The 72,089-nt window shown below is 35.1% G+C and overlaps 1 protein-coding gene across 1 annotated transcript; it reads left to right on the top strand.

The window, feature by feature from the left end:
• Positions 1-18,770: 18,770 nt before the first annotated feature.
• On the top strand, positions 18,771-60,155 carry Ptgfr (prostaglandin F receptor). The gene is made up of 3 exons (XM_046443200.2): positions 18,771-19,381; positions 20,790-21,659; positions 56,263-60,155. Exons 2-3 carry the CDS (start codon positions 20,862-20,864, stop codon positions 56,560-56,562), a joined length of 1,098 nt encoding a protein of 365 aa, XP_046299156.1. The 5' UTR covers positions 18,771-19,381; positions 20,790-20,861; the 3' UTR covers positions 56,563-60,155.
• The last annotated feature ends 11,934 nt before the right edge of the window (positions 60,156-72,089 follow it).

Raw genomic sequence — 72,089 nt, forward strand, 5'->3', positions numbered from 1 at the left:
GTCCAGAGGCTCAGTCTGTGGGCACTGACCTGGGGACAGGGACTATGAGGTTCTGCCTAGTACTGGTTTTCACCCTGGTGTTCCTGGTACTGGGTTTCAAGTATAAGGCCTAGATTAATTCCGTTTCCCTCTCCCAAGAAAGAGTTATCTCTTTCCCTTTTGCCATTGCTTAGAGTTGGGGGAAGGATGATCTTCCTTTTTGTCTTCTCATTATATCTTTCTTATTATTATGCTAAATCCAGGTGCTGTGGTCTCTCAAATGGTTTCCTCAGCTCTTATGAAAGTGGTTTGGTGTGTGAATAGCTGTTCAAATTGATGTTTCTGTGAAGAGTAGATTGATGGCATGTCTCAACTATCATCTTGCTCTGGCCTGCTGTTGCTTTTGTTTTAAACTCCCAGTGTTTTAACAGCAAAAACATATGTAGTTGGAATGATACACATTTTCAGATTTTCCTCTGATAAACAATGACTATATTTCAAATGGAAATTTTTAAATTTCTTTTTTAAATGAGTAAAATGATAGTACAGGTCAAGCATTTATCTCAAATCTTCCTCCCAGTCTGTTGGAAGTAGTTTAACACTTACTTCTTCCCATAGGTGCTATGCGTGGTGAGAATAGGACCATTCAGTGCTAGACTTCTGCTGTGCCCAGCCAACCACCTGCAGCGACTAGAAACAACCTAAGGTATTACTCCCAGTCTTTGGGCTTTGCTTCCTGACCCTCATCTGAGTCACTTTTTCTTTTTTCCTTGGTTTTAGAGTAATGCCAGTAGATGGCTAGCATTAATTTTTCATATTATCTCTTTTTGAAAGATATTTAAAGTCTAAGTTTCAGCTTTCATACATTACCTGAAACTTCAAAAAATATTAAGAATTAATTTTTAGTGTTATGTATCAAAAAATCTGTCTTCAATGCTTACAGAAGAAAAATGATGGCAGGGTGAAGTTATAATACATTAACACATTCAGGTAATAGTAGTTAAAAATCAATTGGTATTCAGTTTTAAGAGAAAATAGATTCATTTGAGCCACTGTTTGTTGTCTCTGCTTCAGAGCTGGTGAATGAATTCTGCCTTCACTGTGCACACATGCTTGCACACACAGGAAGTTTCTGTAAGTCTTTGGGAGCCACTAAGAGAAACAAAATGGTTTCAGTTGAAAAATCTAGTTTTTCGTGAAAGTATAAAAATGAAATGTTTTTAATCATTGACCTAAAGAATTGCATATTTTGTTCAAATGAGTGTTCAATCTAATATTACAAGACTTCTCTGGATTATTATATATATTTAAAAAAAATATATATATATATTATATATATTTAAAAAGCTCATATTTTATGCTGGAAGTAATACTATAACTATATCCATATCTAACAACATCAATTATTATTAGATAAACTCTTAACTCCTTCAAAGTTGCAATTCTTATAAACACTGTTTGTTTTGTTTTACTAGCATTAATAAGCACATGTATTTACAGTTGAACTTTTCTCACAGGGATCCTTTTTACTGCTTAACTTCCACTGTTCTGAGAAGCACTTGTTTTGTCCTTCAAATAGCTTTAAGAACTGGTGCAATGTGATAATTAAGGAAGTGTTAGGAGAAATGAGTTTAAATGCTGTATGTGATTATTGCTGTATATTAACTATTATTTTGATCAAAGTAACAACACACACCTATTAAACATCTACTATAAAAAGTATAAAATTAATTTATTCCTCACAACAATCCCATGAGTTAGGCAGAAGTAAAATTCAAGACATTTCAAAACCCGAAGGGTATGGGCTGTGGTCCATTGAAAGGGATTCTCGCCAGAGCTTTTTGTTTCAAGGTTTTAGCATTTTAACTGCAGCCAAGCGGGTGAATAGAACCTAGAGAAGACTGTGTGTGTGCATGCACACTTACATGTGCCTACATGTATTCATGCCTGTGCGAAGAAGGGAGGTGGTCTTTCAGTAGGGAGCTATTTACCAATGGAAGTGGAAGTGATTTCCCATTCTGACACATGCTGGAAAACAGCAGCACTAGAGGTAGCACTTTATCCTCCCCCAAATTGCAGCTAAGGAAATCAACTCAGAAAGATCATGTAATTTGCCAGATGATGGCTCTGCTTGAACAGTGGAGGTATTTGAGTGGGAGGGAGATAGGAATTTAAGGTTCAGGCTGCTCGTTTGTCTATTCTAGTTCACATCATAAGTAATTCAGTTGTTGCAGTTACCTCCATAAATCATGAATCAGTATTCCCATAGGACTTGTCTGGGTGTATGTATGTATGTGTGTGTGTGTGTATTTATATATATATATTTAATTTACAAAAGATTGAAACACTAGATAATCACCCATTTTGCATGGAGACATGCTGATTTAAAAATAAATGAGGAAAGGTTATAAAAATATTTAATGACATTGTTAATATGAGAAATGTTATAAAGTATGCAAAATATATAAGTTTATAAATATATATTATAGGTTTTTATATATGCACAATACACAAAATTATAATATGAGAAAATGTATGCATAGAGTGTCAATACATAGAGTGTCGTATATCATGTAATAGATAATCACATGCAACAATATGCTAGATTCTTTTATTTTTGATATTCCTGGTATATTATTTCAACTTTGATCCCACCCTGGTTTATTCAGACCTGTGAGTTCAGCTGCTGTTGTGTGAGGTGAAGGCATAGGTAAATGCCAAGTGAGATCCTAATTCACGGATTTCTCAGTATGAGACAGGAAGATCACTTTTCATGTCTTAGCACAATATCTAGCTGATGGGTGTTATATAAATATTTGATGCAAGTACAAATAAGTAAAGATTTGGGATGAACACAAAGGAAAGAGTCAACTTTTCTGGTGAAGTGGAATGTACAAAATCTTCATGAGGAAAGATTCATATTTACATATTTCCTTTCCCTTTTGTCCATTTCACTTTTGTTAGTGAAATTCCAATAATAATAAGTTTCAGTTTCCTCTGGTATCTTTGCTGGGGAATTAGTCAGCAGGATTTGGTTAAGAATGTTGGCTCTGGATCCTTACTGCCTGAATTTGCTCTCAACCCACCACTTGGTAATTTGGAGACCTTGGTTGAATTTCTTATGCTTTGGCACCTCAGTTTCCTCATCTGCAATATTGGGATACTAAGAGTACTTTCCGCATAGTGCGTCCTGGGAGTAAAATGGATCAGTGAGTGGGGAGATGTAAAGTCCTGGAATCAGTGCCTGTACTCAGAGTAAGTTCTCAGGAGTGTTGATTACTTCTGAAGGTCTAAGTGTGCTGATGACAAAGTAAAGTTTACTTATGAAAATAGAGAATGTCAAGGGCTTTCAAAGTGTACAAAAAACACTTCACAAGAACCATTACTAAGTATTTGGAGTGAGAGAAACAAAGAGTCTGCTCTCATTTAATGAGATCTAATTGCCATTTTAATTCCAGGGTGAGAGATCAAGGCAATGCAGCAAAACAGGCCATCTTACTGTGTTCCTGGTAATCAAGGCTGCACTACACCACTGTTAATGGGGTGAATAAGACAATGGCTTTGCTCAGTGAGGAGACCAAATGAGTCACTACAACAGAACCGATTTAATTAATTGTAGCTGACTTTATTCATTAATTTTAATGAATTCTTTTCATGAAAACTGTTGCTAGTGACAGAGCTGTATGATAGTTTTGAATGTGTAGTTTATGCTGCAGTAGAGTAGAATCAGATGTTCTCATCACAATTGGAAAGGCACACATCACCACACCTATCACCACAACTGTCCCAGTCCAGGGCACTGACATCCCCTAACTCCCATGATGCATGACTTTGCATCACTTACTCTGTACAAGGTATGTATTGCTATGTTCAATTGCTTCATATGCATCACATAATATGTTCTTTACAACAACATTATAGGGTAAGTTTTATTTCTGTTGATAGATGAGAAAACTAGGTTAAATAGTGGCACTAGTTTTCAAACCCAGATCTATATAATTCTCCATTCAGAACCTTCTTGCCAGCACCTTGACTTTTGTCCAGTAAAACCAATTTTGAACTTTTGACCTCCAGTGGTAAGAGATCACATTGATCATTTTTTTAAAACCACCAAGTTTGTGGTAATTTGTTATGACAGCATGACAAACTAAAACATTCATAGAGCCTTCATTCTAGTTGAGGCAACAGAGGTAAATAATAATTATAACCAACCAATCAATCACATAGTGTGTTAGATGGTATAGGTGCTATGGAATATTAAGAGAAACAAGTGCAGGGTAAGAGGTGTGGAGAGTGCCTGGTCTAGTCATATTGAAAGGGATGGAGGCAACAATTTACATTTTATCTAGGCGGGTCAGAATAGACCTCATTGAGAAAGTGAGATTTGAGCATAGACATGAAGTTGGTTAAAGAGTTAGCTAAGTGGGTATCTGTGGGAAACTATTCTAGATGGAGAGAGCAACAGCATAAACAGTTCTGATGTGTGTGCTTCAGAAAGCGTCACCCCCACCACCAGATGAAAAGGAGGAAATAAAAGAGAGTAGCGAGGCAAGTGCAAGCTGATCATGTAGGCCACAGTGGGCCATTATAAAGTTTACTACTGAGAAGAAGAAATGATTTTGAAGAGTTACTAGAAGTTATTTCCTAGACAATAGCAAATATCTGGTCGATTCAGCAAAATAGCTTTCAATTGAAAAAAATTATGAACACAGTGAGCGGAGCAATAACTATACACAGAGGCATCTCCTATATTGGTTTTAAAACACCAAATTATTTGGAAGAATGAAATTCATCAACAGATTGATTATGCATGTGAATGGAAGATTTTCCTAGCTTTTTTGTAAATAGCCTTTTTTTTTGGTTTTGAAATTTTTTATTTTTAATTAACACCTAATAATTATACATTTTTATGGGGTACACTGTGGTATTTTAATACATGTATACAGTGTGTACTAATGAAATATTTATCATGCAAATAGTTATCAATTCTTTGTGTTGGGGACATTTAATGTTTTCTGTCCTTCTGGAGATATACAGTAAATTGTTTTTTCTGTACTCGCCCTGCTGTGCCAGGTACTACACCACAGCTTATTTCTCCCTGCTGGTTATATTTCAGAGAGCAGACGGATATGACTTTCCCTTCGCATTTGAGTGTAAGTATATAAGAAACCTGTTGGAAACTATGTAAAGTTCATCTGACATCACCGTCTCCTTCTGTTTTATAATATTGTTTTTTAGTTGTAGTAGGCATAATATGTCTATTTATTTATTTATTTTTATGTGGTGCTGAGGATGGAACCCAGTGCCTCACACATGTGAGGCAAGCACTCTGCCACTGAGCTATAGCCCCAGCCCCATTATTTTATAATTTTGATTATTTTAAACTCTTATTCTCATATTTTCATGATATAATTTCTTAATATTTTCCTTTTTTAGCATGTAGATTACTTGGTGTTATGTCTTAATCTGATGTATTTAAACTGTGGCAGATTCTATGTGTGAGGCAGGGGTATAAAAATAGTGACTAAATTTTAACTGGCTGGGTCAACTGCAGGCCTATAGCGCAAAAACTTAGCATGGTTACCTCGAGCAGATACCCTGGAAAGCGGAAGTCACAACCACACAGCGACTGCCAATATGGTCCTGGCCCAGTGGTCCATTTCATATTCCAAATACCCTTAACAGCAGCAAGGTTTACCCAATGTGTTTTCCATTCCTCACCCTGGATATGGTTAAATTCTAAAATCACCTGCAGATGTGGTGTGATTGTAAGTGCAATTTTGCTTTCTTCCTCCTATGTTATATTTGGACTATGTTTACTATGCTAGTACTATCAAAGATCTGTTGCTCACTTAAATCTGGGCTATATAATATATGACAAACTCTAGAAACAGGCATCCAAAATTTTGTTCAATCTAAACAAATAAATACTTACTTGCTGAATAAATTAATGGATCGATGTATGAATTAGCTGAGAGTGACCATTCTTGCTTCCCTGGCTACTCTTCAAGTTTTTTCATATTCCTGGTCTGTTCTGATACTAGATGGAGGTGTATCAGTGCCTTGGACCACTGGCAAGGGAATTGCAGCAGGATTTGTGGATGGGGATCCAGGATGAGTTCTAGGCACCTGCTTCTCTGGTAAGCTGAGTCTTCTTCTACTCCCACTACATTTACCCACTGTATATAAGTGGGCTTCTCATATGGTTTCTTATTCGTTGTGTGACTGGTGTTCTGTGTGAAATGCTATTCCATTTAGCTGGTTCCCTGACCACCTTCATGGTATAGAAGGATGAATTTAATTTATCAGGCTAAGTAATAGGGTTGGGGGTTTCTTCTTAAGGTTCTCTGGAGAAATATACTCCCCACCCAAACACGTACATGCACTCACACAGAGGTAAGATTTATTATTTTTCAATATTTATGTATTTATTTTGTTGAGACATAGTATTTATACATTTATATGGAGTACAGGCCATAATTTGATATGGGTATACAAATCACAATGATCCAGTGAGGATAATAGACATTTTCATCTTCTCAAACATCAAGCATTTGTTTGTGTGTGTTGTAATTTTTTTTTTTTGTATTAGGGATGGAACCCAAGATACTTCAGCATTGAGCTATATCCTCTACCCTTTTAGCTTTTTATATTGAGATGGGGTCTCAATAAGTTGCTTAGGGACCAAATTTATGAGGCTGACCTTGAACTTGCCATCCTCCTGCTTCAGCCTCCTTAGTCACTGAGGCTACAGGCATGCACTGTCATGCCCAACTGTGTTGAAAACTTTTGTACTCTTCTAGTTATTTTAAAATGTATCATAGATTCTTGTAATCAATATTTACCCTACTGTGCTATAGAAAACCAGAACCAATTCTTCCTTTCTATGTTTTGATGTCCCTTGTCTAACTTATTTATCTCCCCTACTTTTCTCAGTATCTATTGACACTGTTCTCATTTGTTCTTTTATGAGATTGCCTATTGTTTCCACATGTTATCTTTCTGTGTCTGACTTATTACACTTAACAAATTAGGTTCCCATTCTATCCATGTGACTGCAAATGATGAATTTTATTCTTCTTTATGACTGAATAATATTTTGTTGTATATATGTACAATTTTTCATTATCCACTCACCCACTAATAGACTCCTTGGTTGATCCTATATCTTGGTTATTGTGAATAATGCCACCATAACATGAGAGCGCAGGTATCTCTTTGATGTGATTATTTTATTTTATTTAGATATATACCTCGTAGTGGGATTGTCAGATCACACGGTAGTTCTACTTTTAATTTTTAAAAGAATTGTTTATGTTATTATGAAGGTTGGCAGTTCTAAAATTTTCCACCCAGGGCCAACAGATAAAGATGCAGGGAAAAACAGATGTAGTTCAAGTTCAAAGACCACCTACTGGCACGATGGATCTCTTATTAATTTTATGTACCATTTCACTTCTGTATTGCATTATGTAGAAATTATCATTGCTGTAGAAATACTTGGGTTTAACATTCTACTGAATTTGTTTGATTTTCAAAAATTCCATTGCATATCTACTTACAAAGATGCATGTATGCATTCATGAAGACATTTGATTGATATTCACACCCTCAAGTAATTAATAATAAATAGGGATAATGAGATAAGAACACATACATCATAATGCATGATAGAGTAATAATTAGGAAGAAAAAATTATTTGTTTTAGACTTTAGAGAAAGAAAATTTCAGCTTGAAACAAGGGACATCTATGGATGGATGGTCTGATGGAGGACATAATGGTTGAATGGGTTTTTAAAATATGGACAGGATTGATATGAATCTAATTGAGGTAAGGACATTTTGGGAAGAAAAAATAGTTGGAGCATGGGTTCTAAGGTGAGAAAGTGTGGGGTGTATTTGGAAAATGAGTTAAAGTACAGGTCAAGTGAAGGGAAAAAATATAAGACAGGATAAAACCGAAGAGATCTTGGTTGTTTGAATACAGAAACTGAATTTTTTTACTTGATGACTCATTGGAAATTACTGAAGGATTTTAAGTCCTTCTATTTTAGAAGGATTTTGTATTGCTTAAAACAATAATGTTATTATTATACATAACTAATAGTCAGTCATTCTTTCTACCATGTAAATTAGTTCAAACTAAGTTCCCAAAGTCCAACTGATTCTAGAAATGTTAGTTAGATTTCCATTAGTATAAAAAAAATACCTAAAATAATCAACTTAAAAAGAGGAAAGGTTTATTTTGGCTTCCACCAGCAAGAAGGAATTCTCCAGAAGATATTTTCCTCAGATAGAAAGTGGAACATTGTCTTGGTCTCTACTTGCTGGCCATTGGACTAGCATTGCACTATTGGCTCTTCTAGGACTCCAGTCTCCTGGACTTGCCATCCTCCATAGATATGTGAGGCAATTCTTTATACTAAGTCTCCCAGTTGACCCCCACCCTCCCGCCATCCTGTTGATTCTGTTTCTTTGAAGAGCCCTGATTAATAGAGGAGTTTAAAGACCATTCTAGCCTATCCATTTATCCTCTTTTTCTCTATTTTCCCTGTTGATCTTTAGGGCATAGGTGAGACATGGAAAACTCATAGTGGTCAAGTTACTTGTCTAAGATGATCATCTAATTGATGACATAATTTTCATATTGAGGTATTGGTGGGTCAGGGAGAAAAGGGTTGTCAATGATGACAAATACATTGATCTGCTGGATCACTAACCTTGTTTAAAGGAAGAGAGATTGTCAGGAAAATGTACATATTTTAAGATAAAGTTTTATCCTCTCACTTAATTGTGTTTAAGGCATCAACTGTGACAGATATGTAGACTATATCAGCTGTGCAGGGGAGGCATTCTAGAAGTGGAGACATTTCTGTCTAATGATTATCCTATTGAGAATAAAGATTTAACTATATGAAAGAACAAACTTCTCCATGTGTCTGGCAAAGGAAACTTTGTTTGGACAGCAGTTTTGCCCCCTCTGGTTAGTAATGACTGGCCCTGAATGACATTTTCACAAGGTAATGTCTTCTTATGGTCAAAGAAAGCACACTCAGAAACTGAAGATTTTTTTTTAACATTTAAAACACTAATAATAATACAGTATTTTTTTTGTTTTTCAATTTGATTTTTTTTTTAATTTCACAATAGAAGAAACAATGCCATTCGTGTTAGAATAAGTAATCACTGACTTTTAGAAAATAAGGTGTGATGCTTCAATTATACTTAGATATGAAACAAGGGGAGGATGCAAGTAATTAGTTGCAAAATTCAAACTTGAAATGACTTTTCCTTCAATTTTTAAATTTCTGCCTCCTGCTTTGGATAATTCAAAAGTAACTTTCTTTGGTTTTTATTTATTCTGTCTATTCTATAGTTTGGATCTTAAATGTCACCTATGTGTTGAAGGCTTGGTCCCCAGCCTGTGGTGGGACCTTTAGGAGGTAGGCTTGGAGAAAGGAAACTGGTTCATCAGGAGTGTGCCCTTCAAGTGGACACTGGGAGCCTGTCTCTCTTTGCCTTCTGACTACCACGAGGTGAGCCGTCTCCTCTGCAATGCTGTCAGAGGCTTTCCATCATGGTGACAAATTCCTACAATAATCAACTTATATGGAGGAAAGATTTGTTTTGGTTCATGGTTTTTGAAGTCTCAATCCATATGTAGAACAAAGGTGCACACTTAATGACAGGTGGGAAGCAAAGAAAGAAAAAGGAACTGTCTTTTGTATTCCCCTTGAGGGTACATTCCCTGAGATCTAACTTCCTTCCACTAGGCTCTACCCCTACTAATGGTACCACCACCTTCCAATAGCACCACGGGCTAGTTACCCAGCCTTTAATACATCAGCCTTTTGGGGACATTTCAGACATAAATCAAAGCACATATACTCCAACCATGTTGTTCTGCCTTATCACAGGCCCTAAAACAACAGAACCAACTGACCCTGGTTCATTCTAAGGCCCCATTGGACTTCACTTATGAAGGCCCCATTGGACTTCACAAATTCATGGACTCTGAAACCATGAGCCAAAATAAACTTTTCCTCCTTATAAGTTGTTTATCTCAGGTATATTTTCACAGTGATGGAAAGATGACTAACACAGTATATAATTTTTATGCTCCACTTCATATTGTTTAGAGAGATACAATCACTGACATAAGGAAAAAGCACAATGGTAAATAGTTATTTAACACACATTAATGAGCACCAGCAAAAGAATTGTGCTAATTAATGGGAGACCAAATATATAGAGGATACAACCTCTTGATTATTGATCATATGTGATAGTCCACGCATAATGATAAGGGATATGTAGATGTCTAGGACCCACTTGCTGCATTCAGTGTATAAAAGATGAAAGACAAATGCAAAAAAAAAATCCCAAACAAAACAGGATAAAGTGCTGTCAAGGGTACTAAAGTATAAAACTGTTTCCTTTCTTTTGTGGTCTCTCTCTTGACTAGTTATGGTGATTTTTTTTAAAAATTTGCTCTTTACTTAAGTTCTAAGTAAATGAAATTAAAGTGTTAAATTATTATCATGGCTTTTATTATTCATCTTTATGTTGTGCAATGCCAATGTAAATGTAAATAGAACATTTCATGTGGTTGCAGAATCACCAAAATTATGCAATTTGCATTCTGTGGCTTGTCCTCTGAGGGTTCCTCTAACTAATCAGAAGAGACCATTCTCAGGACAGAATCAGGAGGGTGAAAAGGAAGAATAGAGGACCCCCTCTAGGCATAGAGCTGGCTGAGGGAGCATTTGGGTCTAGAATACTCCTGGGGCCAGTGCAGATCCTCCAGACAGCCAAGGATCCTGCTCAGTGATTTGGGGTGCATTGTGTTTTGTTGGGCCTGATAGTTGCTTAGTTTCTCTCCTCAACATCCAGGGGACCTATGTGCTGTACCCAGGCATGGAGCTGGATGTAGGCAGGGGATGGGTCAACTAGATATTTCCCAGTTCCATGCATCCAATACCCTAATCCATGGTAGATGGGTAGATCCCCCTAAATATCTTTAAAACTCTGTATCAGTATTCATGTGAAGGAGGATGAGAGCTTTTCCCCGAAACTCCATGTCTCATCTAGAGTGGGAATGGCAACTTGCCATGCTTGAGATGCTAGTGTCTGTGCCTGAGCCCAACATTACCCAAGCCTGAGGGCAAGCTCCTTTCCTGGTGAAGGTTGGAAGCAATCTCCAGGTGGGGTAGGAATGGGGAACCTGAGGAGTGGTGTTTGGAATGGGGAATGGGTGGCTGAGGACCTGCTCTAGGGAGGCAATGCTATACATGAGATGGAGGTTGCAAGCCCCTGGTTTATTTTAAGGCACCATTGGACTTTACTTATGAAACACAAATTCAGAGATGAAATTATTAAGAATGTCAAGATGGTGGCTGCAGAGCACTTACCCTACATGTGGAGTCTTTCTGATCTGCAGATCCAGTGGGTGAACATCCAAGAAGCCAATTCTACTGTCAAGTTCAGCTCTTTTGATTTCATTGCTCCCATGGCTGTGATGGATCCATCTTTCAGAGAAATCAGTTTTTGTTCTCCTTGCTGTGCTAGAGGAACAGTAACCCTATCATTATTTTCCTCTTCAAATTTTCTTTACTTGAATTGAGTCCAAGACAATTTTTTAATGGTTTTTAAAGGGGTGATTTTCTGTGCTTTTTCAGGGATGGGCTTGTCATTTTTCATGCTAGTTTCAGATTTGCTTTATATTTAGATGCTGGCATCTTGAAGTTTTACTAAAGTGAAATTCACGAGAAAATTGCAGTCAAGTCTTGATTGCATGCAGCCAGGGAGTCAAGATGACCCCTGATAATCACTCAGCCACAAAAGGGCATGCCCTGACAGCTGCTTGTACTTGAACAACCCTCTGTGTCCAGATAGAATGTGCAGGGGAGTCTTGGCTGCTTCTTATCTTCAGTGACATGGGCCATCATGGGTCAAGGTTTAAGGTCAGAGGCTCGGGAACTGAGCAGACCTAGGACTGAGTACCTTCTCCATGATTCTATGACTTAGCCCATTGAATTTTCTGTGTCTCAGTTGCCCCGTGTGCAAAATTAGGATTATGGTTTTTACTTTTCTCATCAAGTTCTTGTGAGAGCTAATTGAATGATACATGCAAGTGTTTATCATGGTACTTGACACATATTCAGTGTTCAATAGATGTGTTCAATTATATCTTTTAATATGTAAACATGAACACAAAGAGTAAAAGAGACAGTCTGTTCCTTAGCACTCTTTCATTTTTGGCACACTGCTTTTGGGGTATCTGTGCCTGCAGGCATTTCTGTGATGCTACATCTGATCTACTCCTTTCCATATAACAAACTCTTGTTACTTTCACCTTTGCCAAACACTCTCCTATGTCTCACCTCCTGAAGGCCATTAAAAAAAAAAAAAAAGCTAACTGGGTGGATTCAATTTGTGATTTGTGTCTTAGTTGGATTTAGGTATCTCTGCCAAATATTGAAGTGAGATAAAATTCTAAAGGAGCAAATAGAAGTATGGTCAAGGATGAAGGTAAAATAAAAAAGAAGTAAGAAGTGGAAAGGGTTAATGACAACTGGCAAAAAGTGGGACTTAATCATCTCTGCATCTTCAATATCTTTTGCATAACACCTTGTTCCCCTTATGAGTTAAATCAATTTGTAGAATGGAAATAGGGTATCTAGGGCTATGGAAGGGGTGAAGAAGGGGAGATAGGAATTGGTAAGAGGTTGAAGAGGGTCAGCACTGTCCTTGTCCCCAGAATGAATCAGAAAGAGCCGAGAACGTCACAGTTTATGCCCTATCACTCTTTCCCCATAGCTGTGTGATCTTGGGCAAATCAAATATGCTTTCTGAGCTTCAATTTTCTCACTTCTTTTCTCTATAATGAGCATAAACATTACATGGTGCCATTCATGTGCACATTAAAAGAGCCTGTCACAGTGTTGGGCACAGAATAGGAGAACACTAAGTATGTTCTTTCTATTGAGCTTCCTCCCAACCTTTCTTTTCTTTCTTCCAGAAGAAAGAAGAGTTAACAAAAAAAGTGCCACTGCTGGTCTGGAATATTGTGAAACAATGTTGATGGGTTATTGCAAAACCTTCTGCACTGAAAGCAAAACAATATGGACATCTGTCCTTCTGGTGGTAGAGTTAGCAGCAACAACCTTGTACCTAAAGGACAGTACTTCATGTTTTATTAAACCCAGAGGCAGTGTGAAGACTTGGTAAGAGTGGGGGTTTTGTGGTCAGACAGACTTGGCTTTGTTACATGTGCTTGCCATTCTACCTAGCTGAGTTACTTCTTTGTGCTTGGGGTTCCACATTGGTAATACATGTACTTCCTTTATTTATTCATTAATTGTTGAACATCTACCATAGTATGTGAAAGTGCTGGAAATACAATGATAACAGCAGACATGTAGTTCAGCACAGGGTACTTGTGGGTGCTAACCTGTGGGTGCTGAGCCCTGTAGACTAAACAGGAGTCAGTGGATGCCTGCTGGGTTGTAGGAAGATTGCTGAAGACAGAGGGCACCATGTGTATGAAGACATGCATATTTCAGGAGCTGAGGATGTCGGCTAAGACTGAGTCTAAGGGTAAGGGATGAAGGTTAAACCTTGGAAGGAAGTAGCTGGGACAGATTAGGAAGGACCCTGAGGCCGCATTAAATGGATCAGAGTTTATCCTAAGGATGGCAATAGAGCTTCCCAAATGATATTTTCCTAGGGTCTACAGTTCAGGGAGACCCAATGAACTTCTTCTCCTTTCCAGAAGATTCATAATGTACATTAGTATCTGCTAATTTCCTACAGTAAATTGGGTTTAAAAATTTGTTTACCAGCATCCACCAAATTTAACTAATGTTAAATATCTATATCTGCATCTATATGTATTATGAACTGAAGCTCCTAAGAATCTACCTGGGGGAAATAATGAGAAACAGGAAGCCATTTCAGAGCAGTAATTTGAGGGCCAATGTAATCACACTTGCATTTTAAAAATATACGATATTATCTGCCACATATGGAGCTCTGAATAATCTTCAAACTATTTAATTCAATGAATTCTCATAACTAGTTTATGTAGTGGATATTATCATCATTATTATTATTACTATTTTTGTATTGATAAAATCAGGAAATCAAGGCATAAAGAGGCTTGGTATAATTTTCTAAGGTTACAGAACTGGTTATAAGTGGAAGAGCTTGAGTATGAATGGGTTCAATCTAATTTAGTGCCTGCTAAAGTAAAGAATGATTGGACTGCATAAGAACATCAAATTGGAGTCAAGTAGATTGGACACTTTTGCGGGGAGGGGTTGTTGCTACAATTTAAGTAAGGGATGATGTCCACTTGGACTTCATACAATTTTATAGAGGATTAAATATTTAAAGCATATAGTGTAGTTTTATTGTTGGGTATACAGTCAACAAATGGTGATTTTCCATGTACATATGGGAATTTCATACATGAAAGTTATGTGTTCTAGATTAGTGGGGAAGGCAGGGTATGTAAGTTTGCCAGGGCTGTAATAATAAAGTGTCCCAGAAGGGTGGATTCAACAACAGAAATTTATAGTCTTACAGTCCAGATTCTAGAAGTCTGAAATTAAGGGGTTGGCAGTTTAGTTCCTTCTGTGGACTATGAGAGAAGGATGTGTTCCAGACCTCTCTTGGTTTCTAGATGGCCACATTCTTGTTCACTTTTTGTTTTCCCTTTTTGCATAATCTGCCTCCAAATATCTTCTTTTTGTAAGGATACCAATTTTGTATTAGGACCCACATAACAACCTCATTTTAACTTGATTACCTCTAAGGATTCTGTCTTTGCTACCGAGGTACTGGGTATTAGCAGTTTGACATATACATGTTTGAGGACAAAATTAAAACCATAATAGAGGGATTATTTTATAATAGCACCACAAAAATTAGTTATCCATATGGAGGAAAAAACCTCACAGCATATTAAAAAACATTTTTGAAGGTTTAAAGATTAAATGTAAATGGAAAAAATGATAAAATATTTAGAAAATATGTAGTAGAACATCTTTATACTTTAGGGTATGGAAGCATTTTCAAAATGCAGCACTAAAAAGGCTAAAATACAAGAGATGTTATTTAAAATATCTAAATTGGTTGCATTAAAATTAAGACTTGTTAAAAAAAAAGCAAAAAGAAAACAAAAAGGCAAACTGATTTAGACAAAGACATTTGCAAAACATGTAACTTTTAGAAGGTTAGTATATAGAACAAAGAATAATCAGTAATAATAAAACCCAATAAAAAATTAGACGAAAGAGATGAACAGATATCTCATAGGAGAAGAAACATGAATACAAAGGGAAATGTAGTTTAAGTCCACAATGGGATGTTATTTTGCAACCATCTGGTTAAAATTAAAAACTAGACAAAAGCAAAGCTTTTCATGAATGTGAATGAAGGCGAACTCAAATAGACATTCTCATGCCTCATGACTCAGTAATTTCACGTTAGGTACATATCCAAGAGAAAGTCTTATTCAAGGTGATGTGTGCAAGAATATTCATAGTAGGATATTTCATAAAATTGGAGAAAATAAACCCAATGGCTAGGAAAGATAATATTTCAAAAATTTGAATATCCAAATGTTGAGGTGTTACATAACTTTATATAAGGATAATTTGTTACTGCATATATCAATATGCATAACTTTAAAAAAATCTTGCCTGAAAAAGCAAGTTGCAGAAGGTTATGTTACAAAACAAGGAAAATTAAATAATACATTTGCTCATCTCTTTATGTGATTAAACTACATAAAACCATAAGAGAATGATGACAAAAATTTGGGACAGTGGTTAGCTAGGGGAGGGACACAGAGAAATGGAAAAGAGGGAGAATCATACGGATAGATATAACATTATCAATATTCTATCACAGTCTTTGTTATGGGTTAAACTGTCTTCTTCAAAAAAGATATGTTGAAGTTCTAACCCCCTGTATCTCAGAATGTTGCCTTCTGTGTAAATGGGATCATTGCAGATGTAATTAGTTAAAATCAGGCAATATTGGTGTAGGATGGGCTCCTAATCCAAACGGACTGAGATCTTTACAAAGATCATGGACATATGAAAATGGTTCTACAGAGAGAATAGCACGTGAAAATGAAGGTTGAAATTGGGGTGATGCATCTAGAAACAAGGAAGACCCAGGTTGCCAGTTAATCACCAGAAATAAGCAAATGGCCTAAAGCAGATTCTCCCCCATGGCTTTCAGAAGAAACCAACCTTGCTGACATCTTGTTTTTGGACTTCTAGCTTCCAAATTTGTAAGACGATAAGTTTCTTTTGTTTCAGCTACTCAGCTTGTGGTACTTTTTTTTTACAGCAGATCTAGGAAACAATATAGCTCTTACTTAATTGAGATTTAGGTTCATAGGTTCATTTTATTTTTTATAATTAACTAATTGCAAATGTGTTACACATACAAATTTTTATGTACCAAATAGTTACAAACAAAAATAAAAAGACAAAAGTTGTTATTTTCATTACTACTAAACTGGGCATGTTTCCACTACTAATCTTGATGGCAAATTCCAATAAAGCTTTTCTAGACAGTTTTATTAAAACTACAAAAACCAATTTCCAGCACTCCCCTTGATTTTTATGGAGTTTTATTTCAACTTCAATGTCACAGAATCTCTATTCTCTCACTTATAGCATGCACAACTTCTGAGCAAAGTGTCCTACATTTAACCATGAACCACGATTACCAAGCACACACCTGTCATAAATTATCGCCTTGTACAAAGGCTGGCATCAGCTTTGCCTCCATTTAGTGCAAAGGTAATCCTGGATACCTAAAATTACATCAAGTTTTAAGCATGCACGCCACAAAAGTAAATATGTTCTCTTAGCCTAGAAGCCAGAGCAGGGGCTGTGGTCTCTGTTCACACAGAAATATCTCTGCTACCTAGGAAATAGTTCAGGCACAAAATTAAGTTCTCAGTGAACTTGTTGAATGGATACAGAAATGATTAGTTTTATTAGAGAGCCACTTCTCAGAAATAGTAATAAAACTATACTGCTTTTCAGGAGCCTCTCCTCCCATAGATTTTTAGTTTGTTATTTGTCCTCATGTGATGATGATTCACCAGATCTCAAGGTCCCATCTTTGGCGACAATGACTAGAGGCTCAGGTTTGGGTTGCTTAAGCCCAGACAGACACACACACACACACACACACACACACACCTCTCTCTCTGTATTTCTTTGAAGGTAGTTAATTGTTTATTCTTCCTTACAGATTAGGAACTTGCTCTACTAACAGTAATGCCTTCTGTCTTAAGGAGAAGACATGTAGGTGCTTAGGATCTTTTGTTAATACTCAGATGAAATATGTCTTTATTAGAGAGTGGATTCTAAAATAGGAATTCCAATAACATATGCAAAGTAGATTTTAAAATATAATGTGATTTATGCAGTACTTTGAAAAAGAAAGTAATATTCTTTTAAATATATAATTCATGTTATGATTTTTTTTTGTAATAAGGATTGAACTCAGGGGCACTCAACCACTGAGCCTATTTTCCCTTCCTTATTTTCTATTTTATTTAGAGTCAAGGTCTCCCTGAGTTGCTTATTGCCTTGCTATGCTGAGGTTGGCTTTGAACTCATGATCTTCCTGCCTCAGCCTCCTGAGCCACTGCAATTATAGGTGTGCACCACTGCACCTGGCTTAATGTTAATTTGTCATTGAGTTAATAAGATTGTTTTTTTTTTTTTTTTTTAATGCAGTACCTAGAGCAGCTGTTGTTGGGTGCTCCAGTGAAAGCTTGAGTTTCAAGATGCAGGACTACAATCCCAGAAATGATTACTGGTAGGATTTATTAATTTAAACAACATTTGTTGAGTGATCACACCTTATCCTAGGTGAGGATAGAGAGATGAATGAGACCCCTGTAGGAATTCATTTCAGTGGGAGAGACATAAGCAAAACCATACTTGCAATGAAATGTGATGAAATGTTATTAAAGGAAAGAGCTATGTTCTGTGTCGCTCACATTTTCAGTGTGGCACATTACCCAGTTGTTCTTTGGGTGCTGGCCATCTGGGTATAATATTTCTCTACTAACCAGAATATTTAATTAACCAAAACATTCACTTCTTTGGCCATGTCTAAGTAACAGTTTATTTTACAAGTTATGATTATATCAATTTTAAAAATCTCAATATCTACCACAGGGGAAAACTGTAGCCATTTTTTCCTACAGTTAATGGCTAACTTATTTGACCTCACTTTTGCATTTTATGATCCTTTCCAATTTCCAGGAATTCAGAGGCTCCTTCTGATTCCAGAATAGAGAGCAATGGCATTTATTCCCATGTGGCACCGGTTTTTCACTTAGGTGGTGGCGACATTTTACTAAAGTAAAAAGAACAAAAGTCTCATAGATTCACCTAAGCTTTAAGCTGGAAAAAAAAATGAGACAGTTAATAGATATATAGACAATGTGATATAATCAAAAGAAATAATCATTGTTAATGAAATATGAATATTTATTATAAACTGACCTCCACAAAATTTGTTAGATGTACATCTTTTTTGGGGGGTATACCTATCACTAGGAATTCTCTCACCAGTGGGTTTTAATAATCACTGAAGGTCACTCACCCATTTCCCTTCTCATTCCTTAGACAGCAGGAAAAACGTCCAGTACTCTGACTGGGGTACACTCTAGGGCTGTGCCTTCATTTACAACACGTGACTGGAATACCTGTTTTTCACTGCCCCGGGGAGATCTAATGCAATATTCTCCCGCAAACACGCAGTCTCTTTCTAACCACTCTCTTTAACCTTTTCGGGCTGGATTTGAAAGGAGTTCGTCTGCAAGCTGCATCTGACAGCCCGACAGACAGACTCTATCTAGACTTCCCTCAGCTCTCAGATTCTTCTCTTGAATCCTCAGAAATGGCCCCTTTATTTTGAAAATGAGTTTAAAATAAAACTTTCGGTAGCTAGTCCAGCGGCTGAGAGGGCAGCTCTGCTGCAGATGGGGTGGCCTTAGCATCTGAGCGCGCTGCCCTAGTCTCTCCCTGACCCTCTTCGGTGGAAAAGGGGGCGGAGAAGAGAGAGAAGAAGGGGCGGAGGTCACCCACGCCTTCCATCCTGCCCTGGCTTCCAGCATCGCTAGGTGCTCGGGATCAGAGGGGCTGAGCGCAGCCAGCAAATCTCCGGCGAGAGGATCCACCGCGCAGAGGGTACGAGCGGCGGGACTCAAGTGGGTGCTGGAGCAGGAGCGCCGCGCTGTGCTCTTGGAACCTGCGGCGGCGGTGGCTGTGAGAGGCTGAACTCACCATGGTGCACCGAGCTAAGCGCTCTGGGGCTCCCGCGATAGCCCTGCTGGCCGCCCAGAATACCGAGGTAACCATCTCTCCCACGCATCTGCCTCTGGATGTTCAATACGCCTGGGTTTAACCCACCCTCTCCCTGAGATGCAGGAGATAGATGCAGGCGGCTGCGCTGGAAGGCGCCTTAGGCTGCTCTTGGCAACAAGTTTGGACCAGATTCCCCAAACTGCGGAGACTAAGAAAGAAGGGTATTCGGACTGACCGGTCCGATTGTGAGCTGGGCGGATGGGGACTAGGTAGAAGGGGTCTCAGAGGCGGGAAATAGGGAACGGGGAAGATCCCCTTCTCTCCCTGTGGTTCCTTGCGGGCGACAGTTCTTATCCTTACCCGGGCTGGCTCAGAAGTTTGGTAAGCTTTTGGCGCCCCCCAGGGTAGAAGGGAAAACAATCTTCTGGCGTTTGAGCAACTGCAGAAAGTTTCAGCAACTTGGTAGGTTTAGAGAAGATGTTGCAAGCAAAAGCCTAGGGGCTGCGGGGTTAGTGACCGGCGAAAGTAGAGCTGTGAGTAAGATCTAGAGGAGGCAGCCGCCCTCTGGGTAGCCCAGCCGTCTCCACTGGGGCTGTTTCGGTCCCAGGAAAGGCTGGCCTCCTAATTCCCAGCCTCCCGGAAAGCAACTTGGGAAACACCGATGGAATCAACTCCAGGCAGGGTGGTTGTGGTAGTGTGTATCTAGTGTTTGTGACTCAGGACTCAACCCCTTGGGGAAAGAGCAACAAAGAAATAATTCGCATTGGATGTTGCTCCTCTGAAGCTGTAACTTAACAGCAGTTAGGCAGCTATGCCCAGAGCAAACACGGACCTTCCCTTTCATCATCAGGAACCAGGATTTCTGCACAGGTGGTAACTAGATCAGAAAAACCTTCCCAGAGATTCACCGCTCAGACTTCCAAGAGTCAATGCGTGTGTAGTTTGGTGTTATGTGCTTTAGGTTTTAGAAACATTGAGAAGCGCTCCATTTAACATGAGCTTGTTGGTCTCCCTCCCAAACTTTAGAGAAGATTGATATGTCTGCCTGACAAACAAGGTGGTTCACCTAGTTGATAACCTGCAGTTTGGGGACAAAGTCGTTCAGAGAAAGGAGCAGGAATTTAAAAATGATTTATTTATATAGATTGTTATGCTTTAAAAAAATTATTGGCTTTAAATCTACTCTTGTTAGTATTTTGCACACCTTTAAAATTTTAAGGTATTATTGAAGCACCAGGAGGATATTTAACCAAGAGCTCTCAATTTTGGCGTTTTTTTTTTTTTTATCTTGAAAAGAAAAAAGAAACAGATGGATGCTACTTTCAGTATGATGCAATCTTGCTTATGATAGGCCAGACAAATCCAATCCCACCACAGGGTGCTGGGATACTTTGGTTTTAAGGGTCACATGATCAGCAATTTGGTATTTATAATCTCTCTCTCTTATGCTACAGATGTCTGGACTGCAAACCTGCACAGTTTTGAGAGAGAGATGACTTGAGGAGCCAGCTGTTATCTCCACAACAATGTCCATGAACAATTCAAAACAACCAGTGTCTCCTGCAGCTGGGCTCCTTTCAAATACAACCTGCCAGACAGAAAACCGGCTTTCAGTGTTTTTTTCAATAATCTTCATGACAGTGGGAATCTTGTCAAACAGCCTTGCCATTGCCATTCTCATGAAGGCATATCAGAGGTTTAGACAGAAGTCCAAGGCATCATTTCTGCTTTTGGCTAGTGGCCTGGTAATCACAGACTTCTTTGGTCATCTCATCAATGGAACTATAGCAGTATTTGTATATGCATCTGATAAAGACTGGATCCGCTTTGATCAATCAAATGTTCTTTGCAGTGTTTTTGGTATCTCCATGGTATTCTCTGGTTTGTGCCCACTTTTTCTAGGCAGTGTGATGGCGATTGAGAGGTGTATCGGAGTCACCAAACCAATATTTCATTCTACAAAAATTACATCCAAACATGTGAAAATGATGTTGAGTGGCGTGTGCTTGTTCGCTGTTTTTATAGCTTTGCTGCCTATTCTTGGGCATCGAGACTATAAAATTCAAGCATCAAGGACTTGGTGTTTCTACAATACTGAACACATCGAAGACTGGGAAGATAGATTTTATCTTCTACTTTTTTCTTTTCTGGGGCTCTTGGCCCTTGGTGTTTCCTTCTTGTGCAATGCCATTACAGGAATTACACTTTTAAGAGTTAAATTTAAAAGTCAACAGCACAGACAAGGCAGGTCTCATCATTTTGAAATGGTCATCCAGCTCCTGGCTATAATGTGTGTCTCCTGTATTTGCTGGAGTCCATTTCTGGTAAGACCCTCAAGTTTTGAAAGTTTGTGTTTTCCTTGTTTGATATAAAGTTTGTTGTCTTTATTAAAGTTGCTAGTCTGGAACTTCAACCTTTTAAATGCCAGCATTTCCTTGTACTCAAAACTGATTTCATCACTCAAGCTCTGGCTTAGAATTAAGCTATCATTTACATACTTGGTTCTATTTTCATAGGCTTTGATTTCAAAGAAATGTGTTACTAAACAATTCTAACCATGGTGTTACCTGTTTAAATGTAGTACAGTAGAAGTAAAGTAGTTTTACAGAAGTAATGAATTTTTTAATACTTATTTTTTAGTTTTAGGTGGACACAATATCTTTATTTTACATTTATGTGGTGCTGAGAATCAAACTCAGTGCCTCATGCATGCTAGGTGAGCACTCTACCACTGAACCACAACCCCATCCCCCATAAGTAATGTATTTTTAATATACTAAAATATGATTACTTTCTAAAAAATGACCAACTATAATACAACATTGGATCAGAATCCAGTAAGTTTTGACAGAAAGTAATCCAGGCTTTTAATTTGCACACAAAGCCTAGCAGCTACTGAATTCTTTTACACATGTAATGACTAGGTCTCAATTTGTAAAATATGGTGATTTCAGATGGTTAATTATTCGGGTGAACCCTGTGGATGATTGAAGTGTAGAAATCATTAGTGCATTAATCCTGGAAACAATGGTGATAGCCTGGGAAAAGTATGATTGACAGGAGAACCAGAGACTCTTCCCTTTTTTAAAATTTTCTTTCTTTCTTTAAAATAGCCAGCAGATATAAATTTATATCTGTGTGTGTGTATATATATATATATATATATATATATATGAACGATAGCTTGGTATTTTAATTTGGAAATGAAGGCTAATGTTAGGGATTAGAAACAAACACAAATCATTCATGTGACATTCTAGATAGAAGAAAAAGAAAACCAAAACAACATTTATGAAAAATAATATAAATTTAACTCCTTCCAACATTTGACTTTATGATGGAAAGAGTGACAGCATGCCATGAAAGGAAAAAAAAAATCCTTCTGTAGGGAGCAAGTGACAGCAAAGATTGTTTTCATTACTTTCTCTGGCATCCAGAGTTAATAATACAGGTTAGAAAAAGGTGTAAGTGAGGCAAAAGGAGAGGTGAGACTGAAGTTAGGGATTAGCAATTTATGCTTATGGTACAGTTGTTTGATTGATCTATGTTTATAGCATAGTTGTTTGAACTGAATAACAAAGATCAGTTTTAACAACATTTGGAACCACGTCAATGGTCCTTTTTGGGGATCTTAATTTATGCTGCTTGACTAACAGAATTTCATGAGGGGAATGATTCTTCTTCATTTTCTAAATTAAATCTTGAAATAAAGTATCTTTTAAAAATAATAAGGGAGTCTGAGTGAATTAAAATTGATTTTTGGGTTGTGAAGAGAATATGAAGACAGAAAGGAAGTGTTTAAAAATATTACAGAAACTTTCAAAACAGTCATAACTTTGGAGGAAACCTTAAAGCAATGAGGTGGTGCAGTAAATGAGACAGTCTGGATAATGGGAGTTACCATTTGTTTTGTATTATTTGTTCTGAGCATCTTAAAAATTCTGTTTAGTTCTGGCTTTTGACTTTGAGAAATAGGAGTGATCGACTTAAGAAAGTAAAATTTTATTCTCTTGCCTTGAATATGTTGAATTTATTCTTTTCTCTAATTTCCTTTCCTGATATTTTGGTTTCCTTCATTGTTGGAATAGACATTATGATTTAATTTATATTTTGGGTGTATTTTCTAATGGAAACAATTTCATTTTCATGAAACATTTTCTGAGCTCTGCTGTCTGTTTGACTGAGTTATTGATACATCTATGACACCATTGTCAATACTTATAAAATGCTTTTAAGTGTGAAATTATTTCTGTGGTAGATGTGTAATAGGTATACCACAGGTACTCCTTAATGAATTGGTATTTTGAATTGTCTCAAGGATCCTTTGCATTCTTTGCTCCTTTCATGAAGACAGGTCTTCATGGTAATTTCTGAATAAGAAATTTGTAAGTTTGGTGATCTGAACACAAGTGCCTTAAGGATTCAGTAAAGGTCATCAGGCAGGTGTAAATGTGACTCTTGGGAGAGACTCAGGCTTGAAAACGCCAGATTACCCAAACACTGATACCTCAGTTGAAGCATTTTTCTTTTTCCTCAAATGTCTAGGGGGATTTGCACAGGTGTTAATGATGGAGCCACCCATCATGCCCAGTTTGTGTTTTAAATGCTTCTTACTTTTTAAAGCACGTGTAAAAACCAAGCTTTTAGATTTCCATACATTACTCTAAAAGGTGACAACTTTCCAGCCAATGAGCTACTTTGCAGCATGTGTCTTTTCTCTATGTTTGATCAGTTTGGGTGATTGGATTTGTGACTTGAATGAACATCTCTGAATGCATTATTTTACCTGTGTTCACTGTCATATTCAAGCCTCACTCTGAAATAAAGTTACATATACTAAAAGGAGGAAGTGAGAAAGGTGCAGATATTTGTGTCTGTGCTTGACAGGATATAGTGTATCAAAAGTTAATAAACGGTGGCATAATTTCTAAAATTGCTTAGACTTATATTGAATATTAGTTTTACAGATTGAATTTTATATAACCAATACAAGGATAAAATGATTGTGATGTTTATTTGAATTCTTTTTATAATAGGCTTTAATATTTTTGAGTAGTTTTGGTTTGTAGAAAAATGAGTGGGTGCACTGTTAACCTATAACCCCCCTCTCTGCATGCAGTGACCCTTATTGTTAACATTGTGCATTGGTGGGGCACACTTAATACAAACTGATAAGCTAATGCTGATACATTATTATTACCTAAAGTCTGTTGTTTATCTTAAAGTTCTCTGTGTTGTACATTCTGTGGGTTTTGACAAATGTCTAATGACATCTGTCCACCATTGTAGTACCATACAGAATAGTTCCACTGTCCTATAAACTCTCTACAAACATTTCAGAAAAATTTCATGAAGATGAAATTATTTCCACTTGAAAATATACTCAAAATATGAATTAAAACCCTAAACTCAGGAAATTAGAAACAATGTACTGTTTTTTCCCCCCAATGGGGAAAATGTGATTTTCTTCCCCCTAAAGGAATTGAGGTTTAGAAATGTTGTATAAACATTGCATTTTCTTAAAACATAACTTATTATTGACTTTTAAAAATTTACAATGTCTGGGTTTCATAATTGTAAACATGCTTAACACATATAAATTCATTTAATTACAGTCCTAATTGAAAAATGCAAGAAACTACAATAGCCCTTTAACTTACAGTGCCAGGTAGAAACAAATTAACTTCAAACTTTTTGAGAGTCAAAAGCAATTTTAAAATTATCTTGTGTGGTTCACAGGCAAATTATTTTTTCTTGGTAAATGATCTTAAAGATGTTTTTTTAAAGTATTTCTTTTAGCTGTAGATGGACACAATACCTTTATTTTATTTATTTGTTTTTATGTGGTGCTGAGAATGGAACCCAATACCTCACGTGTGCTAGGCAAGTGCTCTACCACTGAGCCACAATGGCATTTTAAAGACATTCTTTTGATGTTTCTGTTTTATGGGGGAATATTTACCAGCATCTTCAAGGAACATTTTCTTAATATTCTTTGTTTCTGTCTTTATACATGTAATGGTTCTTTTAAATACTATGTTTCTAGAACACATAACACTAAAAGCGATTTATTATTATTGCTATGTGTATTTCAACAATTTAGCAGAGCATTAAATACTTGTTGACTGATTGACGTAACTTAAGTTGTATTAATGTCAAGAGATTGGAAATGATTGACCAGAATATGGATTCTGAGTTTTGTTGGTAGGAGTTAAGCAAATACTGAAACCAATGATAATTTTTAATGTTTCCTAAATCAGCAACTGTAGACCTGTGAACTGTTAAACTTCAGCTATCTTTTAGTAGAAGGCCAGTTGTTTGTTTTATCATCTCTTAAGGGATACAGGATCATTTTGAATAGGGGGAAAACTATAAAGTCTATAAAGAGCAAAATGATTTCTTTTGTAGTTTACTTTACCCAAATGTTCTCTTGCACATGTAGATTTTGACTTTGATTTTTGGAAGGTGGTTACTTTATGCTAATATTTTCTAGTCAGTGTAGTTAACCATCATTTGGTTGTGAGGGTGATTATCAAAAACAGATCAAAGAACTGAATTGTTAATTGAACTTTGACTGAAATTAACGTACTGGCATCATAATGACCTGTTCTTAGAGCCCTAATGGCAAATGATGGGAGCAATGTGACATTGTAGGACATTTGCCTGTTAAATGAAGATTGTTCTCTTTGAAAGATGACTCTTATCATTATATTTAAAAATAACATAATGGGAATCTGTGTGTGTGTTTGTGCACTTAACACCAAAAGGGTGGTGAATGGATGTCCATCCCTATGTTTTAAGTGAAAAGAAAAGATGCAAAATGTATAAATATGTATGTGTATAAACGTGTATATGTATATATATAACTAGTATACATATAACTAGTATGTACACATATTGTATGTACTTATGCATATACATAAAAGTGTACATTTTATATGTTTCTATGCACAATTGCTAAATTATTTTCCAAGTTAAAAAATTATTTAGCTAATCAATATTGGATCTGATTTATACCACTTAAGAGGGTTTCTAATGTATTGTACCCTAATTAAAACAAAGTGGACTCTTTTATAAATGGGATCGTGTTGGTTTATTCTCACTTTGGGGTGGGCATGGAGTAAGGGGCATGAAGACAATGATAGTAGCTAGCAGAGGAGTGGTTCTGGGAGATGTGGGAGTCCCCCCACCCGAGTCTTGGTGGTCTCTTGCTTGAAACCTTTTCTTCCCGGCATTCCTGTGGCTTCTGTCTTTCTCTTTTCTGGTAACTCAGATATTTCCTCCTCTACTTAGGCTATTTTAGAAAGGAATCTTTCTCTTCTCCTCTCTCCCTTACCTTTGCTTTATTTCCCTCATAGCACTTGTCAGTATCTGATCACAAAGTATGGATCTCTTGGTTCATCTGGGGGTTTGACTTTTTCCCTGGCACACAAGCTCCCTGAAGGAGGAGACCTTGTTGATTGCTACATCTCTAGTTCCTAGAGCAATGCCACGCACATACATGGTATCCATAAATATTTGCTAAATGGATTTCATGGGAAGGAGGTTTTGTTCGGCGACTACACTTGTTTCTACTTTGAATTCACTTCATGGCTGAGATCGGGATTTGATTATTAGGCCCCAGGAATATTTTTAATGCTTCTAATTTGTGACCAGGCTTGGGAAAGTCTCTGTTTGGGGGTTCCCTAAGGGTGTCGACAGGAGGTAGAGTCCGTCCAGGAGAATCTCCTGCACTATAAAGTTTAAATCTGGAGCTAGAATTTAGGACTTTTATGAGCATCTAGATAAATTTCACAAACTAGTGAATTAGTTTTGGTATTTTACTTTTATGACATTACTACAATTTGTTGATGTGTCATTTTCTCTCTTGGTCTCAGTGTACTTGGTGACAAGGTTCTATGTTGTGTTTTAGTTTCTAAAGATAGTGAGTCATTAATCAGTGTTTGTTGAATGAGTAAACTAATAAACCAAGAATTGAATGCAAAGGAAAATATTAGGCAATAGAAATTTAGATTAATTTTGCCCCATTGTCTTTAGCACTGACTTTTTCTCTACAGCCACACAATTTTTTTTCATGATATATTTATTTTTTATTGGTGTTTCATCTTTGAGGGAGTCATGTCATGGGACAAGAGGAGTAAATTATTTTGAATAAAGACTTCCAGATGTTGCATGTTCATTGTTATAAAATGAAATCTCTGCACTCAGTGTTGAAATTGGTCTGAAAAATGGCCTTGCTAACGTCATGTCTTTAGCAGCTGATTGAATGATATATATAGCTCCATTCCTAATGTTATGCAGACTAGAAGATGAGGTAGGTTTGATGTTCACTAATGATTAATTCCCAGAAAAATGTGGGAGATCTTTTTAGCGGATCTTGTGGTACCCCACCCAGATTCCCCTTTTAGGGGAGTGTTGGAAAAATTTCCTTCAGCTAATGGTGGCTGCCTTGCTCAAGGTTTTATCCCTGTCTCTGTGGTCATTCTGTGTGTGAATGGTGACAGGTGACTGTGAAGATATGAGGTGCCCCTCACCTCATTTGGAACATTTCTAAAGAGCTATTCATCTTCAGAGCTTGCTGAGGCTTCAGAGCTTGGAGGGTTTCTTGCACCTGCTGGGCACCTCTGCTTCTGTTCAATTCTACTACCCTCACTGTCTCCCACTCTCCAGAAAGATTCCTGCATGCTGAGCTCTGTCTCGGTCTATTTCCTGAAGAGTCCACCTTAGGACAATGATTCAGAAGTTCATTTGTCCATGCCTTATCTAGGTATAAGGTACATAACACATAGGCTTGAGGTTTGATTAGATAAATACATTGAGCTATGTATATTGAAATTGAACTCATTTGAAGAGAATATCATCTTCCTCCATGGAAATATGTGGTGTAAAATTGACCCATTGAAGGTCAATCAATTGGAAAAAGATGCGGCCAGGTTGAGAAATGACATGAAAATCTGTTGCTTAAAATGAGCATGGTGGTCTGAAATGCTTTGCTATTTTAAGGTCATTTATTCTTGGCAAAACATTACTTCCTGTTTTTAAGGAGAAAAACTAATAAAAATGCCCAAAGATGTCATGAAGATGGAGATGGCACTTACAAAACATTAGTTGAATGATTTAAGAGTAAGCAAATCAGAAACATGTGGATTCGGTTTATACCCTCATGGGTATAAAATCTTCTAGAGTAATGTGTATGGGGCTTTATAGTAAGACCCAGCACATTTAAAAAAACAATTTAAGATGTGGATGCTTTCCAAATCTCTGAGGGTTGCCAGTCTTAATAATATTTGTTCAGACTGATACTTATAGGAAGTATATAAAATTTATTCAATTTATATATGTTGGGAGAGGTTCTTATAGCCACACCAATCAATTTGACCTGATATATCAATGATATTTATGTGTATTGAGGGAGAACTTCATCCAATAGGAGAAATTTATCTTTGGTCTTTGTAAATATACCTTTCAAAGTTTGTGTAAACTTGTCATTCTGTCTCCCGGTCCTGGGTGTAAGGGTGTTAATGCCACAGAGGAATGGATACAGTTGTGGTTTATGCAGACAGGGATGTGGTTTTCCTCACTCCTCAGCTCTTGAATCCCCAAATAAAATTCAGACTGTGGAATGCTGAACCAGAGTGTGGTTGTGGTGGGATGGTGAAGGAGACAGAGACAATTGGTTTATATAAAAGCAATTATTTTAGCTTTTTGTGCACTGTCTCAAATCAAGCCTTACCTTGAGAATAATGTTAGCTGAGTACAGGCTGAGAACTTGAATCTTAGCTTTATTGCATCTTAGCTGTGACCCTGGGATTACTTTAAGCTAATTTTGGACATCTGTGAACTGAGTCTAATGGTAGTACTTATTCAGGGTACTATCGTATTAAGTGGTTTGATCTCCCTAAAATCTCTTTACAAAATGATTGGCACGTAGTAAATGCACAACAAAATCTAAAAACACTCAATCCAATTCTATTATTGCTGCCTACCATCTTGATTAAAAATAATCATTTGCTTTTAGTTCATTTGTTTTCTATTTTCTCCTCCATTAAGAAGGGCTGGTTGTAGTTAGGAAGAAAGGGAAGAAGCTCATAGTTTCAGACAACTTTCTTGGACACTTCCACTTGAAGTTTCAGATCATTACTCCTGATTTCATTATCTCATCAGAAGTAAAGATGTGGGCTGCTAATCTTTTGAATCTTGTTCTATTAAAACATTTAAGTGATTTATAATTGTAATTCTATAACTTATAAGGTCTTAATTTTCAAGTGATTAGAATCAAACCAGAATTAGCAAAAATTGTTGAGACTATTAGTATTAAAGCACTATACATGGAGTTGTGAGTGGTACCACATAGTGAAAGATAAAGTTCTGTTTTCAAAGAGCTCATAACTTATGTGAAGTAAAAGCTGAAGAATTAGCTCTTGAGAGACAACAGAGTGTAGTGGCTTGGAGTCCAGTCTCCATTCCTGTTTCTTTCACTTCATGGCCATATGAATGGAACTACAATGTACTTATATTTCCTCATATGTAAAATAGGTACAATAATAGCATCTACTGTATACGTTTGGTGTGAGGATTAAATAGATTAGTATATTAAAATAGTGTCTGACTTATACTAAGTACCATATTGTTCAGTTATTATACTATTGTTTCTCTTACTATTAAATGATAATGCTGCCAGTTAATAATTTTGCCAGTTTTAAAATTACTAGTGAATGAATAATGCGTGTTATAGAAGGAAGCTGTCACTTCTAAATTGGTCATTCACAAGTAATTATTAGCTGAACTGATAAACACTGGGCACCTACTGTGCATCAGGTACTCTTCTAGATACTAGAATAACAATCACTGTGAGTTAACTGTTCATAATATTTATTGTCTTAAGCAACAATACTTGTAAAAAGTTGAATTGTAAAATACATAGCAAGCTGCCAATTAAATAAAAACAAATCTTCCAAACCCCACTATCTGGACCACTATTACCATTCTAATAAAGGAAAATGTATTATTTTAATTCTTTGATGAAAGTGTGATTAAACATTTTTCTTTTATGTTAATTGAGCATTATCTCCTTTCTTTTGTGAATGTGTGGGAATTTATATTTTCCTACGTGATTTACAAGAACTCTAGACAGCAAAGAACAGATCATTCTGATGTATTAAAATAATTATAAAATCACTTGTAAAAGCAATTGCCTTTCACTTTAGTGCTTTTGTTTATAAGTAGGAAATTATCCAATAATTTCTTTTGTGGGTGCTGCCTTTTGTCTAAGGTTTAAGAAATGTGTTTTCTTTTTTTTCCAGAATAAGATTATGTATCAGTATTCATTTCTTTTGTTCCTCTGGTTCTTTGCCTTCATTTTTATTTATGGTTTATTGGTCATGGTTTAATTTGCAAATATCTAATCTATTTATCATTTTGAATAGTTAGCCAGTTGCACTCAAATTATTTATTAAAGGATCTTCCTGCAATTGTTTTAAACTCCAATGCTTATTACATATGGAATTCTTATACCTGCTTAGATCTTTATGGACTCTTTGTCCCATCCAATTTTTATGTCTTTATATCTTTATATTTATATATCTTTCTATACAATTCTTATCCTCTTCACATTTTATTAAGACTTGTGCTAAATTTATTATTCCTTTTGTCAATCATGATCTATCTTACCATCAAAGTCATGAGTTGAATAAAAATTGGTAAATTTCTTCATATTACTGCTTTGCATCAGTTATATTCTAAAGTTTTAAAGATTTTGATTTTATTGTATATTAAATCTTATTGTTTTTATATATTATAAAAGTAAGAAAACACTAATCTTATTACATTTTTTATTGTGACAAAATTCACATAGCATAAATTTTGCCATTTTAACATATTTAGTGCAATTCAGTAACATTTAGGACATTCACGATGCTATGCAACCATCACTACTATCTGGTACAGAACGTTTCTCTTACCAAAAAGGAACCCTGTTTCTATGGAACAATCAGTTCTCATTCCTCACTCCTTGAAGTTCCTTGAAACTACTAACCTCATCTCTATCTCGATTTGCCAATTCTGGATATTTCATATAGTTGGAATCTTTCATGTCTGGCTTCTTCACTTAGCTTAATATTTTCAAAATTTATGTTGTAGCATGTATCAGTACGTCATTCCTTTTTGTGATTAAATGATATTAATTTATCACATTTTAAAAAACCATTTGTTAGTTCATGGACATTTAGGTTGTTTCCACCCTTTGACTATTGAGTACAAAGTTTTGTTTGAGCACCACTTTTCAGTTCTTTTGGGTATGTAGCTAGGAGTAGAATTTCTGGGTCATGTAATAATTCTATGTTTATTTACTTTTTAAAGGAACTGCTAAACTGTTTTCCACAGGGGCAACACCATATTACATTTCTGGCAGGAATGTATGAGAGTCCTGATTACTCCAGATTTTTGCCAACACTTGTTATTTACATTTATTTTTTTAATAACTGTTCTAGTGGATGTCAAATAGTAAATACTTGTAGCTTTGATTTACATTTCCTTACTGACTAATGATGTTGAGTATCTTTTCATGCAGTTGTTAGCCATATATATATATATATATATATGTACAAATATATATATATGTACAAATATATATATATATATGTAGATGGACACAATACCATTTTTATCATTTAAAAAAATTTTTTATGTGGTGCTGAGGATTGAACCCAGTACCTCACATGTGCCAGGTGAGTGCTCTACCACTGAGCCACAATCCCAGCGCTCTCTCTCTCTCTCTCTCTCTCTCTATATATATATATATATATACACACACACACACACACACACACACATTTGTGGTTTTTTGAGAGTCATTTTTGTGTTTAAAAGTTTTATTCATTTCTAATTTTCTTTTTTAAATTTAATCTTCTACTTTCAACACTACATTTATACCCATTTTAAAAGTTAAAGTAAAAACTATTCTTTTTTAAAACAATTAATTTATTTTAATTAGGTATATATGACAGCATAATGAATTTTGATTCATTGTACACAATTGCAGCACAACTTTTCATTTCTCTGGTTGTACATGATGTAGCGTTGCACCATATGTGCAGTCATACATGTACCTACAGTAATGATGTCCATCTCATTCCACCATCCTTCCTGCCCACATGAACCCTCCCTTCCCTCTCTTTCCTTTGCCCAATCAAAGTTCCTCCATATTTCCCATGCTTCCCCTCTCCCCATTATTGATCAGCATCCACTTATCAGAGAGAACATTCAGGATTTGTTTTTTGGGGGGATTGGCTTACTTCGCTTAGCGTGATATACTCCAACTCCATCCATTTACCTGTAAATGCCATGATTTTATTTTCTTTAATGCTGAGTAATATGCCATTGTGTATGTTTACCACGTTTCCTTATCCATTCATTTATTGAAGGGCATCTAGGTTGCTTCCACAGTTTAGCTATTGTGAATTGAGCTACAATGAACATTGATGTGTCTGCGTTACCATAGTATGCTGATTTTAAGTCCTTTGGGTATAGACTGAGGAGTGGGATAGCTGGGTCAAATGGTGGTTCCATTTAAAGTTTTCTAAGCAGTATGGAGATTCCTCAGAAAATTATACTTTTTTATGTACTAGAAAAATTTAAGAAATGTAAACATAGCTGACATATGATGATTTGCCATCACTTCAGCATGTTTTTCTTGATAAGAGTTTTAGGTTTATTTTTAGTGTGGCTATTTTTTCATTTAAGTTTTAAATTTTATTTATAAAAAAATCTTTTAATTATAGGTAAATTCTCAAAACAAAAATTTACCACTTAATTTATACGCTCTGAAAAAATATGATTGTATTATAGTAAAGTATAATAGCTTCTTTTACATTTCTTGGTAATTCTTTATTATTTTGTAGTCAATCACTGTTTATTCTATTTTCTTTTGAGAGTAACTCTTGTTTTCCTATTTCTTCGTTGAATATTATTGAATTATATCTCACACATTGTAAGAATGACTGTATTCTGTTATATTTCTCTAAAGAGTATTTTCTGTTTGACATGAAATTAATTTGACCAATCTCAAATTGTAAACTTTATTTTGGAAAGCAGCTGAAGTTTCAGTTAAATTCTTTCATTTTTACATATGTTGCGTGGAGTCTGCCCCTTATATGTGTGGTTCGAGGGTCAGCCCAAGATTTGGTGAGATTTTATGTATAACATTGGAGTTTTCTCTTTGTTCTTCTCTTGTTTCCAGAATTCTGTCATCTGGTTCTTCAGGCTACAAATACTGTGGGTTTTGTATCTGGCTTTTAGTTACTTTGCATGGCACAGACAGGGGTGTGCTAGAAGCTGTAGAATGGGAAACTTATCTTTTTCCTATATATCATATCTCTTCCAGAACTTGACTGTTTTTTTGTTGCTCTCCAATGTCTTCATGTAGTGATAGTGTTTTTCTTTTCATTCCCAGAACTTACAGTTGTTATTTGAGTGGAGGTTGGTTCCAGAGGAACTTTTTGGCAATACTATAAAGGAACATCTTACTTGTATTTAGATTCATATTGTTATTTTTTTTCTATTTTCTACACATATTTCCAGCATTTTCAGAAGTTCCATGATGATGTAGCTGTGTTCTTCTTACTAATTTTTGCATATGCAGAGTAGTTTCTGTCACATAATGAGATTTTAATAAAATTTGTTAAACATTGAATGGTTTCTTAACCACGATATAAACATTGAACAATTCTGTGGAAATTGATTGACATTTTGTTCTACTGGCTTTGTTATTTCTGTAATTTCCTTTTGATTTTATTTCTTCCATTCTAATGTTTATGATTTTGGTTGATTTCTAGATCTGCTTGGTATAAAGAGAGACTTTTAATGTGAAGAATAAGACTGGCTTTAAAAATTATGTTTGAAAATGTATTTCCCTTGGTTAATAGTTTTGCTGATTATTGAATTTTTACATCAAATAGTTTTTTATTAAAGGCTGTCAACATTATTCTTCTTTATTTTGCTCATGTAGCTCTATAATGAAGCTTGAAATCATTCTAATTCTTTTCCTTTCTTAAAGGTTGCTGGTAGGATTATTCTTGAAATTTATTTTACTGTGGGAATATTCTTGAAACTTTTTGCTTATACTCAGGGTACTCTTTTAAACTGACTCAATTTTGATTTTTAACCTCAGAGCAATTTTCTTTCTTCATTTTTTTTCTGTTTGTGCTTCTGCCTACTTTATTATTTCCTTATGAAATGCTTATTATAAGAATATCAGAGTTCCTTGATTTGTTATTCATAAGACTTATCTTTCCATGCATCACATCTGTCTTTTTTATTCTTTTCTACAAAAGTTCTACAACATTTATCTAGAGAAATCTGGTATTGTTTTTATTGCAATTTTTGCATTTTGCAATTGAGTGAGAGTTGTTTTCCTCTTGTGTGTGGATGGAAAGTTCGTGGTTTTGCTGTAAGTGTTACTGCAGTCCAGAGTTACCTGGTGCATTGTCCTCCCTCTGATTCATCATGGCCCTCGATCTGGTGGGGAGTAGCTATGTCTCCTTTTATTGAGCCAAGTACAGCATGGAAATGAGTCACTGTCCCCCAGAGAGTATGCCAGCTTCTACTCTACATTTCAGAGAACTTCATGGGTTCACATATTCCCCTATTCTCTGTTTTTGATTCCTTCATAACTCTTTCCTTTCTTTGACAAAATTGGCAACATATATGGTGCTTCTTATTTGGTCATTGCAATGGGAATTTGGGCAGGAACATAGCACAATGTGAAGTTCAATCATCTTCTTAAACCAAAAGGTCATTGTTACTTTAAAACATATCTCTGATAATATTCAATCCAAACTATAAAAATTGACTTTAATATTAATTTAGAATTTAATCATTTCCATTTCAGTCTGTAAGATACTGAAATGAATGATATCATCAATTCTTTTTATTGAGTTGACTTTCACATTTGTACCGGTAAGATGTTTTGGTATTTTCAGTAGAGATTAATTCCATTCTTCCTAAATGAATTAAACAATCATCAGATCAGAACAGAACCAATAGAGATTTTCTTTCCTTTTCTTTACTCTCAGTACCTCTTGGTTTCCTCCAGAATTCTGACAAAAAAGAAAGAAAGAAAAAAAACTTGATGTGTAGTGTAATTTTTCTATGTGCGTTCTGTTGTCTACATCCTGACAGTTGCTTAAGTTTACTAATTTACAAAGTGTGAAGTTGAATAAAGAGGGTCAGTAGCTGAAAGAGCATGGATGAATTCTCACTTTAGAAAGCAAGTTGATTCTGTCTAGTCCCAGGAATTGGATGTTGATTTCAGTGGTCCTCAACCCCTATTACTGGTTTGTCCCTCTTTCAATCCTACCCTAGTTTTGGTTTGGAGTTGCTCAAGATCCGAGCACTAGGAAGAAATGTCTGAGAATTTCCCTCCAATCTAGCATATCTTCTGGGTCTGCTTAAATTAGAAACGGACCTTTTTGGAAAAGCTGGATTAGAATTACACATAGAAAGAATGAACTGTGTGAATGTCTTCTTACTCCTCATTTCCTATTGTCAAGCTTATTTCCAATTTGTAGCATAAGACAACAAATGACATCTCATGCTTGGATTCATTTGCAGTGAACAGAATTAGATTTGAGAACATTTCAATCTTTATATAATTCTATAATGATATATGTCATGACTGACAATTTCCATATTTTTCCCTTATGCTATATCTGAATCAGAACAGTAGATGACATACCAAATAATTTTAAACTGTCTGCAGTCTTCCAGGTTTTGAAGCTATTAAAGAATGTGCGGTGCTTCTTTCCTCCACTGAAAGTCCAAAGACAGCTAAGGCAGACTCTTTCTTATTTCATGAAAATATAAAGGATTGCTGCTGCCAGTCAAGAAAAAAAAAATACTGAATAGTTCTAACTGCATGGCATTTAGAGAAAATCTCTGCCTTTTCTTGCTTCTCTCTAAACTCACATGAGGCTGATGTATGGATGAAGGATGTAGAGGCCAGTTTGCTCAAAATATCCCTGGATGGTGGAAGTGACAGCAGTCTGTCTAAGAGTAATTTCTACTGTGTGCTGTTGACCTTCTCCCAATTGCCAACTTCAGATTTGTCTGCATAAGTCACATGATCATAATACAAAGGCCAGTCTGATTATTTAGGTAGTTTTAGACTGATGTGGATTTCCATATGGTCAATTTAAGAAGCCATTGAATGTGTGGCTGTAAAGATACTGAATAACCTGTTTTACCTATATCAATACCCTTGTGTCAAATGCCTCCCTTGGATATGAATTGACATTAATATATAAATATGCTTTAGTGTTAGTTAAATGTACCACCTTTCTCTTGACTTCTTCATTTGTTTTACTTGCTTGCCAAAACTCAAATTAAAATCAATCAGCTTCAACCGAGAGATTATTTATCTGCTCAAAAGTATAAAGAGACAAGCGGCAGTCCATTAGAAATCATGCTTCACAGTGATTTCTGAATGGTGTTCTTTTTGTGCTTTCAGATTCCCACAAGGTAACCCAAGCAGTCCTGAGGAATTTCTTTGTTATCCTCTAACCCCCACCTGAAGGTCAAAGAACTCTCCCTATGTTTCAGCCAAAAGGGTGAATTTTTCTCCTTTGGAAGTACCTTCACTTTTCCTGTCCACTGAAGGGCACTGGGGTCTGTGGGAAATAATCAGGAGCCTTCTTTGTGGACTTTAGGCCTGGAGATGAATCTATATGAAGAGCAGATTAACATGGGGTCACGACTTGAAGTACAGGTGATTGATTGCATATTACTAACTAGTGCCTTTATAGTTAAAATCAGAGCACTCATATGCAAAAGTTAGGTTACTAAACATTTTTTCATTCAAAATTACTTAAAGAAAATCCAGTCTTTCATAAATAAAATGCCATAATTGCATGGCTTAACACGAAGTGTGTTCAAACATTTATGCGGCTGATGGCTAAAAATTACCTCTTCAGGATGAATATTTCCTGTAGCACATCATACTGGTAAATCTATATTTTTCAATTAGAGGAATTACAATTCTGAAATTATTGATTTGTCTTTATTTAAATTTGTAATACTGTCCATGAAACCTGCTCTAATTATTTTATCTTGCATGTTTCTGTCTTTCTGTGAATGGAATATAGCATCTAATTCTATTCATAGAGTTTGTGCTGTTTGTTTTGTGACTGTCTCATCTTGTGAGTGAATAGGGAGCTCCTCAGTGACAGAGCCAGTGTCATGTGTTTCTACTCTGTTTCTTGTGGTGCCTGGTACGATGCTTGGAAAAGCTCAAGGAAAATGCAGCTTATCCTTTAGAATCCTTTAGTCACAAATGAAATTAGTGAACAAAACAGCAGTCTTATGGCTGCGATTATTCAATGCTCATGAATGTCACAAAAGGATTTTATTCTTAAAATTTTATTGTCTGATTAAAAAAGGTATAAAATTTTTAAAATATAAACATAAAACTGTAATCATGATGATCATTTTAAATTTAAGGTTCTTCCTTAGTTTTGTGTTGTTGTCTTAGAAATAATAATTAATTAAATTAATTATTTAATAATTAGATTAATTAACTTAATTAATTAGAAATAATAGTTAATTTAAGAAACCCACCTATATGTCTACCACTGAGTGGCAAACAGGAGGACTCAGTGTGCTGTACAGATTCTAATCCAGTGCATCTGCATGACGTTTTTCCTTGTGTATGCCCTCAGACATGGAAACCATTTCTGACTATGTGTGTTCAGAGGGTTCACCCAAAGGACATAGTCATGTAACACTTGTTTGCATTTAGTATCTAATCAGCTACACAGCATTATTAGCCATATATTACATCTGAGCTTTTAGATAAAGTTAAAATGTCCTCATATGTAAGCCAAGTTTCTTCAGACATGCAGAAAATGCAAAAATATCAAGTTGACTGTGATTTGTGAAGATAATAAATAGGATTATTTTTGTACTCTCTTGTGATGCTGATAGAGGCCTGTTGAGGGTAATCTTTGAAAACATTTGCTGAAAAGTCTGCCTTCAATGATTTTTTTAAAAATAATTTTTCCTTCTCTTCTCCCTTCTAGAGCTTTGGCAATTCCTTTTGTCTCCCTGTCTTCTCCTGTCTCTAACCTTAACTTGTTCTAATTTATGTGGGTAAATTTAAAAACTTCCATATAAAAAAATTATTAGGCAACTAAGTTACCTCACATTAAGTATTAAAATTAATCTGAATTTTGTGCAGAGATTTTTAAATTTTTTTAAATTTTTTTATTTTATTAGTTTTTATTTGTTCTTTGTAGTTATACATGACAGTAGAATCCATTTTGATAAAATTATACAAGCATAGATTACATCTTATTCTAAATAGGACCCCAGTCTTATGGATCTAATAGATGATGGTGGGATTCACTTAGGTATTTTATATATATTTATATATATAAAATACAAAATATATTTTATATATATATATATATATATATATATATATATATATATATATATATATAAAATACACACACACACACACACACCAAGGAAATTTATGTAAAATTCATTCCACTGTCTTTCCTATTCCTATCTCTCCTGCTTCCCTTCATTTCCCTTTGTCTAATCTACTGAACTTCTCTTCTTTACCCTCCCTCGCTTTAATGTGATTTAGCTTCTCCAGATCAGCAAAAACATTGACCTTTGTTTTTTTTGGGATTGACTTATTTCCCTTACCATGATAGTCTCCAGATCAATGCATTTACTGGAAAATATCATAAAGTTATTCTCCTTTATGGCTGAGTAATATTCCATTGTGTATACATATGACAATTTCTTTATCCATTAATCTACTGAAGGAGAACTGGGTTGGCTCCATAGCATAGCTACTTTGAATTGTGCTGCTATAAACATTGATGTGGCTGTATCATTGTAGCATGCTGATTTTAAATCCTTTGGATATATACTGAGGAGTGGGATTACTGGGTGAAATGGTGGTTCCATTTCTATTTTTTTTTTTTTGAGGAATCTCAATACTCCTTTCCAGAATGGTTGCACCAATTTGCAGTCCTGCCGAGAATGTATGAGTGTACCCTTTTCTCCACTTTTTGAAAAAAATCCTTTGAGAAGAAGAGTTTTTACTTTTCTTTTCTGTCACTGACAGGTTGAAACCCCCTCTAGAGGAGAGAAATCATTGCTAAGTGGGTTTTTTTGAATCTTTATTTTTTACTTTTTTATTTTATTTTTATTTTTACGTGGTGCTGAGAAATAACCCAGTGCCTCACGAATGCTAGGCGAGTGGGCTACCACTTGAGCCACATCCCCAGCCCCATTGCTAAGTGTTTTGAGGGGATCAGTCAGGCGTTGATTAAAACCAGAGGGTGCCAAAAGTGGTCAGTTTCAAAATTTAGATTACAGCAAAGCAGACTTTTCTTACTAAGCAACTTTTTTATTATCCCGAGTGTCTTGCAAAATCTGATGTTCTTGCTAGCAGAGCACTACAGTTTGCAATTGTACCCAGGCATATTTGTGGCTGGAAGATATCAGAGTCCTTGATTTTTATAAAAGAGAGCCAAAGATAAGACCATAGTGAGAATTGAATTTAGAAAATAACTAAAACACACACATAAATGTAACATGTTTAGAAATAGCCATTTATTTGTTCAATAAAAAATTTCTTAATGTGTTCCATGTGTCAGACAGTGTTCTAGGTGCTGAGATTGTGGTGCTTCACAAGAAGGCAATATCCCGTCTCTTATAGGGGTTACATTCTTCTGCAGATGGGAGTTGTAGAGGACTAGGGACAGTTTGGAGAGGATAGATAATAAGTAACTGAACATAATAACAGGATTTGAAGAGCTGTAAGTGCTGTTACTGAGGGTGGGGATGGGGCTCTTTTAGACTGGATGTTCAGGGACAGTCTCATGATGAGCTTACCTCTGTATTGTCAAAAAAAAAAAAAAAAAAAAAAAAAAAAACCAGCCATGGGACAATATTGGGGCAGGGTGGTTGGGCAGAGGGAAGAGCCAGCACAAAAACCCAAGGCGAGGAGTGAACTTTTTGTAACAAGGGACAAAGCAAAGCTCATTAACTGGAGCAGGGAGAGCACAGGTAAAGGTGGGAGGATTTGAAGATACAGAGGAAGGTAGGGGTCACACTGTGTAGGACCTTGCAAGCGATGGTGAATTTGGATTAAAATTTTGTTGGAAGCCTTTGGAGAGTTTCTTAATGAGGACGGATATGATCTGACTCATGATTTTAAAATATCACTTTATTGAGTAGAGACTGAATTATAACAAAGCAGATAGGGCAGAAAGGTTTTGCTGGAAATTTCATTTAATGCATGAGTAATAAAGAAATTACTTTTCTAGCACTTCTATTGGGAAGTAAGGCAAGTAACACATCACTATTAAATAAAGATTAGCTTGTGAATAAAAAGGGAACATTTTCAAAATAATTTCCCTTAAGGCTTAAAATACAATTAGACTTTGTGGCAAAATATGAAAAGAAGCATATTATTTTACTTAGTTCATAATCTCAGCTTAGCTTCTCTTTTGGTTAGAAAAGGTCATATTTATGAACATTCACTTAAGAGTATGTAGTTATTGATTTGTATTTTTATTTTGTTTGAGAAGAAGCGATTTGGCTCTATTACTCTTTATTATTGTTATTTTGATTTTGGTTTTTTACAGCCTCAGTACACAAAATATTAGGTAACTCTATGTTTTAGTTTTGGACAGTACTCTGTTTTTTGACCTTAGAGAAATCAGCTTTAGATGGACCATGAACTGGGAGGTTAGATAACCCTTGTGTGGGATTTGATCAAAGCTGGACTGTGGAATGAAAAACATTGTGTGTGTTGGGGTCAGGGGGTCATATACAGCTCAGTGGTAGAGCCCTTGTCTAGCATGTGTGAGGCCCTGGTTGGATCCCTCACACCAGAAACAATAACAACAACAAACAAACAAAGCCCTCTAGGTTTTCACTTTAGATTTTAATGCCATAGTTCTGCCACTTAAACTGTGTAAACCACGAATAAGACACATTATTTATTTTGCAGAATTTTTCTACAAGGCCTTCCTTCAAATATTTTGCAATTTAAGTCCCAGGGAGAAGTGTATCTTTCCACCGAGATAAAGAAAGATGGTTCCACTACAATTAACCTCAGAAAATTCTTATTTGAGAGGAAGTTGTGCTTTCTGAGCAAGGTACTTAACTATTCTCTAGCTTCTGTTACTAGGAAGAAAGAATCAGTATTCCTTCCTTGACTTGGAAATCTTTGGTTTTGCATTTACCTACCAAATATTTATGCAGCACCTAGTGTATACAAAGATGTCTGATTTATGTTGTTCATGTTGCTGAACATCTTCATCAGTGGTGACTCCACAAGATGACTATACTAAAACCATCTCTATGAGAGTAGAAGGCCAATGTCTTTAGTCTATACTTTAACCACTGCTTCTAATTAGGGGAGTTTCTATTGTATTATGCAAAAATTTCTCACCACCTGAGCCTGAACATACAAGCCACATGTCTTTGGGCAAATTATTAAAGATCTATGTGAACTTTACTCTTAACTTCTGTAAAATATATGTAATAACTGATGATGACATTAACATATAACATATAATCAGGTAACATGAGTTTTCACAAAAGATGTGGAAGGATCCAATAGAAGGTGCTGCAGATGATTATTATTGTTCTTACCATGATTCCATTCGTCCCTCTAATAAAACTCAGTTTTAACTTAAAAAATATGCATTGAATAGCTGTGATGGGAATTTGCATATATGGTGCTTATATATTAATATAACTAAAATGGATCCTAGCCTCAATGGAATTTTTAGTTTATCTGGGGAGGTATGGACAGAACTAGCTCTGTTACAAAAGAATCTGAATAAGTGCCCATGATCTTCCAAAGGGGCATCTTTGCTGTGAAACTTCATCTTATGTGGTCTATGCCAAGTTCTTGACCAAAGCTGTGAATCTGGGTTCATTGTGGTCTCTGGTGGTCTTTGAGTTTAGTGGAGTGAGTTCTTACCTACCAATTATGACACTGGATTCTCTTCAGAAATGCAATTCTTGTCTTTTGATTCAATTATTGACTTATAAGCTTTTTTTCTTTTCTTCCTTGTGTTCAATTACCTCATCTTTTTCTCACACTTATTTCTTTTCCAAAAACTTGTAGTAAATACCAGAACAGGTTTATGCCACCTCCTTTCTTTTCATGATGTGCTTCTTAATATGACTGTGTTTAATAAGGTCAGTTCTTCTCTAAGAAGCCAAACAGACACCATCATTACCTTTTGCGATTCTGAATTTTTTCAGTTAGAGGGGTTTTGAATCTCATAGCTGTCACTGATTAACCCAACCAGAGAAATTTAAAAGTTAGTTCAACCCTTTCTTATTAAATAATTTACCTGAATGTAAAACCTCACTTCTCTTGTTATTTCTGGGAAATCCTACTCTTTTAGGTGAGATCATTTTTGTGGTATTATTCAAGACCTCTCAAGAATGCGATTCTTCCATGTAGCTACAGAGGAAGGGCTTGGCTTTCTGGTATTGCAAATAATACCATAAAACTTGATAGTTTTATGGAAAAAATAACAGAATTAATATACTGGAAAGTATTGGAATTGGAGCTGTAGTTTTGCAATCATGCAAGCAAGAAATTTTTAGGCATTTGCTGACAATCTCCTGAGGACAGTAAGACAGTTTTTGGTGGTCATTTCAGACCTATTGCAGGGATTACTTAGACCTTTCCTACTGATATTAGTGAATGGTTAGTGAAATTTGGTGATGATTGCCTTCAATTTGGAATTAATAGATCATAAAGGATGTACAGATGTATCTACATTGGATGTATCTACATTGCCTATCTTGAATGTGTTCATAAAATAAAAAGATGTGTTGTGTTAAGCTTTGCTCGTGTTTATTTATGTACCACTCTGATGTGCTGTCATTGTTATCTTTTCCTTAACTCTTGGGGTGTGAGAATCAAGTTCTATGAGGGATTTTTAGCCTTGTCTTTCCATACTTCGAAGGCAGGCAATGACAAGATCTTCCAGCATTCACTTTCTGAGTTTATACAGGTAGAAGCAATCTGAGGTACACTTTTTACCCTGTGCCCTCAGGCAGGCAGGGTAGGATGGCCATCCTACTATTCAGGTTCTGTCCATGTTGTCTAGTTTTCCTCTCTTTATTTCCATTCTCCAGCTTTGTAGGCACCATCGTCTCCCTTCTATGCCAGCTGTCTTTTCTGTCTGCAATCTCTTAAGTGAGTTGTCGTACCTTCCTGATGTAACTGTGCTCTTCTCTTCCCTGACTGTAAGAGAAATAATTCATTGAGAGAAACCATCCATAGAGAAAATGGAAGGCTAGTGTTTGTCCTTCTGAGCTATTTCAAGGAGAGAAACATAATAATCAACTTACAACTATGAGATTCAAGCCTCTTGTATATCCCTGTTTGACCAAACTGATGGCCTGCCCTGCCTGTGTCATTCTGATTGATTGGTACCAATGTTCCATATTATTTAAATATGACCATGGATATGATATATTATTTTAATATATGTCCACTATGTAAAATTTGAAAAATACATGTTAAAATCTAATTTCTTTAAAAATATTAAGTATTATGTTAATTTCTTGATTAAATAAGCATCTAGAAAATTTGTGTATGATATATATGTTTCTTAATTTTTATTTTTTAGTTGTACTTGGACACAATACCTTTGCTTATTTATTTATTTATTTTTATGTGGGGTTGAGGATTGAACCCAGGGCCTTGCATGTGCAAGGTGAGTGCTCTACCGCTGAGCCACAACCCCAGCCACTTGTGTATTATATTTTGAATGGTATTTTTATATTCTATTGTTATATAAATATCTATGTATAATTGTATATTCTTTATGCTACAGAGGATAATTAAATATCTTATATATACATAAAGATATATATATATATATAGAGAGAGAGAGAGATAGATATAGATCTATAGATATATACTATAGATATACAAATATTCCTATAGAGGAATATAAATATCTCTATAAAGTGGTATATTGTTGGCATTTTTGGCATAGAGAAGTGTTTTTGATTTTTTAAGTTAGACATCATAGTTTGGATGTTGAGTGCCCTCTAATCCTTTGGAGGCTGGATCTTCAGGATGGTGCTGTTGGGAGGTGATGGGACCTTTTGATGGGAAGTTAATAGGAGTCTTAGGTCATTGGGGGTAACCCCTTGGAAGGTAGTTCTCTTAGGACTCCTTGGCTTCCTCAAGAGGATTATTATAAAAGTCTGGTTTTGGCCCCACCCTCTCTCTGTGCTTCTGGTTAGAGATGTAATCACTTGTTTGCTCCCACATGTGCAGTTGCTATTGCCAGCTACCATGTGTCTGAGGTAATGAGAAAAGGGGTGGCTGCTAAGTCTGCACTATGCTGTTTGGATTTTCAGTCTTCAAATCTGTGAACTATATAAACCTTTCCTTTTAATAAAGTCACTTCCTTGGGTATTTTATTGTAGTACATAAAGCTGACTATTATAGTCAGATTATTCATCAACTTGCCAAACTCTCATTGATTGTAAATATTTAATGACTCATCATTTTTCTAAGTAACAAAAGTTCTTTTTTTCCCCTAATTTTTATGTCTCATTTTTTTCCCCTATAGCATTGGCAGGAAATTATAGCACCATGTTAAGTAGTGGTAGTAGTTGTGGCATACTTGTCATGTCCCAGGTTTTAAAATTCATCTATTAAGTGCAACAACTGTTGTAGATTTTTGATATATAAATTTCACTAACTTCCCTCATTTTAAGCCCCTCATAAGTACTATATTGATTCTCAACTGCTTTGCAACAAATTTCCACAAATTCAGCAGCATGAAGCAGCACCCAGTTTGTTCTCTCACAGTTCTGTAGGCCAGCTGTCTGGATTGACAAGGGCCTCACAATTAAGGTGAGAGCTGAATTGGGCTCTTACATTAAGGTCTTGGGGGGGAAATCCTTTTGAAAGCTCATTCAGGCCTTTGGCAAAACCCAGTGCCTTATCTTGTGGCTGTGAGTCTGAGGTCCCCATTTCCTGACTTGCGGTCAGCTGGGGGCTACAGTCTGCTCCCGGGGCAGTCTGCATTCCTTCCCACGTGGCTCCTCTGTGGATCAACCAGAAAGTATGCACTGAATCCTTGTCATACCAGGAATCTCTCTGGTCTTGTGTGACCAGCTGGAGAAAGTTCTCTGCTTTTAATTGTGCTCACATGATTAGACTTAGCCCACCTTGATAATGTCACTCTCTACAGTGCCAGGTAGCGTAACAATCATGGGAGTCTTATCCTATTCACAGGTTCAGAGGATTAGGTTGGGATATTTTGGAAATTCTCTCTACTACAAGTGCATTCCCAACCTCTGTTAAGTACTGTTTGTTTTTTCTCTATATTCTATTACACTTTTCTCAAAGTATATGCTATGGTTGGAATCTTAATGCACCCTAAAGGCCCATGTGTTACAGGCTTGGTCACCAGGGTGTGGTGCTATTAGGAGGTGCTAGAACCTTTGGCAGGTGGACTTCGTGGAAGGAAGCTAGGTCAGGAAGCTGGAAGGGGATGTGGGGACCCCAGCCCCCCTCTCTTTGCTTCCTGGCTGTCACTAGGTGAACAGTTTCCCCTTCTGTGCACTTCCATGATGTTCAGTGCCATCAGAGGTCCAAGAGCTATGGAGCCAATGACCCTGGACTAAAACCTCTGCAACCACGAGCCAAAATAAACCTTTCTTTCTTATAACTTGACTATTTCAGGTATATTGTCACAATGATTGAAAGTTAACACACACACATAGACATTTATTAGAAGGACTGTATTTGACATTGGGAGCCAGATTATCCTGGCTAACTTATTGACCTTGGGTAAGTTAATTATCTTCCTTTTGTCTCTTTTTCCTTATCATTGAAATGGGAATATTAGTGATACTTAGCTGCAGAAAATAGGTAGTAATTATGCAGTACATTTTAGCTATTATAATAATTACTGAAATATCTTTATCTTGTAATCTTTATTGTCTTAACTACATTGTAAAATTTTTATCTTAATCATCTTGATATGTTAATGGCTACGTACTATTCTATTATGTAGGTAGGTATACTATAATTTTTGGAGGGGAGTACCAGGATTGAACTCAGGAGCACTAGACCACTGAGCCACATTCCCATCCCTATTTTGTATTTTATTTAGAGACAGGGGCTCACTGAGTTTCTTATCACCTTGTGTTTGCAGAGGCTGGCTTTGAACTCATGATCCTTCTGCCTCACCCTCCCAAGCTGCTGGGATCATTGGCATGCATCACTGTTTTTACAAATTTCTGATTGTTGGAAGTTGCTTCTATTTCTCATTTTGTAAACAACACTAAAATAAACATCCTTTGAAGTTTTGCACACTACTTAATCTGTAAATAAACTCATGGACATGGAATTGATAGCTCAAGGGGAATTAACCTTTAAACCGTGTGATGTATTTTGTTAAACTGCCTTACAGAAAGATTAACATAATTTGCACATCCTCTTCCCTTTCCCCTGGAAATGTTACTTATTTCTTAAAACACTTTTTATAAATTATAGAGAAATATCTTCAGAGAATGAGTCCCAGGTAGTTAGCATCTGAAGACAATAAACAACGAGAAGAAATGGTCTAATTCAAATTTCCTGGGAAAGTGGTCAGAAATCAAAAATCTAAGTTGGAGACTTAGGTTTTTTGGGGAAAGGAGAATGTGAAAAACATGTATGATACCTTTGGACTAACAATACTTTTCCACAAACCACAGACTTCAGGCAAGGCAGCAAGAGATCTAATCCATGTTAGGAACTATGAAATTTTAGGTAAGACAAAATGCTTCATAAAAGATGGTTAGACAGAAATTTGGCAATCAATATTTTTTATCCAGAGAGAATACCAATCTAATAACTGTATAGTGTGTTGTGAAATTCCTATTTATTTAAAAGTTGGACTTGTAATTTTTAAAAAGAAATGGGGAGCTTCATTTAAAAGCTTACATGGCATTAATACAGCAAGTTTTCACATAGTAGTAAAATTGATTTTTTTAGACAATGATTGATGACTTCTTTGTCTTGACTATAACTTCAGCTAATAAAAAGATTTACTATAAATTTTTATTATAATCATTATGCAAATATATTAGTAAGTGACAGCCTTCCTGAGTTCTCAGTGAAGTAATGATTATTGAGATATAAAAATGTCACTGTGATTGTATCCATAAAATCATATTAAAAAGTGACGTGCTTATGCTAAGTTTTTAAGGTGCCAACTTACCATTTCTATAACATAGCCTGTTATTAAAAAAAAAAGGGAAAAAAGACCCCTTAGGAAAAAAAAATCCTATAATTCCTTAGATTTATCTCTTCTTGTATTTCAACATGATAACATCAGGAACTTGGTGAATGTTGGTTACTATTTTTTTGTAATAATGATGAACCATTGAATCAAGGTGGAACAGTTTTGCATGTTACAGAGGTTTATGCCAGATAATATCTAGATACCCACTACATGCCCAGAACAGTGTCAAAGACATGGATGGGGACGCAAGCAGGATGGGTGGCTGGAACAGCTGTCACGACGCAGGGAGCATGGCTCTGACACGGCCGCTGTGCCTGGGCAGGTGGAGGCAGTGGACTGCACCAGGTCATTTTATATGTCCAGATCCTTCCCAGTGGACAGATGAGGAATTAGGTATCCCACCTAATAATGAAGACTCAAAGTGTAGACTCAACTCTTTACAAGGGCAAGGTGAGAATTTCAAGAAATCACGAACTTCATAGAGTACATTAAAAGTTGTAAATTAAGGTGATTTGGAAAAATAAAACAAAACAAAACAAAATAAATAAAGTGAATTGGCCAAGAACAAAACAAAACAAACAAGAGTCATGATTTGTGGCTTCCATGGACACTAAAATGTCTTCCCATTCATTCATTTGTTCCTTTGGCATTTTTTTTCCTTTCTTTTTGGTATTTATACAGTGCCAATTCTAAATCAAATATAGAGTATGTGCACTTTGTTTCCAGTATCCACAAGACAAAATCTTTTTTCTTGATGGAGTTAATGATATAATGAAACCATAGGATATGAATCTCAAACAGCTGAAGAGTGAATAATAATAAGGCAATGAGAGGAGAATCATGTGGTCTTTAGTTATTGCAATAAATTGTTTCAAATAGGAAATGGATTTGGAGTTGGGTGGCTAGTATAGTAAGGCCATGAGATAGGATGTGTCTTCAGAATGCTGAAAATTACATGGGAGAGGGACAATCTGATCAAGGATTTAAGTGTGTAGGTTGTTATTCTAGAGACAAGTAGGACATATATTAATTTATAACTAAGGAAGGTGAATTTCAGTTTGCTACTTAGGTAAAGTTTAAAATGTTACTTTATAGCTCCAGAAAAAATTAATCTGGAAAGTAAAAAACAAATGCAAAAATAAAAACTTACAAATGAAAACAAAACTCAAGATTGTTTTATCTTGTGACCAAACAGATTGACTCAAGTACCATGATAAAATGGAATTATTTATAATTAATTGCCTGAATAATTAGCATGGGCTATTTTTTTTAATTGACCAGAAATTTATATTATTTTCACCCTGAGCAATACCTGTATCATCCTTTAAATAGGCATTGGATATAATCCTGGCCCAGCCCTTCCTAGAGCCACATTCTGTTCTCTCATTCGTCTGTAAAGATACTATGACTCAGCCATGAAGTTTCTGGAAGACTTTGCATTTGGTCTGTAGCCTTAGGTTACCTGTTTTCTTTCTTCCTTTCTCCTTTTTTCCCCCTGGGGTACAGGCTTGCTGTGATACCCAGGCTAGTCTTGAATTCCTGAGCTCAGGTGATCCTCCTGCTTTGCCACCCCAGTGCTTGGATTCCATCTGCTGTGCCACTGAGCAGGTTTAGGTTGGCTTTTTTTAAAAGGCTGATTTTCTCTAAAATTTATGGATATCTTTTATTTTTAAAGGGACACCCATTTCATTAAAAGTTCCCATTAAATGATGAATTATTGTAGTAGAGCTTAGAAAATGCTTTGGGAAATCTTTCCAAACTGTTGTAATAATAAACCAACTGGGCCAGTTGGAAATTTCTCTTTGGAAAAACATGTGTTTCAGGACAGAAGGCTTACTGAAATGCTTACTGGTTTAATCTACTTTTACTATAAAGAGAGTGTTGCAAGTAGTCACATAAAGTAGTCTTTTGCTGAAACCAAGCACTTTCGATACTATGACTTCCAATTAATTGTTTTCTTTTCAATTCACAGGTGAAATGCTAAAAATTATTTTGGTTTTCATATTTTAGACAAACATTTCTTGATTAAAAGGAAGGCATCTATCACTGCCAATATTTAGAATATAAACAATATTGTTTTATTACAACTGTAGGTTTAATGAAGACAATCATAGATGAAAAGAGACAGAATTTATAACATTATTAAAATCATAAAATAAAATGCTTCAAATCCCTTTTTTAACAAGTCAGGTTATACCTACAAACATAAATATTTTCATGTTTTTTTTCTTGTAGGACCTCAAATTTTTCTTATTGATTTTTAAAAAAATTCATCATTACTAAATGATGAAATAAGGGTAAATTAGAATAATGCATAAATTTGGATTAAAAATAATTAAAAAAACAATCTATTTAGATCCAAATAGACATCTAAAGACCAATCTAAAGGATGAAAGGCAGGAGACTACGAAAGTGAAAATCATGCCATTCATCATGGAGTAAATATGAAGAAGAAGAAGAAAAAAAAGATGCAGAATGTTGTTGTATTTTATCAATTTAAACCTGTTAGTTCATATTTTTAAAAATTACCTTTTCATTTTAGGACAGCTAGCTCTTGTCTGCCCTTTCATAGTTTGGGTATCTATGCTTCTGACTGACACCTCAGTTGTATGGTACTCAACTCATCTGATTTACTTGTCAGTTATGTCTGTGGTTATGGCAACAAGAGATCTGGAGCAAAATATTTATTAGAATTGATTCTTGATTAAAAAAAAGATACTAGTGAATGTGTATTAATGGAAATACTGGGTAAGACAATGATAGAATCAGCTAGAAATACAACTAGACATAGAAAGAAATAGAAATATAGAGTTCAAAATAAGATCCACTAGTGCCAAGGAGGCCAATACATGAATCTATATCCACCCACTTCCACTATTCAAATCCTGACTCTACCACATTTTAGTTGGGTGACCTTCATGAGTTAACCTCTTCATGTATTGGCTGAAATAGCTTCAAGTAGGGATATTACTTCTCTCATAGTTAGTAGCAGGATTAAATGAGGGAATACATCTAAATATAGTAAGTACTATGCAACATATGTCTCAGTTAATGTTAGTTATTATTCTTTTTTTAATCATTTCTTGTTCATAAATATAACATGTTATCACTGGTCTCATTAATGGGAATGATGTAGAAGAAGATAAGAGTCTTTGAAGCCAGATGGACTTAGGTTTGAATTTTACCTCTGCCATTTTCCAGCAGTGTAAACTTGTTCAAATTTCCAGCTCTGCAATTTGTTTTTTATGGACTGTGTCAGAGAAATAGTAACAATCCCTGGGGATTTTATGAGAATGAAATGGGTTAAAATATATAAAGTATTGCCTATATGAATTTTTCTTCACTTTTTCCTCTTCCTTGAAGATGCACTTGGGTAAAATTTTTCCTGCTGTTCAGTCTGCATATAATTTCCTCAGCTGATGTGAAGGAGGGAAGATATAATAAAATGCTATGATTTTGGATTATCTCATTGCAAAGGGAGTAATTTCACTACAATGTGTCCTTTTTTCCCATTTCTTAGCAACTCTGAAAGGCTTTAGATGGAAATGTACTATTATTTGGATCATCATTTAATTCTTTGTGAAAAAGTCAAGCAGAGAAAAAAAAGAATTTTTAAAAATGTGTGAATTTTTTATTACTGATGTGTACTTCGGGGATGGACAATATTTCACAGCTATTCTAGATTTTTGACACAAGAAATATTATATAACTTTGTCCTTTTTTCCTCTTGAAATATTTCTCTCTGATTTATTTCTGAATCATTCACCATTTGCAAAATATTGTCTTAATATGATGGACATTCAATAAGTGGGAAAGGACTAAAATATTATTATCTTCTTGTTATGGTCTGGATATGAGGTGTCCCCCAAAAGCTCATGTGTGAGACAATGCAAGAAGTTCCATAGGAGAGATGATTGGATTATGAGAGTCTTAGCTCACTCAGTGAATTAATCTAGATGGGATTAACTGAGTGGGTAACTAGAGGCAGGTGGTGTGTGACTGGAGGAAGTGGTTAATTTGGGGCTTAGCTATGGGTAAATATTTTGTATCTGGAGCTGGAGTCTCTTCCTCTCTCTCTGCTTCCTGATGTGAGCTGCTTCCCTCTGCATACTGTCCTGCCATGAGGTTCAGCTTCACCTCAAATTCAAGGAATGGAGCCAGCCTCCTATGAATTAAGACCTCTGAAATTGTGAGCCCTCAAAAAAACTATTCCTCCTCTACAAGTATGCTGGTTGGGTCTTTAAGTCACAGCACTCAAAAAGCTAAAACACTTCTATAATCAGCAATGTAGAAATTCATGTAATTTAGGCATAGTTAAAGTTGGTATATGGAACTCATAAGAGTAGTGGGTTTTTTGTTTGTTTATTTTGTTGTTGTTTTTGAAGGCTTTTGTAGCTGCTGGTTTCTTGTTGGTGTCTTCTCAGAGACTTCATTCATTCAATTCATTTAGTAGATATTGACTGCCCTACTGTATGCCAGATGCTAGGAATCAGCGAAGAGTTGATCAATCTAAAAGGCATGCTTTTAACAAGATTATATTTTAGTGTTAGGTAAAACAAATAAACACTATATAACTAGCAAAATATATAATTTGTTAGGTAGAACTTATCTAAGTATTAGTCTCTACATCACTAGCATCTTGCAAAAGATCTGGACATAGCAGACACTCAAAAACTACCTGATTCTAGATTGATATACTTTTATGAATACTCAAAGGAACAGAAGCACAATTATTGAATTTACCATTGCTTTCCTGAATCTAGTCAACGGACCCAGATGTAAAATAGCTTCCAGAGTAAAATTTTAGTTTACATGGGCTCTGTTATCTGAGTAAAGTGATCTGTTCGATTGATTAATTTTGAACTTAACAGATGATATAATTGTATTATGTGGCCCAAGTAGATAGATATTTGATTTTATTATGTTTTATTCCTTGAAATTTGACAATGCACCTAAACTCTCCTTCCTATACATTTTTTACTTCATTGTTTCTCTCTTGTCTTAGTATTGAGTGTGTTAGAGGTATCAGATTAATTAATTGTTTTCTTATAGACTATGCAAACACTTGGTCCTGTCCATTTTCTCAGTTCGAATTGTAATCATTGATAAAGATGAACAATTGTAACTTTCCAAAATCTGTAGAAGATATTTTTAAAAATAATATATATTTCTCTAGTTCTATGTCCTCTCATTCTCTTGGGAACTAGATGAAAGGCTAAGTATTGATGAGAGTCTGGATAACTGTCTGGAATGCAAGATTGGGTGGGCCAGTCAGAAAAGAATGCTTTCCAGGCATGTGAAGTGACTGTCATCCAGGTCCAGGGAAAATGACTATGTTGGCCCAGCTTGGAGACATTCCTCAGCCTGACCTCATCTCCCACATATCTCCTGCCAGTTTTATCAGAGTTACGTTTTCCAGGCGATTCTTTGGCGCCTTCAGTATCACATCACATGTGCATGAATATGCATATATAATCCATACAATTTCTGATACAATTTCTGATAAAATAGTGTATTTCCACAAATTACTTGGGGGAAAAAAGCACAACTTGTAAAAACAATGTATGGTCTATCCAAAATATTAGTAAACTAGACACAAACCAAAGGAGAAAATAAAAATCCTCTGTGCTTCTACTGCCTAGGGTTAACCAATGAAAACACTGATGTATATACCCCAGTCTATTTCCCATGCAGAAAACAACAGTTGTTTTTTCAAAATTGAGATGACACAATTAATGCAACTGGAGTGACTTGCTTTTTAAAAAAAGTTAAAGCTGAGGGGCTGGGGTTGTGACTTAGCAGTAGAGCACTCGCCTAGCATGTGTGGGGCTCTGGGTTTGAGCCTTAGCACCACATAAAAATAAAATAAAGATATTATGTCCAACTAAACTAAAACAAAATATTAAAAATATTTTAAAATGTTAAAACTGAAACACAAACAGAAGTACCTACATAAATTTTCATAATGTAAAATTATCATGGTTTATCTATTTTTTTCAGACTTAGTTTATCCAGAATTACCAATGATGCTATTATAAATAAAATACTAATGACATCTATTTTACAGAAATATTTCACCTACAGCTTTGTGGGTAGCTAAACAATAATTCCTTCTCCCAAGGCTTTGGGGCAACCCTTCTTCATGACTGGGGCTGGTGGTCAAGGAAGGACAGAGTGATTATGAGTGCTTGGGCACTGCGCTGGTATTCTGGAAAGAAGACTAGGCTCTGGGTTCCTTCAGAAAATTCAGTGTCTTTTCATAGTTGATGAACATAGGACTATTTTCAGAGAAGAAAGGAAAAATCGGAGAAGTGCATGCCATATAACCGAGATGCTTTAAATTTGCACATCTCTAAAGCAAGGTCAACTGTTCCACACAATTGTTCTGAGTATATTTGCTCCCATATACACAGAGTAGGTACCCAGGAACATACCTATTCATTAATAGAAAATGCATACATTTACTACTGTGAGTCAAGAGAAATATTTATTCATTCATCCTAATACTCTCCCTACCCAATTTTAGCAAACAGATTATAAATTCTATAGTTTCTGCTTTGTTTACCATTTTTATCTTCAATTCCTTGCACACTGTCTGGCACATAGCAGATAATCAATAAGTATTTGTTGAGTGAACAAAACAATATAAAGTGAAAATATTTGAGTCCAAATGCCAGTCAAGTCTTGGTGTTATTTTCTTCTTAGAGTAATTAGTCCCATATAGGTAGGTATATTTTTAAAATCCTAAGGCATAATTTAAGGGAACAATGATACAACAATGATAGGAGAGTCTATATTTGACCCAGGTACTGTTGTGCAGAAAATACTCTTTTAATTTTATTTAGCTACTGAATATTTAGGTCTGCATTTTGATGCATTATTTCCTGGGAAAAGACTGTTGCCCAAGTGATCTGCATGGACAGCAATATCTTGTTTCTTTCAAGTGCCAACAAACCACACTGGAATCCTTCAGTAATACATTAAAACTTTTAGAAACACTTAATGCTTCAAAATATTAGACCCTTGTGACAGATGGTCAGAGGTTTCTCTGATGATGAGTCATTGTGCTTCAAAAAATAAATGCAAAGAATAAAAAATAACATAAGTAAATTCAACCAATATTTACTGGGTACATTTTAGATATCAGCCTTGTACTGGATATTAGAAATATGAAGAAAAACAAAAGATGATCATAGATATACAGGTAAATGCATAATTATTATGCATTGTTTTAAAGTGTATAACTGGACAGAGTGCAGTGGGAGTACAGAGGAGGGCAGCAACTGCTCATTCATCTTGGTGAAGATTGGGAAAAATGCATGGGTTTTATAGGGGGTTTAGAGACAGGAGTTTGTCAGAGAAACTTTGTCAGAAAAATTTTGGCAGAGAAAGTGGGATAGGAGTTCAGAATAAAGGGTGTTACATAAGCCATTGCTCAAAGAACATGGTGTATCTCTGAAAGTGAGATATTGGCCAGTGGTTGGAACATAAGATATTTGCAGGGGAGATAAGATTGTAGAGGTAAACTTACAGATGTACCATCACAGTGCCAGTTGAAGAGTTTGCACTATGTCATACAGGCCATGGAAGTTTTGATAAGTGATATTTATTCTTTAAGCATTGATCTCAGCCTTGCAAATAAAGATGCTTCTTTTTGACATTGGTCTTGATTTTCTTTTCATTTGGGATTTTTAGGTTTTGTGATATCATGTTTGAATCTTTGTGGCATGATGACCCAGTACCATTTAATTTCAGTTTCATCTCCTGTTTATTTTTTTTTATTATTTTTTATAGCTGAGTTGTTTTTGAAGTCCTCTTTGTTTGTTCTGTAACCGTTTGGCTGTTAAAGCTGGACTCCGTGATTTGCTTTATTCTAATAGTAGCTGGGACCATTTATGGAACTGATTCTACGAAATGATCTCCTTATAATCACAGTGATCAGAAAATGGAGATAGGAGACCAAAATAAGAATTGTTATGATTAAGTCACAATATAGTAGTATAGAGATAAGCTCATTTCTACAAAGTCTTTAGAAAATTCCATTGTTTACTTTTGAGAATGTTTTAGCCTATTTATGGTAGGGATAAGAGATTCAGAAAAGAGAAAATGCTATTATCATTGTAGTTACCAAGCTGAAAACTCTAAAAGTAGCATTACAGAATAATATTATATACTATGTACAAATTAATATCAAATGTTCTGCATGCATTTTTTAAAAAAATCTGTTAGCTTATCTATGATTTATGTACTTAAATATAATTTAGTTTTTATTGAAATGCAAAATGTGTGCTGGCTTTGATAATATTATCTGCAGAAGTCTAAGAAGGGTGGTTTCTGATGTCAACATCTGTTCTCCCTGAGTCATTCTAGTCATGCACATCTGACTTACTTTTAGAAATTACTGTTGTTGTAGTTCTGATGTCAATTTGAATTCAAAGGATTCAAATGTCTGTATCATTGATTATATCTTTAATTTTTGTCAGTATTTTGCAGCGTAACATCACTTTATGGAAGTGGAATGAAGGTCATATAGCACAGCTAAGTTAAGTTAAAAATAACAGGACTGAAAAAAAAATGCCTGCAATCAATTGATTTCTCTGTTTTTCTTGTATTATAGGTAACAATGGCCAACATTGGCATAAATGGAAATAATTCTCTGGAGACCTGTGAAACAACGCTCTTTGCTCTCCGAATGGCAACATGGAATCAAATCTTAGATCCCTGGGTATATATTCTTCTCCGGAAGGCTGTCCTTAAGAATCTCTTCAAGCTTGCCAGACGCTGCTGTGGAGTGCATGTCATCAGCTTACATATTTGGGAGCTTAGCTCTATTAAAAATTCCTTAAAGGTTGCTGCTATTTCTGAGTCACCAGTTGCAGAAAAAAATCAGCAAGCACCGACTTTAGTGGTACAGTAAGTCAGTGTAGGACTAGAACGCGATTAAGAAAATTTTTGGCAATATATCAGTTAATTAGATAAATATACATAGCCTAACTGGAAAGTTCAGACCTCAGCAGGTAGTTGGTGATAACTTTCTTTGGATTCAGCTTTTGAAATTTGTCAAAGGAGTATATGATTGCACATTTTCACTTGTTTTTGTCAACTGGAGTTAGAATGAAATGATGCTTATGGGAGTCAAATAGAAAAAAAAATTTGAGCTTATCTGTGTGATTTATGCTTTTAAAATAAATAAATGTGTTGAGGCCTAATGTATTTTTACTTGGCCTATCTTCTAGGGAACACCTTAATACTACCTGCATGGTGGATTGGCTATTTTAGGATCACTGTTTGTAGCTATTCTTCATAGACAAAGCTCATTGAACTACAAGACCCCTGTATTTTTGTCTGGTCTGTTTTAGTAGTCATTATGTAGCCTCAATCAATATATGCATGACCATGGCACCTGGGATTCAACTGTGGCTTTTAAATGGGCCCATTCATATCATATTTGACAATATGATTACTTTCATCTATTATTATGAAGGTCAATTGTTTGAAGGCTTTTTGGCAAGTATAGATTTAAAATTTTTAAATAATCGTTTCCTTTGAAAAATTTAGTATGCTGATACATGTTCATATTTAGAGATACAGAGGCTTTAACTTAGCACAGATATAGGCTACTTGCATGATAGAAGTTCCTAAAAAGCTCTACCATGAATAATGCAAACAACTTATACCCCAATGATTTGAGCAAAGAACATGGGCAAAAGGTGCTTTGCTGTGTGCCATTATTTCTGTTTCAGAGAATAAAAGAAACACAGTCAACATATAATATTCAAAGATTATCTACATCTAGTGTGTTTCTGCCTTACATGCATGTATGTACACAAAAATACTCACCACAGACAATAGAAAATCCTCTTTTGACAACAGGTCCATTGAATGTGTAAGATAGCATCTTCTAAAGCTTGTGCTATAGTGTTGAAGGGGAAGATTGGAAATCAGCCAGGCATTTTGGCATCATTTTAATAGCTAACCAGAAATCAAAGGTAATAATCTCCCCCAAATTTCCAGTAATAAATCAGACCTTTTTTTCCCTTGTTTTTGTGATTCATTCCAAATAATTTAGTACCCATTCAGAATGTCTTAGGTCCATCAGAGAATAGGGTGTAGTTCTGCTTTATAATAGGGAAATGTATTTCTAAAAAAACTTCTTTCTTTCATTAAATTGGGTCCATTTAAAAATTAATTTTCTCTGTGAAACTGTTTTCAGACTCTAGGTAATTCTGTTAATTCAGCTAGACTTAAATGATTATGTTCATAAATTTCTGGTTTTTATTGTTAATTTCCATTGGAAGTCATTGTTAACTTTGTGGATTTTGGCAAATTGTCATGGGTAAATTAAAAGAAATTAAGAAAGTTTCCTCATTGAAGATTTGAAGGCAATATTTTTTCTGCAAATCTAAAGCAGATCACAACATGCTGGCACATGATATTCTTATTTTAAGACCAGTAAATGATTAATCTTGCAAATTTATTCTCATATGTAGAGCACATAATATATGCTAGATTAATACTTGTCAAGTTGAATTATAGACAAAAATTTCTTAATGCAAATTGGACATGGAATTGCAAAGTTTTTGCACATTTTAGTTTAAAATGACAGTTACATATTGATTATTATGGTATATGTATATATACATTATGTATGTGTGTGTATGTTTGTATATACAACACGTGTTTAAAAGGAAGCTATTTGTGATTGCTATTACATTGCATAAATGTGTTTCAAGAGCACTTTAAGCCAAGACAAACTTTCAAAGCAGATATTTATTTTCTATAACTACTTAAGAATATTGGTGTCCTGTGAAATGAGGCACAAGGGACCAGATCTCTACCTACCTTCCCTTGTCATTTTGGATAAAAAACCTGCAGCAAATATTTGCATGTATTTCAACTGGGATAAGACACTGAGAAGAAACTCATTCAGAATCTCCAGGCCTCTTCTCCCAGAGTCTTTAAAATGTAATGGAAAAATTGTTGCTGTATTGCCACGATGTGGTCCTAGCCGTATGCATCTGAACTGAGATCTGTGATATGACCAGTGCTTTGGGGAGTGACAATGGAGTCACTCTGCATATCTGGAAAGATTACTTGTATCATGTGAGCATCGTTTTAGGGCAATATAATTGATTTTGAGATGATGTTAAACACATGATACAGACATCAAAACTGGAAAAAAATAAGTAAAAGAATATGTGTTTGCATGATTTAGGCTTTTCTTCCAAAGAAAGCAAACAAACACAAGAGTGGGCAGAGCTGATTTCAGAATTTGTTTCTTTTGATATATATTTTGCACATAGTTTGGCAGTTTGCTGTATAATAAATAATAGAGGGTAGCATTCACCAATAACTTTCATTCATGTTCCAAGTGAAAGTATATTTGTTCTGATTTCCAGAAATAAATAGTACAAATAGTTTCAACAGGTTCATTAATTTGAGTGTTGTAAGCTCTGTTTTAAAGTTTGTAATGAGACCTTCAGGGTAACTGAAATAATTTCCCTTTGCATTAGGTAAAGTAGTAATCATGCAACTTCACATACTGTTTGAGCTTATGATTTCTGAAAAATTATATTATTCTAGGCAAAAGCTAAACTTGTCAGACTTTTTTAGAGTCTTTGTGAATTTGTTTAAATTACTGCCCTTATAGAAAGAGTTATGAGAGAGATTTCCCTCTACCACAAGGAGAGCTCTCAAGAGAACCCATCCATATCCTAATATTGGACGTCCGCCTCTGGAACTGTAAGAAATAAATTTTTGTGGTTTAAGCCAAAAAAATGCATATGGGTTTTTATGATTATTAATACAAAGAGAATGCTGACTCCTGGTATCCAAAACATCAAATGTTTTACTGAAGGTTTCAATTAAGTGATAAAAACATGCCCTTTGAATTTTTTTTTCTAGAGATGGAAAGTTGCTTTATATGATTTGTATAACTAAAGTGGAAAATTCCTAAATGTCTACACACACACATACACACACACACACACACATATGGGGCAGGGGAGATAAATCTGTGGTATATAATAGTCTTATATGCTCATTTTAAGACTTAGAAATAAGACAAATTCACTTTAGTTTTATGCGTAATTTGAATTTACAACCTTAATATGAACATTTATTAAATACAGAGTGAGCCTTTTGTGAAAACTGCTTTAGCTTTTCCTGTGCACCACCATTGCTCCAATTAATTAACTATCTAGGGTCAGAATATCAAGGTTGGGCATGTATATTTTCTTGCTCCCTCATCTGGGTATCAGAAGACTTTGCCACCCAGTAAATAATGTTGAACTTCCACTCATTACTGACATGTTTTAATAGTAGATGAAATGTGTTTTTCTTTGTTATGTGAATAAGTGTATTTTGTGCTCTTCATATTTGCTGGTTTGCACAAGAGACTAAATCGTGATGTGTATGTGTTGTTGCTTGCATTGGTATATAACCCATGTAATTTTAGTGCTTCGACTGGCTTGAAACTTAAATGACTTTATAATAAATGTGGAGAACCTATATCCAGAGTGGTTATTTTGAAGATGGTCGTATAAAACTTTCAACTTTTGAGCCTGAATGCCCATTTTTACCTGCTATTAGATGGGAAGAGTTTTGACTTGGTTTCCAGTGTTACTGTCTGTTATTCCTTCTCTGTCCACTCCTCTGCAACATCTAAGTTTCTTTAACCTGAGTCTTACCATAGTTTCATAATTTAGATGGGATTGTTTCTAAAATCTGGTGGCCTAGGTATACAAATTAGGATAAGCCTACATAGGTCTAGGATAGCAAGCAACCCCCAAATCTTAGTGACGCAAACTCAGAAATGTTTGTAGGTCAACTGTGCTTCCTGTCCACTCTAAAGGGGGATTCCTGTCACTATAATCACTTCAAAGAACTCAAGAGACTGAATATCCACCATGATATGTTGCTGTTTATGCTAGAGGGGAAACAACAGAACACGATGAATCATACATAGTCTGTTAGAGCGTCTACCCAAAAGAAATACACATTTACTCACACATTTCTGGCCAAAACAAGACTTCAGCTGGGTTGATACACCAGGAGGAAGACTGAAAATAGTTGATAGACAGCAGTAATTATTTCAACATTCAATAAAAAAATGTTTTAGTTCTTGCCTTCCTACTGATATTTAAACATGAACCACATTTTTTAAATTACTTTTTTATTTAGGAACATAATGTAATAAAACATTTAGTGTTCACTATTTATAAATACTGAGAAGTATGCTGTTGTAATCTATAAAGATAGGGTTGAATACGTGCTACTTACAATGAATAATTTTTTTATTTCAGATACATAGAATAGTAAGGGAAAAACTCACTTTTTAAAATAATGCAGACAACAAGACAAACACTGCCCATTTGCAGCTATGTCTGAAATGATTGCTTTTCTAATAAGTGAGAATGAAGTAAATGTAATTTTGCCTTTGCACTTTTAATTTCTCCATGATAGAATATGTTTGTCTTGACATAACTCAGGAGACTGAACTCTGTAAAACTTTCAGAATATTCAAAGTAGTGTAATAGCACTGAAACAAGATCAAACTACATTTCTCCTTTTTTTCTCCAAAGGGAAGAATCCCTTCATTTTGAACTCAAACCTAGCAGTACATAAAGTAAATAAGAAACTTGGCTAAAATTAAATCTTAGCAATCTTGAGATGTAAATTCATTTATAACAAATGTTTTGTTCTAAGATACTTACAGGGATTTATTGCAGAAAATTTCTGGCAGAGCTATATTTCTGCCCTGAGCAAGTATTAACTGAACATGATAAGATAAAAATGTGATTTGTAATTATGAGAAAGTAATTTGGAAGTCAGTATGTTATTATTAAAAATCTCAAATTTGCAGGCATATATCTTCAGTTAACAATCTAGATAGGTTTTTAAATATAATGAAAATTTCACTTTTGGTTAGTGATCTATTTATAATAGAGCAGAGGCAAAATTCTTGAAATCTAAAGAAATTATATCTTGGATTTGAGGCAATTTGACTCTGTATGTTAAGAATATTAACCCTTTTCACATTCAAATTTGCACTTTGAAAACAACCTTAGTGTTTCATGTTTAATTTCACTTGAATTATTCTCAGTGTTTGATTTATGAAACCCCAAATTGAAATTCATCCTACTGTTGAAGTGTTAACTTTTCCATTTTAAATAAAGTAGTTCTACACCAGTAGACACTTAACATAATTTAACTTTTTAAAAAGTGAGATTATAATATACATACTTTTTTTTAGGCAATGTTTTTGTTTTGATAGTCCATGTACATACAAAAAATTCTTTTAAATATCTAGATAGTATTATGTAATATGAATGTGCCACAAGTTAAAAAATGATTTTTCTTATTGATGGAGACTTGCTTTTATTTCCATTTATTTCCCTTTCACCTAATGCTATTTCAGTGGGTATTTCTTTGTATCCTATTATTGTGGCTTGAGAACTTTTACTGTATTAAGACAGACTCATTTGCAGTATTAATACACACTGCTAAAATGGGCAATGTGAATGACCATACTCTTTTTTTAAAAAATGCTTAATTTCTGAGATTACTACTATGTATTAAGGCAGCCTTTTACATTCACAAATCTAATCAGCAAAATAAATAATATTCAAATCATATTTTATGTTACTTTTGTTTCCCTTTGCAATAATGAAGTTAAACATATTCTTACATTTGTTAATCATTGCTTTTCTATGAATTTCCTGTTCCTGACCTTTGTCCATACTAATCTATTAATATTTTTCTTATTGATTTGACTCTGTATGTTAAGAATATTAACCCTTTTCACATATGTTACAAATACTTTTCTCCTAGGTTGCCATTTTATTTTTCATTGAGGGTGTCTTTCACCATAATAGACTTAGTGATCTTTTATGGATTATTGATTTATTTCTTGTTTGGAAATATTTCTGTCCTCAAAGATTATAAACATACTCTCCCTTTTATTTTTTATCCTTAAATTTTCTAATTTTAATGGAATTTATGTTTTGTGTCAGGTAAGCTAGGGGTCTAAGCCCCCCCCCCCCACCAAATGTGTAGCCAATAAATGCCTCCCCTGTTTTAGTAATATTCTTGAAGTCTTTTCTGGGGTGGATTTCCATCAGGTTTTTTGATATATTGACTTTCATGGCCTCTATTATTAACTTAGATTGGGAAACACTAGTTTAGACCATAAAATAATAAAATGACCCTTGTTTTAGTAATTTTACAATGACACTAAAGACCTATCACAAGTTTTTCTAGTGAAGAAGGTAATTTTCTGTAATACTAGTTTCTCTTCTCACCAGATGTCTGTTGTGACCAACAGCATACAGTCTGTAGATAGTTAAGTGGGTTAGTTAAAAATTTATTAGTTTTCCAGGGCTGCCATAACTAAGTGCCACAGACTCTGTGGTTTAAAAAACATTTTTTTTTTTACAATTATGGAGGCCAGACATCTGGGGCTAGGGGTGATTTCTTCTGAGGCCTGTCTCCTTGTCTTGTAGATGGCCATTTTCTTTCTTTGTTTTCATATGCTCTTTCCTCCATGTGTGTCTACGCTTCAATCAGCTTTCGTGAGGCAGCAGGGCTCAGGACTAGGGCTCATTCTAGTGAACTTATTTAACCTTACCTACTTCTGTGAAGACTCAGTAAGACAAATTTGTCAGTAGACAAATTCTGAGGAATTGAAGATTTTGACTTTAAGGTATGAATTTTGGAGGGACATAATTTAGTCTGTAACAAGTATAGACAATGATGTCTATAAATCTATAACAACTGGACCACACATGTATTAATCCTATTAACTGAGTTCTCAAACATGAGCATGCATCCCATTCACATGTAGTATTTATTTCATCAAAGTGTTGAGCCTCACTTCAGTGACTGATTCAGTAGGTCTGGGATGTGATTAGAGAATCTTCATTTGCAATAGAGTCCCTAAAGGTCCCAAGCAATGCTAGACCTGGGAACCACAGGTCTAATCAACGAGGCTAACCAGCTACTTGTTATGACATGAAACAAAGAGCCATGATGCATTTTAATAATGCAAAATAGGACCATTTTTTTAGTACTAGACATTTCATTCCTACCCTAATTTTTCCCCCAACTTCAAATAATTTAGATGTGGAAAAATGTATGCAAAGAGGGGTTAGAATAACATGGGGTGATATGTATGGACAATTAAAATTTATGGAGAAACAAAGTCAACATAAATGAACCAAGATTTAGTTGGTCTCAAATCTCTTACTAGTTTCAAAAGGATTTTTCTCAAAATGTATTCAGGCAAAATCACCATACCAATCTCTGGGAATATTACTTACATTTTCTCACTCTAACCAAATCTTTTCATTTTTTTTTTTCAAGAAAGAGTTGAAGGCCTATTTGGATCAATTTTACATTTTTCTCCCTACACTTCCAATGTTTATAATTTTCTTTGATCCTGCTATTTTCCTGTCTTGTCTGATTCCAGTTGGTGTTAAGGTAATTTCCTACTCTAGTAAAATGAATCTTTAATCAGTCTGGCTTCTCAGAGGGGTACTGGGTATTTCTTTTCCCAATAAAATACAATGTTCATTCTTTTCTTCTGGGACAAGTGCATTATTTTAATGGGTTTTAGTAGAAATAATTAAAATGACAGTTGAAAATAAATGGACCAAAATAAAATTAAAACACTTGGACACAAAATCCTATTCTAAAGGCACTAAAAATCAAGGTCTTTTATGCAAGTCCAAATGAATGGTATTTATAAGGTAAAAGAAAAGAAAGTTAAAAGAAAAAAGAAAGAGAATAAAAGCTATAGAAACTCAAGTCCAAGTTGTGGTTTTGCAAGGCACAGTCCCACCAGGAATGTTTCTGTCTTCTGGAGAATATGTCATTGGTCACCATGAGTCTTACACAGGATACCAAATGCAAACACAGATAAATGTTCTATGTAGTCATTTCTTCAAATGTATTTTTCTGAAATCTCAGCATCAATATACTCATTTGTAAAACTTGAACTATTAGAAGAGCTGAAACTATCAAACAGTTTTCTAAAAATTGAGACATTCGTCACCACTTTGAGTTTGATTTTATAGATTAGTGATTTTCTCACAGATATTCAGAATAGTGTGCAAAATAGAAAGCTCAAAATTATCCAGAGAATTATAGAAACTAAAGTTAGAAGTAATTTTATTTATTTTATTTCTTAATTTAGGTTAGGTAGATATTAAAATTGTCCTTTAGTAATGTTTTTGGTGAAGACTTATGAAATAATTACATTTCTCTTGATGTAGAATTCTCCAGAAGATCTAGCTATAGATTCTGAATCTTTCTGACTTGTGGCATACATCTCTCATCTCTTATTAATACACTAATTAGAAACATAATGATCAGGAAGGATTTTCCAAGAAGACCCCTTTTTACCAGAGTCTTGAGGCAAGAATTTGTGTGGTGACTGTACTTTTGTTCAATAATATATAGTCCAACTGTAGAATCAAATGGCTTTGGTCTCCGTGTCTTCTGAATTGCTGCCAGCCCCTTCTCTGTTCCTGTGGAGATGAGTGGTTTAGTCTTTTACTGATTTAAGCCCAGTATGGCTTGCGTACAACTAAAATAGAAATATATTGTGGACCAGCTTGCCTTTATAAAAAGAACTCATGATGGGTTGTGATTCAAATCAGAATTAAGAGAGTGGTTCATTCTGACCAGTGAAGCCACACCAACCACTTAGCCTATGGTCTAATGTTGCTATCATTCACTTTTACATGTATTTTAGGATCTTTCCAGATTCCTGAATTGTGGAGGTAGGGGAAGGATAGCAGAGCAGGGAAAGGATTTTAATGACGGTAGTCACAGAAGAAAAGTTTCTCCAATTTTCAGAATGGAAGATAATCTGTCATCATATTACATTGCTTTTGGAGATCACTTATCTCTCATAAGCACTACCAGTAATTCTTTATAATAGATGATTACCATCCCCTGAAATTCAACATTCCTGTTTGCATTATGAGTAAAATTTTGCAAGTAGGGAAGAATGACATTAACTTTAAAAATATTGACACCATCTGAGATATAGTCTGTGATTAGAACTCCACTGCCTAAAGATCAAAAAAAAAAAAAAAGACAGAAATCAGTTTTTATTCTGATGTTTAAGAGGTGGAAGATGGTTGTTGAGCCCCAACATCTAAGCTTCTAAAGTTTGTTCCTCATTACATTAGCCACTGAAGCTCAAGTAGCCTTTGTGGGCTTTTATCCTACCGCTTTGTTCTCCAAAGGGTACCACTTTGACCCTATACGTTATTTGAAATTTTCTTTGTGGAAATTATGGCTATTTTAATTCCTTGATTTCAAATCACATTTATTCTGCTGCCTCCAGGATCCAAACTACTTAGCATGATGAGCAAAATTCTTTTTTTTTTTTATATCGTGTCTCTTGTAGATCCTTTCTGGAGATTCTAGGTAGCCTATAAACTGTATTCTGTGCTCTGATATTCCTGAGTCCCTTTTATCATCAGAGGTGTTTACCAATAGCTATGCTTGTACCCTGAGACTAAATGGAGTTGACCATATGCCTTTTCATCAATTTGTGATGAAGCTTATCAGTTGTCTACTTTGATCTCTACTGTGTTATGACAATTCCATTGTATTACCATGTCTTTTCAAATAGAAAAAAAAAAACTATAGTTGGAGAAGCTATTTGCTTAAATGTACAGGGAGAAGATTAAAAGACCAGCCTATATTGCTCTCCTGGAGAAAAATTAAATACAGTAAAAAATTAAATACAGTAAATAAAGTGCCTTTTGAATTCCCTAATTTATGGAGTTGAATGTCGGAATTATTATTAAGAATTCTATTTGTCTGATGTTACTTAAAAGTGATTAAGGATTCTATATTATATATGTTATATATATATTATTATATGTTATTATATATAATATATATCTCCAAAATACTCTGCCAATTTTGTTTTTTTTTCAGAAATATGCTTATCAACCTTTAATTGGCATTATAAGTATGTTTAATAAATGAAAAAAGAATGAATGTACTGTTTTAGTTAGTTTTTTTTTTTTGACATTTTTTACTAAAAGACCTAACAAGAACAATTTTAGAGGAGAAAAAGTTTATTTTGCCTCATGGTTTCAGAGGTCTCAGTCCATAGACAGTCAACTCCATTGTTCCAGGCCTGAGGTGAGGCAGAACATCTTGATGGAAATGTGTGGAGGACAAAAGCAGCTGAGTACTTGGCACCAGGAGAGAGAGAGAGATAGAGAGAGAGAAAGAGAGAGAGAGAGAGAGAGAGAGAGAGAGAGAGCATGAGAGGCCCCAATGACCTATCTCCTCCAGTCATAACCTTCCTGACAATAGTCACCACCCAATTAATGCCTATCAATGGATTACACACTGATTAGGTTAAGGCTCTCATAACCCAATCATTTTACCTTTAAAACATCTTGTGTTTTCTCACACACGAGCTTTTTGGAGGGTTCCTAATATCTAAACCATAACATGTACATTTAAAAATATTCATTTTTCTCTTTATAATTGGCTTCAAGAAGGTTTTGAGCAATAATGTCATTTGGCATTAAATTGATGCTTGTGTACATTTGTACCAACTCTAAGAGGGTAGCTGGGAAAGGAGAATATGTGTGTAAAGGGAAGAGGGTGGGAATTTATTTCTTGAGTATACTCTATTTATTGGTGCACATTTCTAATTCTCCCAAGAAGATCCTGAGACTCTTACTAGTAGCACTGTTTTACAATAAAACTGTGGTACAGAAAAATATCTTGTAGGTTTCTAAAAGACTTTGTGCATATATCACCTCATAAATTTACTATTGAAAAGTAATGTGGTAGAAAACTAGGTTAGCCTAACAAAATCAAACCCAAAAATGTCCAAAGCAAAAGCAAACAAACTCAGAGCAAAACAAAATAAACAAAAATGTTTAGGCCAATTGCACTGATAAATTGTTAGTAGGCAAGACAAGAGAATCTAAGACAGCCAAGTCTCTCCAGTGACATCTGAACTTCATTTGCGTCCTAGGAATGTTGAATGACTTTGGAAATTACTGGACTGTGTCATACAAATGATGCTAAAAGTTTGCAAATTCAGTTTTACAAACTGCACTACTTTCTTATCTAGAGATAAATCATAAAGAATTGATTAGTTCGGCACTTGGGGAAGGAAGGAGAAGACTCAGTTACAGGAATCACTCAGTTCTAAATCTTTGGAAACTTTTTTGTGCACTTGGAAGGGCTATGGGGCAGCATTATATTCTCTTCAATTTTGATATTTTGGGCTTTCAGCATTCCTGTATTAATATGCTGACTTCCTTGAAACTGTAATACAGGAAAGGATAACTGTTAATTGATACTGTTTAAACAAAGTTTTCTTTGATGAATAACTGTTAACTGATACTGTTTACATGAAGTTTTCTTTGGTTGAATACATTTGAGAAACTCATTCAAAATCTATTTGAGGGCATGTCAAAACCTACAACAGGATTAAAAAATAGACCTGTTTAATGTCTTGAAAAATATATTATCTAGGGTAAAAGCTTTTTGCTTGACATACTCACTAGAATTCCTTAACAGCATTTTGTGAAACACTGTTGATGATAAGAAGCAGAACAGAGTTTAATTCTGTTGGCTATAATTTATGACTTTTTTCGGAGTACTCCTACACCTTAGTTTCAATTAATAAGGAAAGTTCTATAGCAGAAAGCCATAAAATAATATAAATTCCAAATGTTATCAGTGCAACTATGCATTCTTGGTCTTTGCTACTAACTCTAGATAGCTTACTGATTTCTTAACATTCACATAGATCATAAAGGAGTATAACTAGGAAAGATTAAAAGAAGTCCATTAGAAGACTAGATGAAAAAACACATTTTTGCTTTGTTTTCCATATTTACTTGCTTTTTCCTTAAGAAATATACATTTCTTATTTTCATGTTCCAAAAAAAGTGCTTTACATGATTGGATTTTTGAGTATCTGAGATAGTTATCAAGTGAGTGAGAAGGTGTTAAATGGAAACTGAGAAGGAAAATTTTACCATTCTATTACATAGATTTAGGAAATTTCTTCAGGACTACAGAAAGTTTTACTCTAATATCAGATATGCACTGACCATAACCTTTGTTTGCTGTCTGTAATTCTTTCAATTATTTTTGCCACGCCAAATCAAATCCAAACATTGGTCAATAGTGAACGTATGTGTAGTAGCCCACAAAATAAAGAAACCAGGTTCCCAGAGAGAACATGAACTAGATTCGTGTCTAGTTAGCAGGATTCAGTAACAGCAGTTTTGCACTTTAATATTGATATTGTGAATTTGCAAGGATAACCTAGGGTAACCAGTGGAAAGGCCCAGCATAGTTAAAATGTCTTTTACCAATAAGGTAGAAAACAGAGCAAAGAAAAAGAAAAAAACTAATAAGGGTGTAGTGTTGCTCTTAGGCTGACTACTTGCTTATTTGATTTCTTTTCATATTGTTTGAGGTTTATTTAAGAAATGAATTCTTGGAAATAGCAAAGATTAAGTTTTATGGACTGTAAGATATGTGTGAGAATAATCTAGCCCAGCCAAAACAAATATCTGTCACAATTATAATATCAATTATGGGTGCTGGGGTTGTGGCTCAGTGGTAGCGCACTTACCTAGCATGCGTGAGGCACTGGGTTTGATCCTCAGCACCACATACAAATACATAAAATAAAGGTCCATCAACAATTTAAAAAATTATAAGAATAATATCAATTATGGTGCTTCAAGATTATTGTCAGTGATTTGAAGAAGCAAAATGCCTTGTACACAGTATGAGGTATTTGAAGGATCAAAGTACTGCACCATTTTCCAGAAAGGGGCTGCTGCTCTTTTGACTCTGTTGACTCTTCTTCAAGGGGTTGAAATTAGAAAGAGAAAGAAGTGATGGAAACAATGTCATCACATTCATAGATGAACCCACAGGACTGAAGTTTCAGTTAGAAGTGTTTCATTTTTCTAGTGACTCTTGAAGAGGAAGAAACATGTTCCATGACAGGAAATCTCCATTAGCCATTAGAGTGGGTATCCCAGAAGCTTAAGCTACAATGGCATTTCTCTTTAGAGCTGATACATCCACCAAGAATTTCACATCTTATCTCAGATTGCTATTGCTTCATGCAAGAACCATACAGAAAAGCTTAAAACATAGCCTTAGCTCAAATTTTAAACAATGATTTAAACTAGATTCATTTCTAGTTAGCAGGATTCAATAACAGCACTTTTGCACTTTGATATTGATATTGTGAATTTGCAAGGATAAAATTGCTTTTGCTAAAACATAAGTTAGAGTTCCATGAAATAAAATATTCCGAATCAGGATTTTAGGACTCTGCTCTTACGTGATTCTGCATTATGTTGAGCTTATTACCTTAATATTACCATATGTTCCATAAAAGAAAATGCAAAGTTAATGTTTGGAGAGATATCAGGATACCAGGTGTCTAGGCAAAGATGTTTACATAGGTTTAAAAGAAGATTAAAGATCATCCAATAAACTAAGAGGTATTTTTTCTTTTCCTAGAAAAGATACTGAAAAACTCATTTGTCAAAGAAATGAGTTCACAGAAATCAAATATACCACATAAAACAATGTAATCAACTTTAAAAAAGATACTCATAGTTTTAAGAAAATAAAACACTGACACTTATTGAAAATACTTGAAAAACCAGTGAAGTAAGAGGAGTTGATAAAATAGCAAAAATAAATAAAGAAAAAAAAATGCCAGGGTTGGGAGGTTCCTGGAAAGCTAGGCTGACTGCTCCCAGTGGCTTGACCTTGAGCCCAGTTCCAGTGACCTTGTGTACTCATTAGAAATTCCACCTATCTAATTTCACAGCTTTCCTCTTTGCTCTCTTCTAACTTAGAAGAGAAACAGAAATATTTCCTTGTTCTTTCTCTGTGTTTTCTTTTCCCTTATTCCCTCTGCGTTCACTTTTTCTGAAATGGCTTTTTAAAATCAAAGTTCAATTTTTGGAAAACATATGGCTGGAAGAAAAACAAATGAATTGTGTGACTAAATACATAATTTCTTCTACTCTATGTCTTGCTTATTCTGCAAGTATAATTCCAAGGTTTACTTTGTTCTTAGAGCCTTACAATTACTTTGTACATCAATTGATTTTATTAAATCCTTAATTTATTAAATAGAGGATTTTTTTTCTGTGTCCAGGAATTGGCTAACTGAAGTCCATGATGGAAGATCTACTTTTTTTGAAGATCTTTTGTTAATGATTTTTAATCATTGATCTCTCATCTTTTAAATATTTTGATATGATATTCCTGGAATTAAAATGGTATTTTGGAGTTACTGACTATGTTTATGAGGTATTAAAGAAGTTCTAAAAATACGATAGTCCCCAAAGGCCTACTTTTTATAATCAAGTACATTAATCACAAATAAAATGAACCTAATATTGTGCATCCCTCTTCAATATCAATTCATCATTATAGAACTCACCAGGTGAAGAATATTGTACAGGGTACTTTGAAATCAATGTGAAAAACTTGAAAGAAAAATGAAGAAACCAATGAGTAGACTCAGAACCAAATCAACTTCAAATATGCTTTTTCTAAGTCTGAAGTGTTGTACACTAAGTGAGAAAGAATTATATTTAAAAGGCAGAATAGGCTAGGCTAGGCATGCACTTGCACTTGGGTTAAACTTGAGCTTTCTTGATGTGCAGAAATGTTTGTGCAATTCTGTTTATGCATTGTGGTTCACAATCTTGAGCCTGCAAAGCCAAAACTGAAGTAATTTCTGATGTGAATTAATGTACATGGTGGATTCCACAGGTCAGTCATATTAAGCACTTTGACTTATTTGCTCCTGAAAGGACAGTTTGGCCTCTCACAGAAGTGATCAGGATACATCCATCAGTGCCCCAAACCAAAGGTAGGAGAAGCAGGGTGCAAATCAGAAAGGGAGGGCACCTTGCTCCCAAACAGTTCTAGGTTTATGTTACTCCAAGTGTTTATGCCCAATTTTATGATTCTTAAGACTCCAGTGAAAGGCAGGAATGAGGAAAGAATAAACGGAGGCCAGGAGAGTTCTTCATTTCTAGAGGTATATATTCTTTGAAATCGAAGCATAAAAGACACCTAGAAAACAGTGAGATGTGATATTATGGTGATGGCTACACTAAGGAGAGACTTCTCAAGAGCCACTTAGTTTCTTACATGAACACATACAGCAGTGAGTGAGAATTATTCTGAAAAACTGTTATAGCATCTATGAAGCATATTATTTGAGGCTTGGTCTATACAACAATACGGATACATACACATCTATGTATATATATGTGTGTGTGTGTGTGTGTGTGTATAAAATGAACAAAGAAATGTGTAAAATGTAATAAAGATGTGTTCCTACCAAAATTCATGTTGAAACTTAATCCCCACTTTGGTGGTTTTTAGAAG

Source organism: Marmota monax, unplaced genomic scaffold (genome assembly GCF_021218885.2).
Source record: "Marmota monax isolate L192 unplaced genomic scaffold, Marmota_monax_Labrador192_F-V1.1 WCK01_AAM20220418_F8-fsc00046, whole genome shotgun sequence".
NCBI lineage: Eukaryota > Metazoa > Chordata > Mammalia > Rodentia > Sciuridae > Marmota > Marmota monax.

Bases quoted from the DNA above. Each gene is read 5' to 3' on its own strand.
- Ptgfr (XM_046443200.2), top strand. From the start codon at position 20,862: ATGTCCATGAACAATTCAAAACAACCAGTGTCTCCTGCAGCTGGGCTC. The intron at 21,660-56,262 runs GTAAGACCCTCA...CTTGTATTATAG, and splicing joins TTTGCTGGAGTCCATTTCTG to GTAACAATGGCCAACATTGG.